We start from the raw sequence: 72,089 nt of genomic DNA, 5'->3' as shown, positions 1-72,089 counted from the left end.
TTACATCTTTTTTTTATTCATTTGCAAACTTCTGTGCCATTGAACATATTAGCTTATGATCTTCACAGTTTTTAAATTGTTTAATTGCTTGATTGGCTAAAATTCTGACCATGCCTTTTCCCCAAAGAAACAGTTTCAAATTGTCTGTAGGTTTTTGTTAATTGCAAAATACATGTTCTATCTTTCAGTTCATGAGGGAAATCTAGAACTATGTTCTAACTTCAGTGTTTCTCTTCATTTTTCCCCATTTGAGCATTGCCAAGCAGCACCTAGGACAGAGCCCCGTAAGAATACACTTGGATATTTCTCATTTGTTGAGTTGGGGAAGGGTGGCCAGTTCTGGGAGGAGGCTCAAGCTCTGTGAGTGGCATATTAGACTTGTGCCCCCTTGGCCCAGAAACAGGGATAATTAGGCTAAAACTGAGAAGGGAAATCAGTTTTAGGCGAGTAAACTCTTGCTATTGTAGTCTATTTAACCAAAGTGGTCACTCTCTTCTAAAGGTAGCCTATGAAATGTTAGAGGTTTGTCATCACATTCAGTAAACAGCATATCTTTAGCTGAATCTGTACCATCTGAAGAGGAAATTCTGCACCTTCCTGGATACTCTTTAGATCCCCTCAGAATTTGGGTTTGCAAGACTTAGCGTATTCTTTGATCTGTTTTTCCAATTCCCTTGGCAGATCTGATTATATACAGGGGACCCTCAACACCTGATGATAATTAGTACCTGAAAAGTGTCACTTAGAATGAATTCATGCAACACGAGAAACAAGATTTCATAAGTAAAATTCACAATTATACTTTAAAACAGTCTGAAAAATTGTACTTCTTAAAACAGGTCTATTTAAACTTTACAGATATGATCTTTTGGTTTTTGTCTTTGTATTTCTAATAGTTCCAGAAGAAACTACCTGAAAGTTGTCCAGCTCAAGGTGATTTTTTTCTATTAATCATCTCAATTACCACCATTTGTTGCTGTCTTAATCTTCCTTAGGGCAAGGAATCATCTCACTAACGTGTTATTAATAATTTTGTATAACTTCTACCTTGCCAGCTTCCAACAGGAATTTCAGTTTGTTGTACTGCTCCTTCACGTGCCCCCCCAACCACCCTTAGTAAGCGGTGTTTACTTTTGGTTCCAGGAAGCCACACCGAACTTTTTCTATGTCCCTGAATGAGCCCTGCATTCTTTACCTGTGCTGCTGCTGCTCTGAATGCTCTCCTCCGTACCCCGTCCTCCATCCTTTTTCCTTCTTAACTCTGCCAGGTCTTACTTTTGCGTACTATAATCTCTTCCAGAAAAACTTCCGCATTTTTTAATTGCTTATCTCTCTCAAACAAACTGTGATTTCCTTAAGGAAAGGAACAAAGTATTTAAGGCTGATATGCCATCATGTGCCATTGAGCCTTGCTTAGGGTATTTGTTCAATAAATGTTTGCTAACTAAATAAATGAAGACATTACTCAGGGACCCCCTACTCCATCCCCACTGAAATCTAGTCGGTTTTAATGAAGTGAAATAATCAGTTTGAAAGACACCTTTTGAAGACAGCAATTTTCTAAATAAACATATAAGAGCAGGCAGGCACATAGCAGAGGCTCAAAAATATTTGCTGAATTAATTCAAAATGGTGCTTGTGCAATAGGCTGATTTTCTACCCATGTATAAGTTTTCCAGATGTAATAATCACGACAATTACTTAATAGTGCTTGCTATACTCTTCAGACCTAAAAAAGATAATTAATGTAGTGGTTGTATAGAATCATAAGTTAAGTGAGGAGGAGTTATTTGTCTTTCAAAATTGCTTGTGTTAAAGTTAGAATTTGAGCTTTGCATAGGTATTCGCTTGTTCAATAGATTCTTTCAGACTGAAATGTTGTGAAGCAGAAAGTTACAGAGAGATAGGATAGTTAAAGGATAAAGGGTTAAAAAATTGGTTAGTGTGAATTACTTAATTTTTTTGCTCTTGTCTCTTTTTCTGAAAGATCCTTGTCCAGTGGATCGATTTGTCATCAAGAAGGTAATCTATATTTACTTTGCGGCAGGTTCTGTAGCTCTTAACTCTGCATTTAGCTGATTCAGCTCCTACCCAGACTACTTTGACCTCAGAAATATTCCCTGCTAACTGTCCTCCTGTTCACTCCAATTTGTACTGCCTAAACGCTTACTGCTGAGTGTCCCTCTGGCCATTTTGAAAGGTGTTTCATCACACTACAATAAACGTGAAATACTGATGCACTCAAAATGGCACACACACACTCACACACAAGAGGCAGCTGAATATCGACATGGGACTGGACAGGGGCATTTATTACACTTTACTCTTATACCATTGTCTACCTTTGGCAAAGGAAGATTGTAAGTGTCCCTGGTGGTCTATGTCGATCAATACTACATGGGAGTTAAATTAGACCTCAAGTCAAGCACACAACTACGTTGGCTGAGATACCTTCAACCTAAAATCCCTGGAAAATTTACATTTTTCCACTAAGTTAACCAGTAATAGAGTGAAATGAGTGAGAAAAAAGCAGCTGTCTAGTCTGTATCTTGCATCCCTTCAAAGAAACCTGGTCCAATTTTTAGCCCCTGTAGGTGTATTACAGTAACAAGCCTAAATCAACTTCTCAGCTTAGAAACATTGTTGATTTAATGACAACCTTCACTAAGGAAGATAAAACATCACAGCATAAAATACTGAGAATTAGAGAAATTCTCTGATTTATTATGTTTTTTCCATACGTCCTAGCTCAAAAATATTTTCTGAATCCTGAAAGTGAACTGGAAAACAGATGTACTTTTTGATGACCTAAAAGCTATCATATGAATTAGTTGTTAACTCTGAGTTGCTGAATCAAAGGTAAATGTAGGTAAAGCAATCAGTTTAGCCCCTTCTAATTAATATTTCTTCAAATATTTTGGTTTTTTGTAGATTCCACACATAATCTGGAAAATATTTAGTTCTATCTATAGACTACACTATTTATCCTACAATGTGTCCCCCCTTTATACTTTGTGGGGTTTGATTAGAATATTTTTTTACTCCAATGTATCACTTTCACCTGCGTTTAGTATTACAAATATTTTCCACAGAGAACAGAAGAATTCCTAACTACAGATCAAGCCTCCACTTAAAATGAACATCACAAGAAGTGTTTCGCCTTAACTTTAGATAATCACAGGCACTTTCTGCTTCTGGTCATGATGACTAGGAATAACACAGGCCAAATTTCTCAGAATGGGAAAAAACAAGTGGGCCAAATCTCTTGGAATAGGGGAAAAAAGTTTATATTGGAATACCCGTGGTAACTGATCTAATAGGACTATTAATGAAGGATTCTTGAGAAGACTCAAAACATTTTTTCAGACCAAAACAACAAGTTGAACCTATTGCAAATTGTCTCAGTAGATTATTTTCAATGATGTGCTGGTATATGTTTGACAACCAGTTCTTGGGTTGGGGAAGGCAGATTTGTAGTGTTTTTCAACTTGCGGTATGATTATTATACCCATCATAGCTGATTTCAGTCTAAACCAGTGATGTCACCAATGGAGAATCAGGAAGAGATGACCACAAATGGCTCTCATGAGCTGCTACATGCCAGTTTTAGCACACCACTAGTTATCTTACCAACTTAACTTCTCAACCCCTCCTTTACAACCGAGAAACGGGAAAACAGCACTATAAAATGCATGGGAAGCCATTAATTAAAAGTGCTACGAAATGCCAGCTTGCTTTTTCTTTTAACCCATACTACTTAGCTAAGCCACAGCGACATTTTATTTTATAGTAAACTGTCCAACATTTTTACATTTATCTTAATTGCTCCTCTTTACGTTTGAGGATGGTGGCCTTGGTTTTTCTCACTGAATCAGGATCCAGCAATATTTGGCTAAATCTAGAATAAGCATAATCTGTACAAGTTGAGTGTTTACTATACATGAAGTACTCTGTTATGTATGTATTAGTCCCCAGAAATCTGCATAGCCGTCTCCTTCCTCTCATTGACATCTGTGTTCAAATATCACTTTCTGAAATAGACTTACCCTAAACACCTCATTTAAAATTGCCACTAACCCTTTGGTACTTTTACCCCTCTTATACTGCTTCTATGATTTTCCATAGCACTTTTTCTTCTAATATTACTGGAAATTTTGCTTACTTATTTTGCTAATTGTATGTTGTTTATCTCTGTAAGTATGGCGTGCTCTGTCTGTCTTATTCACTGATACTCCTCCAGTTCCTAGAACAATGCCTAGTTTGTAGCAGATGCTCAATGAATATTTGCAGAATGAATGAGATGATCCCCAATGTCTGATCAAAATACAAATCTACAATGCTAAGGATGAATTTTCTGGCAGTGTCGATTACTTCATTAATTAGCAAGAGATTATGGCAGCTCACTCAGCAAGAGATTTCAAAAATAGCCTAGATTCTCTTTCTTTGGAAATCATTTAGATATAGTCCCATGTAAATACTGAACTTTGGGCAGTCTGGTGATTTGTAGGGCTTCTTAGAGGCGTCTCAAAGACCTCACGAAAAGAAGAGAAGAGAGGGGGCCTAACGGATGGGACTCGGGTCTCCACTTTGGCTTCATGCAGAGGATCCTGCTTTTATCAGCTCTGCTTGTGCGTAGGGAGGGCAGCGGGCAGGTGCAGGAAGTGGATGCCCTGTCACAACGTTTCATTTCAGCAAAAGATTTCTACTGCTAAAGTTTGGAAAACACTATTTTAGATTACCCACAACTTAAAATCTTATGTTTTTTTTCCTGCATTTTTAATTATTTAAGTTCCTCTAATTACTTAACAAACAGGAAAAAATATCCATCTTTCCTTTAAAGTAAATAACGAAACTTTCATTTATAAATATCACTTAGCAGCCAGGAGCCATAATCTTTAAGGAAACTCTTCTTCATTTTTCTAAAATATAAAATGTGTCTATAATACACTTGTCCACAGTATTGACAAAATGGTTTTGAAGAAAATCATACACAAGATTTAAGAGGAGGCATTTTAAAAGACGGTTTTTAAAAAAGACTGAGCAATCTACTACCAAACTAGTATTAAAGAACATTATTTTGAAATATGACTCAGGTAGAGCCAGATGCCTTCCCTTCTATGCAATTTGAATTCAATTTGTGGCAGAAAGGGCAAGCTCTCCTGGATCAATAGGGTGCATTCAGCACAGCTGACATGCTACACCTGATCCACAGCCAACCTTTCTGGGGACCTATTAGTCATACCTGAGGGACTTTCCCCAGCTTTTATCTCGAGGTACATCTCCTAGGATTACAGGTACTTAAGGCTAATTAGGTCTGCTCTATTACCTGCCATGGAGGCCCTCTGTTTCTACAACATCCCGTTTACCTTCCAATTGCAATGAGATAATCAGGGTGCTACAGTTCACTAAAGGTAAAATGATAGCCTTGCATACACCCTTGACTGCCTTTATCTGTTAATACCACGAGCCGGCGTGTGATCGTATGCACGCACACCCACACACAGGCTAGAGGGCTAAAGAGATAATGGCTGGACTGACCTGTTACAATTTTACCTTGTTTGCTTTGTTGCTTTGCCTCGGAAGTCAGTCCCCCTTCCAATGTAATTATGTAATTAGAGCTAAAGACTGAAAGCAAACAGAGATTTGTTCCCTCCCTCAGACCGCGGAAGTCAAGCCTTTTCAGGGCTGAGCCTTAGAAAGCCTGCACATCGCTGTCGCATGGAGGCAGACCTGAGGCGTCCGAACCATGAAGCGTTCCTGGCTTACCTGCTCTTCCTCTTCGACTCAGGAAGCAGAGGGAGCACAAATAGATGGCAGAGACCAGGCTTTTATATTGTTCAAGTTTTAGAAGGCAATCAATTTTTTTCCCCTCAAATTAAAGCACTTTATTTCATTGTATGGCATATTTATAATGTAACAAATTAGGACTGTGGATCAAGATGAACCTTTTGAAAATATTACCTCTCCTCTATAACCATCCTTCATTGATTGGACAATCTCCTTGCTTAATATGTTTGCTAATTACAGAGCAATTATATTTGAGTCGAAGGTAGGATAGCTAAGGAGTATATTCTAACATGACACAGTTTTCTGTGGCCAAATCAGATTTTATCATGAAAGTTATTACCCCAGCTCACATGGGAGACAAGAACCAGCTGAGAATGTGCGGGCCCACTGTACTCTTTGCAAATAAATGTACTTGCAAACATAACACTTAGCAATATTGTTGTGTGCTCTGGCTTTGCTAACCCTTTTGTCATTAGGAAACATGAAAGACACATCAGGTCCTCTTTTTCGTGCTCACTTTCGACCACTGTTTTGTGCCTCCTTTGATTCTGCACTGTTTCCAGCTTCAAATCTACATTGTCCCCTTTGAAGGGATCCATTCTGTGCTGTAGGAGTGGCAGTGTAAGTCAGGAGCTACACCCTCAAAATCCTGCAAAGACCAGGCAGGTGACATGGGTGGGTAAAATGGGCATGTTGTGGGCTAATTATGTAACTCTCCACAGTTTGTTTCTCCCGCTTTTTTTTTAATTGAAACTTTTTGAGATATTTGTTGATCCACATGCAGATGTGTGAACTAATCCAGAGAGATCCCATGTGCACTTTACTCAGTTTCCCCCAGTAGTAACATCTTGCAAAGCTACAGTATAATATCGCAACCGGGAAGTTGACATTGAAATGCTCTATCATTCTTATTCAAATTTCCCCAGTTTATATGTACCTGGGTGTGCATGTGTATTTAGTTCTATGCAATTTTATCACATGTGTAGGTTTGTGTATCACCACCACAATCAAGTCAAGAACCAAACTGTTCTGTCATCATAGGATGATGCCTATATTGCCTTTTTTTTTTTTAAAAGATTTCATTTTTTTCCTTTTTCTCCCCAAAGCCCCCCGGTACTTAGTTGTATATTCTTCGTTGTGGGTTTTTCTAGTTGTGGCATGTGGGACGCTGCCTCAGCGTGGTTTGATGAGCAGTGCCATGTCCACGCCAAGGATTCGAACCAACGAAACACTGGGCCGCCTGCAGCGGAGCGCACGAACTTAACCACTCAGCCACGGGGCCAGCCCCTATATTGCCTTTTTATAGCCACACTCACCTCGGTCCTGCACCACCCTTGCTCTTCTCATTCCTAGCTCCCGGAACCACTAATCTGTTTTCTATCTCTATAATTTTGTGATTTCAAGAATGTCATACAAATGGAATCATGCAGTATGTAGCCTTGTGGTCACATACATTGAGCTTTTCTTACTCTGTATAAATCCTTTGAAATTCATATAAGTTGTTGTGTATACAAAAAGCTCACTCCCTTTTGTTGCTGAGTAGTACTCCATGGTGAGGGTGTACCACAGCTTGTTTATTTATTCACTGAAGTACTTCTGGGTTGTTCCTAGTTTGGGCTATTACAGATGAAGCTGTTATGAACATTTGTATACAGGTTTTTGTGTGACCATAAGTTTTCACTTCTCCTTTTCTCACCTTTGGCAGACGTAGACTGAGAGAACTATTTCTCTACTGTAAGAAAAATGACCACCCAAGTGCCCCCCAAAATTGGCAAGAGCCCCTGAGCCTCAGTGTGATGGAACAGCAGGTAATTGTAGGTACTCTACCTGACCAAAAAGCATGTCTCAGGGAGAAGTCACTCCCCAGATCCAGCAAACAGTGCTATGCAGGAATGAGGGCCCAATGATGTCAGATCTATCTGTTTTGAAGAAAATTCTAAAATTTGTAAATTTATATGAAACTTTCTGGTATATACATTTTACATATAGACCTGTATGTTTTGAAATATTGTGAAAGCCAAATGAAATAAGACTACAAGCTACATTTTTTAACCGTAGGTCACCTCTTTTTTTTTTTTTAGCCTCAGATAAGCAAAGAACTCTGGTACTAAACCTTATAAAAGCCCGTGACTTCACTGAATGTACCTGTGTACTGTTATTTTCTACCATTATACTGGTCTCATTTTTGAATTCATGTTAAGCATACCGTTAGGAGAAATGGAATGCGTTTAATCGGCTACTGAAACTGTTCTTTCCTTCCATAACCGTGGTCCACCACGGGTCAGTCAACCTGCGATCTGCACGGTGGAGACACAGCGACCCGGAGATGAAGCTCCACTCTCTCTCCTCTCATGGAGTGTGAGCCTTGTGTGATGTTTACAGACTGGTAGCTGAGAGTGAGTCTGGCCCTGCTGTGGTGGTTTTTCTGACTACAAACTCAATTAATAATTACTATTTAACTTCATACATTTATATATAAGATATTTGATTTTTTTAAAAATCTAGATTGTTGGCTTTTGTTGAAAACCTGGAGACTCAGATGTCAATGAGCTCCCATGCTAGCTTGGGCAAGTCAGTTGGAGACGAGGGCAGGTACCCTCGTGTCAGCCAGAGTGCCCTCAGCCAACCTCACCCATTTATGTGATCTGCCTGGCTTCTATGAACGTGTCAGTTTGCTACCTCTGGTTTAGTGAGACATAAAACATTAAGCAAACAATAAATATACTAAATCCTGACTTCTCCTAATGGCCACTCGCTCCTTCCAAGGAAGTTACCACTGAACTTGAATTGTTACAACCATTACGGACGGATGCATAAAGACAAAGGCTGTTAAGAATATTTTGTCTGTTTGGGTCGTTGCATTTACATACTGCAATATTTAACCCCTAATTCCTTAGTAAAAATTTAGTCTTAATTTACGATTCACAATGATTAAAATCTGAACATACACAAAACCAACAGACTTGTATAATTTTTACTTTTAATCCATTTATCTTGTAATGTCAACGAGTAACCCCAGACTGTGCTAGATTAGACCTTAGAGAAGGCTTCTTGGGCAAAGATCTTAAATCAAAGTTCTATATCCCAGACATCAAAACGATCAAGACAGCATGCAACAGCTATCTCTTTAGATTTACCAGGAGTATACCCTGTGCTTTAGGTTAGTATTTGGGGCAAGGGCACAAACTAATATACCAAAGTGGCTGTGCCTATGGGAAAAAAAAATCACATAACTTCTTCCAAAGATAGGAAATATTAAGACACTGTTGGCTCTGTAAAGTGATGCTTTTGGAAGAGATGTCATAATGCCAATATTAGCACACACTTTTATTTTTGAATTGGTGCACTGCCTTCTCAGACCATCATAAAAGGGTACCAAATGATCAAGTCCCAGGATATCATCAATGAACTTTGCTCCAGATTCTGTGGCTGAATTTCCCATGTTTCATAACATTCTGAAGTTTATAAACCACATGAGAGTATATTAAGGGTCTTGGTTTTTCTTTAATATAAGATACCTAGAAACAAAAAAGGTTTTTATTTTTTTTTCCAACAAAAAGACTACTTGAAATACACTGCTTGATTCACACATGAACTAATCTTGTAAGGAATATTTGTTCTCTTTTGTTCATAACCTGGCCTTATGACAAGGGTGAGGAAGAAGAAAAAGTTGCCTAAGGCATTTACAAGCCCTACAAAGACTTTATTAAAAAGAAAAATACCCGCAAATTTACTACTGATCCATCTAGATCTTTTACCGTGTTGTGTCAGCTCTCATGAGGGACCTGTAACTTGAGAAATTTAAGAGTAAAAAAGGCACAAAAGCAAACTTTACAATGCACAGAGTGAACCATTTAAAGTTATAATTTTTCCTCATACATACTTGAGAGAAAAATCAGAAGCTTCAGAAAAACTGAATTTGCCTTTACCAAGATTAGTGAATGTGCAGTCCAGCCAGTCCACTAAATATTTACTAAAATCACAATTGTATAATATATATTTTGCTATTATGAACTATATTTATGACATCAGCAAGACTTCCAAACAAACGAAACAATTTGCCAATCCTGCTCTAGGTTATTGCCAGTGACTTTAGATAAGAGTTGACAACATTGTCTCAATATTTTTAAACCCACTGCACTCCTTCACTTAAAATGCTGTGCTGAGTACATAAAGTCCACCAAAATGGCTTGAGGACCTGAGACATTTATTGTCCTTGATTTTTTTCCTCCAAATTTACAGTTCTAAAATTGTTTCATGATTGATTTCTGCGATTAGGCTGATCTACTAACTGTTTCCAACACACTAAGTAAACCCACCTTATGCCACATTGCTACTATTCCTGTGGTAGGGAGAATTCTAAGCTGGTTCCTGAGATTTCTCCCTCCTTGTGGCTATGCTCTGTGCAATCTCATCCCATTGAATGCGGGTAAGATTTGTGAATATGATTGGATTTCATTCCCACTACTAATCAGGGTGACAAATCTGCTGAATTTGAATTAATTAAAAGGGAGATGAACTTGGATGGACTGATTTAGTCGGGTGAGCCATTAAAACGGAGACTTGGCCCTTCTTGAACAGGGAGATTGGAAGCATCAGACATTCTCCTGCTGACCTTGAAGAAGGAAACTACCATTGTTAAGAGGGCCTCTGGAGGGGGCCACGTGGCAAGGATCTGAGAGAGGCCTCTAGATTACAGCTGGCAAGACAACGGGGACCTCAATCACATAACTGCAAGGAACTGAATTCTGCCAATAACCACGAGTTTGGAAGAGGACCCTGGGCTACAAATATTAATGCCTCCTGGATAATGCCTTGCTTACAGACATGGGAAACATGGAGCAGAGATCTCAGTAAAGCCACGCTGGACACCTGACCTACAAAACTGGGAGGTAATCAATAGTTGTTGTTTTAAGTGGCTGAGTTTGCAAGGATTAGTGATGGAACAATAGAAAACTGAAACAGTCGCTATACCCAAATGCCCTTGATTGTCCTTGTTTTTACTTTCTTAATTCCTATTTATGTTTCTAGTCCCAACTTCTTCATGGTTTTTTTTTTTAAAGATTGCCACCTGAGCGAACAACTGTTGCCAATCTTCTTTTTTTTCCTCCCCAAATCCCCCCAGTATTAGTTGTATATTTTAGTTGTGGGTCCTTCTAGTTGTGGCATGTGGGACACTGCCTAAACATGGCCTAATGAGCGGTGCCATGTCTGCGCCTAGGATCCGAGTCCTGGGCTGCCGAAGCTGAGCGAGCAAACTTAACCACTCGGCCATGAGGCCGGCCCCCTTCAGGAAGTTTTAAATGTAACCAGTCGCTTCACATAGTAATCTCCCTTGTTTTACCAGCTTTAGCAAGTATTGTCTGTGCCAGGGATAGAGCACGTAATGCAAACAGTTTTTTAGTCTTTTTGTCATACTTATCTCCTCAGTTAAGAAGAAAACTCCTTCGGTAAAGGGATGATCTCCTATACTTGTTTATATTCCCCACAGACCCTAACACAGTCCCTATCTATAAGAGATACTCAATACATATCTGACCAATTGCTAATAGCCTCACTCTCACAATGTACCATTGCCATTATACCACCACTCAAACCATCCCTTATGGATTCTGAATTAAAAGGGAAGGAAAAAATAAGAATCTATAGTCAGAGAGTCCACTGCTAGGACGATATTTTGGATTTCATATCATGGCATCAGCAAAGCGCAATCTATATCAATTCAATGGAAGATTCAGCAGGAAAAGCGGAGCAAAACTTCTGGACCCATAGCCCATAGAATCTCCCTTAAAGCTTTCTGGCCATTATGTTTGCAAATGGAAAGGGAGATTCATAGATTACAAGTTGTATGTGTGCAGATTTAGAAGACAGTGCGGAAGGGGCTAGGGCAGAGCACATGTGAGCCGTTGATGAGCAGGCACATGCCACACCACCCACTGCCCAGGTGGCCATGTCTCCTTTCAGGCTGCAATGGCGAGTCAAGTAACCTGTTTAAAAACCCCACAATCTCCTAACCACAGCCACCTGGCTTATAATTATAGACTTTATCATAAATAGATATAAGCTTTGAGTGATTAGTTATTGTGTACAAAGTATTCAACCGTGGACCACCTGATTTTCGCATACTGCTGTACCTTCTCCTTCTTTTGATGCATCCTAGTTATTAATAGAAAAACACCTGTTTCCTGATAGTCCTCCAAGCTATAGAGATGTACGTTTATATAGAAACAGCTGGGAGAAAGGTTCTTGTGAAGGACAACCAAATCCAATTCTTACCATCACAGAGCTTTCTCCTGTAGCTGCTGATGGAAGCAGTTAAGCCTGTCTTGCATCACTCCTGCACAAGCTACAACAAACAAAGTGAAGCTAGGGATAGTCTTTAACTACCGTGGGAGGATTAAGAAAATCCTGCAGCAATAAGGCTAGGATTTCCATTTGATCCTAGAAACAAAAAAAAAATGTTTCTAAAACCACAGGTGAATGACATAAACTGCAAGCCAGGAGCTGGGTCTCAAGCATTTACTGCCTCCCTCTCACATCTTTTTCCAGCACCCACACACACCTACAGTCTTCCCTTCCTGATGCACAGACGCATGGAGCGTCCAGTTCCGATGATAAACTGGGGGCAGTTAAAGAAAATGAATGATGACAGGAAATGAAAGTGACAGTGACAGTTTGTGGTTGTTTGATTACTTAAATGCAATGAATGGTGGCCACAGAGTTTCCTGTCAACAAGTGTCTGTATAGAAAAACAAGAGGGCAATCAAACAGTAACTGACATTTCAGGGCATTTCAGAGAAGCCCAGGCTTTCATGCTCGACAACACCATCTGTTTAATATTCTTAATAGGAACTACCACTGATCCTGAAAGGAATTATCAGGATAAAGTTGAGGTGGGTGGCTGCAATGCTAGCTCAGGACTTTGACCTCCAAGGGAAGGTGGGTCAGATGATGGAAGAATAGGCTAAATGACCTCTGTGGTCACATCCAGTGCAACAATTCTAGACATGATGCAGGGTGAGGGGTTAGGACATTGGCCCTAATGTATATCCTATTAGTCATTTAATTATGTGACCTTAAATCAATCAGTTCATTTACTTCTCTATGCCTTAATTTCTCCTGATGTAAAAATGCTACTTTTCCTTCTTGCCCTTCCTTAAACTAGAATTCTGCTAGATTTCTGAGGTATAGCAAAATGATCCACAATGTTAGAGGCATTGGGAATCAATATCCCATCCCATGCATATATGTATCTGGGAAAAGAGAGAAAAGAATACTGAATGCAATATTGAGCTGATTTTCTTGATCGAATGAACATATTTGCATCCCACCAGTTTCTTTTCATCTTTCCCCTGACACTTCCCTCATTTTCAAGCTAGAGTTCTTAGCATTTTCTCCTTTGAATCTGGATCTACCCTGCCTCTTAACCTGTCCCCGTCCAATTTCCACTTTACCTGGTCCAGCTAACCGCCTAGTTCCCTCTTCCCCAGCAGGCAGCCCTGCCAGCTGCCTTCATCTCTGTGAGTTCCATGTGAACTTATATTGCATGGTTCAGCCTTTCTTCTTGAAATGCTTCTTTCTTTTTTTTTTTCTCCTTAAAAAAAAAGAAAATGCTTTAGAGAAATATGACTATAATTAACAACTGACAAAAATATCTGGGCTTGAGCTGAAGTGGGAAATCACAGAGGTTAGTTACTTATTTTCTCATGCATTTACCATTTGTTCTCTTTTCTCAGGGAAGTTGAAAGACCTGAGGTTCAAACTTAATAAGGCCCCATACTGTTTCTAAGAGTATTTACAACATGCAAAGTATAAGCCAGTACATTGCTTATATTTAAATTTGTTTTCACTCATCTGAGCTATTACACAGTATGCCATCCCTAAACCTCTTATAATAAGGAACACACGTTTCTCAGCCACGAAGGGAATGGAATGTTCAGCAATTTGAGCTCTATGGTACGGCGAAGGTGACAAAACATTTATACGTACCCAATCCATTCTACTGATCTGGCTCCAGCATTAGGAGAGACTGCCTCAGGCAGAGACCTTTTGCTATAGACACGTTCTTGGGAATTAGCAGGTGAACCAAATGGCCCGTAGTGATGACAGCAACATCTTTCAGAAGACTCAACTTTCTAAATGGATTCCCCAAATACATTTTCTCTTTCAGAAAAGAACAAAGTCTTTTAAAGTTTAATTGATAGTACAAATACTTGTTGCCTTGAAAAAAACATCCAAGAACCCAAAGATTAAGCTATAAACAATCATTTTCACTTATATAAGGCTGAGCAATCCACTTTCTACGAGGTATCTTCACATTTTTCATTGATCTTTGAAAATCCCAAGTCCATAGCAAAATGTTCTCAAAAAGTATCATGTTAGAGGAGTCATGGTCTGAAACTTAATATTTACAAGTCTAGCCCTTGAAGATACCAAATAAGTAAAAATATTTTCACTCTCTAGGTTGTTTTCACTTCTTGAATTGGGAGGAAATACATCTCTGGATTCTAGTCAACCTTGTAAAGAAACAGTTGTGATAGCTAGAGTAAATCACTTAATTTTTCTGACTTAATTTTCCTTCTTTGTATAATGAAGAGATTATTAGATAATCCTTAAGGTCTCTTCACAAATTTTATGATTACCTTCCTTAAAAATAATTTCAGTGGATACACTGAAAAAATATACTTCCACAATTTAACAGAAAGTATTTTACTTTTAAGTTATACTTGTAATACTCCTTGTAATTCTCATATGCTTGTAATACTATAAGCACCATTACTCACATAAGAATATCGTCTTTAACCTTAATAAAAAATAGAAATAATATTTCAAATTCAAATAATATATTTTGATTTTTTGAAAGTATTTTGCATCTATTATTGCACAGAATAGTTTTATATGGTCAATGGGTCAGGAATAATTATTCCAATTTTAAGGGTCATTTGTGTCCAAAGACATACAAGATGGCAGCCACAAAACCTAGAAATAGGAGCTTTTGACTTTGAGATTCACATTCTCAGTATAATTTGTATAGCAATGCATCTTTCAGAGAGCAACACTAGCAAAGGAAATTTCAGAAGCCATCATCCAGAGCAGTCCATTTACTTTCTGCCATTATCTAGAGCTGGCCGAGAGGTGTCCTTGTGCCATTTGCTGCCCACTGCATTTCTTGTGAGTCATGAGTATGTTTTTCCAAGTTTCCAAGGTGAACATCTGTGTATGTAGCCATTGGAAATTTCCTGGGGGAGGGTAGAACTTCTCTTAACACAGACATGTCATTTACTTCAAATAAACTTAGAAACTGAAGTAAAGTGTTGAATTTTTAAATTTTAGTTTGTATGGGAGTGCCAAAAAATAACAAAAGACAGTATTAAGAAATGTCTCCCATGTGATTGTTGCCCAGCCACCACCCTGCCCTTCTCTGTTGCCACCCACAGTTCAGCATTGTGATCTCCTGAACTGAGTATCTGGCTTAAGTATATTAGGATCAAGAAGATACTCTCCTTTTTGTCTATATTACACTCCATAAGAAAGTGCCTCAGGGCCCGCCCCATGGCCCAGTGGTTATGTTCACGCTCTCTGCTTTGGTGGCCCAGGGTTTCACTGGTTTGGATCCTGGGTGCAGACATGGCACCGCTTGTCAGGCCACGCTGAGGCGGCGTCCCACATGCCACAACTAGAAGGACCCACAACTAAAATATATACAACTATGTACTGGGGGAACTTGGGGAGAAAAAGCAGGAAAAAAAAAAAGATTGGCAACAGATGTTAGCTCAGGTGCCAATCTTTAAAAAAAAAGAAAGTGCCAGGCACTGTTCTGTGGTCCTTGGGTAGCTATCCATAACCCTGGATGGAGATCTGCTCATAAGCAGTTCAGATGGTGAGAGATTACACTAGAATGTGTGCTACATCTTCCTCAATGAGCATCTCTAGAATCTTGGATGTGGCTGAACATTATTCAGCTTTGGTCTTAGTGAACCCATAAAATTGAAATAGATATTGGAACTGGCCAGAATGTCTGGTTTACTCTATGAATTGTTGAGAATCAGACTCATCCATTCTTTTATTCATTCCATAAATATTTATTTAGTTATTAATATGGTCAAGGTACTATTTTAGGTGGTGGTGATACACTGTGAACAAGACATAGACATTACCTGTTCCTGTGGAGTTTATAATATGGTTGAGTAGAATGAAAAATCCCCAAAAAAGCATAAGTAAACAAGAAAATTTCAAAGTGGAAAGATGCTATAAAATGTGATAATATGATAAAGACTTTGTTGGGTTAAGGAGAGCACTGTATTATTTAGGAAGGTAAGAAAGTTCTCTATAAGGATGCTTATCCTTTCAGAGAAAATGAAAAACAAATAAAAATCCAAGACATGTAGATAACCCAATTAGCAAATAGAGGAATGGTGGTAAGAGTGGTCTCAGGAATCTCCCCTGCTCTCATAATAGTCTAACCCAGAGTCTAGCAAATACCTGAAAATCTACTATTAAAAGGATTTTTTTTCTGGATCATTGATCTATTAAGATTCAAATGCTTTTGAGGGGAGAACCATATTAAGTCTATCCTCTTAATTTTAGTCTAAATTGACTTAACAGATTTTTTTCTACCAGCAGCCATTTTTATTTTTGGCAACCATATTTTTAATGCGTTGAGGTATAACTTACATGTTTGTTATAGATCTTTAGTGTATAATTGGCTGTGTTTTAACACATGTACACCCATGTTACTTCAATCCAAACTAAGGTATAGGACACTTGCATTTCCTGAGAACATTCTCCCATTTTCCTTTCCAAGTTCCCTTCCCCCATCTTCAGCGACAACCACTGTTCTGATTTAGATCACCTTGAGTTAGTTTCGCCTGTTCTTGAACTTTATATATAAATTGAATCATACAGTATGTACATATTTGTGTCTGTCCTCTTAGCTCAGCATAACGTTTTTGAGGTTTGCTAATATTGTTGAACGTATAAGTAGTTTATTAAAGTTTTTAAAATGTTGGATAGTCAGATAGCATTTGATGTGGCAAGGGAAAACCCAGAGACTGGAAAAGAAATTTTAAAACAGGAGGCACAGTGTTTCTCCAAATGGGCTCTCTGGATCTGTAGCATCAGCATCAACATCAATGGGAATTTGTTATAAATATAAATTCTTTGGTCTCACCTGGGACCTGTTGAATTAGAAACTCTGGGGATTAGTCCCAGCATCTATATTTTAACAAGCCCTCCAGGGCATTCTGAAGCACATTAAAGCACCTAAAATCTCGGAAGCAATGAGTAGGAGAAGGCATAGAGAGGGAGTAGAATTTACTTAAAATGATTTAGGAACCATGGAAGACAAAATGTGTTTGCTTTGTTTGTGTATTTTACCTAGCTCTCCTAAGGTTCCAAGAAGCAGGGAGCAGTGTTCATGAAAATAACCTTTGCAAAATCATTGTTGGTATTAGTCCATTCCTTTGCTTCATTTGAGTAGTTCAGTGATGTGTTCTGATTTAGTCTCTGAAGCACCCTTCGATAATTCAGTCATACAAGATAAGCGGGCAACTTGTAGTAGTTCACGACAGCATCCAGTACAGGTACTAATCTAGTTCTCACACACGAAGGAAAATTCCAAACTGTGAAAATGAACAAACCAACCCATCTGGACTTCGAAAATATTTTATATTTCCTATAAGTTAATATAAAAAAAAAGAAACCCTGTAAGACTTTTTTGAAAGTTATTTAATAATGCAGGAATGTCTTTGCAGGAAATTCATTTTCCAAATCTGTGTCCAAAAAAGGGGGGGGTGGAATTAACCATAAGGAGAAAGTCTTGCAGGAAGATTAATCATTGGCTTGAAATTAGAGGAAAAGACCAGCAATCTTCATGAGGGTGTGAAAGAAAATATCACTCAATTCACATCAGAATCAAAACCAAGTGCAAGGAAGTTCCAGGAGGACTAAAGTTTCTGTGGCAAAGCCTTCTCTATTCTAGGGAGACCTTGATTAAAGTTATCTGACACCTTAGCTGTTATTTAATTAGATTGGGGTGTTTTATTTCCAGATAGTCCCGAGAATAAAGATGTTGAAGTGGTGAAAGCATAGTATTTTAATGAGGAAAGATAAAAAGAAAAAAAATATATATATATATGGATGTCTACAAAATCCATTGTCTACATAAGGGGCATAGCTGTCAAAAGCACAACTGGTGTACCCCTTGAGGGCACCCAAAGTAAAAAGACAAGGCAACAAAGCAGAACTGGAAGAGATCATGGGTGTGATCAATGAAATTTAAAAACACTCCTTTAATGCTCATCATTAACCTTGAGCTACCAATTCTATACTGGTCATAAGACTCATTTTTTCTTCAAATGAAAACATACAATAGACTAATCTATTGACTAATTTTACACTATATGTCACCCAAAAACATGTCACATAAACCTTTCCCTGGAAGATGCCTCCCAAGCCCCCTTAAAAATCCATTCATGCATCTGAACTGAGGACATGAAGAGTAGATGATCCATTTGAGAGTCCTTGAGGTCAACACTGAGAGTTTGAGTAGAGAAGCTTTGGTTAAGGAGTAAGAGCTACAGGCATCTCCAAATCTGGAAATAGCAATGGTCATCAAATCGAAGGATATTTGTATGTTCATGAGGATTAAAAGAGATATCTTTTCTGTCCCTTCTGCAGATAACAATTGCAAAAATAAATAAATAAGTAAAGAGAATGGGCAGAGCGCATTTGCTCTTATGTAAACCACTAAATCTTCAAAAGCCCCATTTTTCCAAAAGACCTCAGTTACGCATGTGAAATGCTCTCGTTTCTGGGTGCTCTGAATGGGCTACATGGTCCATGGGAAATCAGCATCACCTGGGAGCTTGCTTGAAATGCAGAATCTTGGGCCCTAACTCAGAACTAATGGACCAAAATCTGCATTTTAACAACCTCTCCATTGATTTATATGTACTTAAAGTTTGAGATGCAGTAAGCTATAGGATTTAAGCCATTGCTTTCCCTCCAAGCTATTGTTTTCTCAGGATTACCTGATTATTATATTTACCTAGGAACATGTTAAAACTCTATCAAGCCCCAGCCCAGAAGGACTGAATCAGAATCTATTTTTCAAATGTCCTAGTTTCTAGTTTCTTATAACCAAGTAAATTTGGGAATAGTTGTTTTAGGTGGTTGTGAAAGGGGTGATTCCCTATGTTTGTAGTCTCAAACAAAGTCAGTTGACATCGAATTTAGACTTTTTTTGTTTACATTTATATAAATATTTAGTATATTTGGTTTTAGCAAAATAAATAAAATGCCAAGAATAAGGGAATAGGAAGGAAGAAGGAAATGGCAACATTGGTAAGATGGACAAAGCATGAGACAGATTGTGTGTGCCTGTACCTGGGTGTGTCTTTGATGCATTGCCTGCAAAACAAACACCTGGTCAAATCAGTGAACCAAATTCATTTCCAAATGGCTGGGTACCTTCCAAGGTGTTCCAAACAAAGAAGGTGAAGACATACTTCTTACTTTCAATCAATTGTATTGCCCTTTTAAACACACAGCCTAAGCTTTTGTTTTTCTTTTTAGTCTGAATGTCTGTCCTAGGTTGGGTTCTCTAGGAAACAGATTCTGAGTCTGACTTGTGTGCAGGACACTCACTGGAGATACTCTCTGGACCAGCCCTGTGGTGGATGAAGGACATAGGATTGGGCACAGGGAAGAGGTGAATTTGATGCAGTCACAACAAAAGCCACTCCAGAAAAGGGACTCATGGGAGAGCAGTCAGCCACCAGTGCTTTGCAGCTGGAGGAATAAATGCCTCAATCCTCAAGGGGAATCTGGGCAACACCTCATAGCATCCATTACAATGGAAGCCATTACAATGGAAACTAAATTTTTCATTTTTAAATCTCCATGAGGCTGTCAGAAGTGCCTTACATCTGCTGTTATCTCAGAATCTCACTTAAAGAGTAGTCAGGGCAATTTTGTTTGTATTCTCTAGTTTCTTCTGCTGGTTGACAGCTTTTAAATAAATTCTTCCACACACTGATTGTTTGGGGAACTCCAAAGTAAAGAACTTCCTTTAAAAAAATCTACTTTATTAACAGATGAAGATTTGGTTTTATATAGTTTGAAAAATATCGTCAAAGGTGTCAAAAATTAACTAGGTTATTATCCAAAATCCAATCATTTTCCTTAACCAATTTTTTGTAAGATTATATGATTTATGTCATAATTTTATGAAGGTGCTCACATTCCTGATTGGATTATTAATTTGTGTTTATTATAGAAACCATGGTATAATGTTTTATCTTAATTAGTATTTTTATGCTTATGATTTTAAATATGTATATAGCCAGTTTTTATGCTGTTTTCCTTTCTAACATAACTAAGGTTAAGTGTTTTCTTTCAACAAAGGGGATTTATATTCAAATTAAAAGTAATTACAGATGCTTTATCAAAAATAAAGCAACTGGCAGTTGTGAGAATAGGCATCTTCTCTACAGTAATAAAATGCAGACCGGGCAACGTCTGAGTTTATGATTCTGATGATGTTTCTTCTACAGAAAAAAAAAAATTAGTAAGTTTTATGTGTAGAATATATTTGCAAACAGGGAAATATTTATCTTTAATTTCTAGTGATATCTCTCTTTTTTCTTTATTTCAAGAAAGTTGATTGGCCTTCATAATCATAGTATATCCAGAAAGTAGATCTGAATTATACAAGCAGATTGTAAAATGAGGGATGTAATTTTTCTTTTTTACTCATTGCTTTAACAATGAATTGAGCAGCTTTAAAACTATCCACACACCTAACATGTATTAACTACCTTCTTTTTGCTAGATACTATGACAAGTGCCAGAGCTACAAAAACAAATAAAACAGACTCCTGGTCCACCAGGGGTTCAAATTCTAGTGGACAAATTGTGTTGAGGTTCAGTGATTAAGAAAATCAACAGAATTGAACAAATGCTCCATTTTCCATTTATTTCAGTTGTCAAGAAGCAGCTACGACAGCAACTATAACCTCAGCGATATTTGTTTCAAAGAACGGATGAACAGTTCATTTAGATATCAAAATATTCACCAGAAAGATAAATTTTTAAATACATATTTATTTCACTAACAGAGAAAACTCATTCAATGACATTTTTTTTTAAAGATTTTATTTGTTTCCTTTTTCTCCCCAAAGCCCCCCAGTACATAGTTGTATATTCTTCATTGTGGGTCCTTCTAGTTGTGGCATGTGGGACGCCGCCTCAGCGTGGTCTGATGAGCAGTGCCATGTCTGCACCCAGGAGTTGAACCAAAGAAACACTGGGCCGTCTGCAGCGGAGCGTGCCAACTTAACCACTCGGCCACGGGGCCAGCCCCAATGACATTTCTTTTTTTAAAGTAAGAATATTCTTTTTCTTCTGACTCTGAATCTGATTCAAAGTATTAGGAATCTGGGAGACAGATGAAGGAATAGGACCCTGATCCCACACTGTCCTCAGAATTTAGCAATGCCTATACTCCAATGTGCCTAAGTGCAAAGCTTCACATTCAAATACAACTCCAGTCAAATGAGGCTTCAAACCACTGGCTGGGGAAGAACACACAGAAGTCTATGTAATGTGGTGTCCTTCAGTTTCCTCTTAGGGCCTTAATGTTCTCATTGGAAAAAATGAGAGGACCATTCATTTATTTATTCAAAAATATTCATTCTGTACGTGCCAGGTACAAAGTTATACTCTAAACGAAGTAACGCATTGTCTATTCTCCAAAACTTGCAGACTTGTGGAATCTATCAATGAGAAGATGGGAAATTGCAATGTGGTGTGTAAGTACCATCCTGAGTGATAATCAGTACGTTAGAAGATCGCACATGATGGCAACCTGGACTTTACAGTTTAAGGCAAGATTCCTGGAAGAAGTAAAGTTTAATCTGAGGCCAGAGATGTAACCAGAATAGCTATGGTGGGTGGATAAGTGGGTAGGGGAAACAGGATTGTAAGTGTTATACATGGGAGGACAAATATGTGTGAAGCGTCTGTGAGCATGGTGGGTAATAGGGATGTAGAAGATGAAGCTGCAGAGGAAAGCAGGATCTTGAAAGGAAGAGTCACTAATGAAACAGTTCCTAATTGAGGGAATTGCATGAACATATTTAAATTTTAGAAATAGAATTTAGCAATGTAGGGAACAGCTTGTAGCTCCTATATAAGAAAAAGATAATTGCTCTCTAAACTGGGGATGGGAAGAAGTTTAGAGATTTAAAGATAATCCAAATGTACAACTAGCAGCCTAGTCAATATTCAGATGTGTAGGATAAAGGAAAGAAAAGAGTCAAAATGATACCCGAGTTTCTGACTTTAGCAATTGAGAGGATGGTTTTCCCATTTACGTAACAAAACAGGATAATAAGTACTTTTAGTAATCAAGAAAATGCATTTTCTTTTAGACAGGTTGTTTTGGGCATATCTGTGGGTAGTCCATAGGTATATAGATTATAGGTCTAGCTCTCATGAGAAATATGCGGGATGGAAATAGAAATTTTGAAATCATGGGCTCACATGAGGTCATCTAGGGAGAATATGTAATGTGATGTAGGTCCTCTTGTCTTTAGTAGAACTGAGAATGATAGCAATTCAGGAACAGGAAAAAGAAGAAGAGATAGCAAAGTGGATTTGGAAGGAGCAGTCGGAGAGGTGGGAAGAAAATTTGGAGAAAAAGTAACAGTAGCCAAAGGGAACAGAACATTTCAGAAAAGAGTAGTGGTCAACAAAATCAAGTGCTGTAGAGAAATCAATTTAAATAAGGGATGGTGGATATGCAGTGGATATAGTAAGAGGGGAAGATGTAGTTGCCCCAGGACAATCAATTTCAGTAGTGGTGAGGGCATGAAGCTAGACCAGAGTGGTTGTGAAGTGAATGGGAAGGTAGCAGAGTGGAAGCAGTGCCTCTAAGAGTGTTCTCAGGAAGCTTGGATATTAAAGACAGCTGGGAAGAAGCAAGACTGCAGGATAATGTGGAATCGAAGTTCCTCATTTTTCTAACATGGGAAATGTTTAACTGTAGTTAAATACTATTTGAAAGAACACAGTTAAGAAGAAGTTGAAGATGAAGGCCAGAGGGAAGGGAAACACAGAATAACTAGCAGCATGATGGAGTTATTCTGTCGGGGGGCTTCTCTATTTGCTGTGAACTGGGAAGTAAGTTCATCCGCTGAGAGAGGAATTAGGTTTCTTGGCCAAAGGACTGAGAATAGAGGAGTAGGCTAAAAACACTGTGTAAAATAAGAGAGATAAGATACAGAAATACTGGATGTCTGAGCAGGATGCAAGACCAGCTGAGGGTGGAAACCATGGGATTATAGCTGTGATCAGAAACATGAGGGTAGACAGGGTACAGGCAGACAGGTGAGCTGGTCCATGGTAAACATTTTGTCTGGAGCAGTCAGAAAAGGTCAGTGAGTCTCGGAGACAAGAATATTAGCAAGAATGGAAGTAATGGAATAGGCCACTTAAAGCTAGGTGCATAACCAAGTGTTCTGGTTTTATTGATTGCTGTGTAAAAGACCACCCCAAAAACTGGTGGCATTAAACAAGAACAGTCATTTATTTTGTTAAAAAATCCAACAGTTTTCACAGGTCATTATCTGGCGGGCTCTACTGGAGTTAAGGAATCAACTTGCCAGATGCCTCACTTACAGGTTGTTGCCGGGAAGTCAGCGCTGGCTGTTACGTGGGAGCTTAGCCAAGGCTGACGACTCGAGGTCTCCTTTATCTCCACATGGGCTCTACAAGGGGCTGCTTTGGGCTTCCTCACAGCATACCCGCTGGGTTCCAAGAGCAACTATTCCAGGAGACAGGAAGTGAAAACTGACGGTCTCTTGAGGGCTGGTCCTAGAAACTGGCATAGTGTCATTTTTGCCTTATTCTCTTGGTCAAGCAGTCACCCAGGCTGCTGTGACTCAAATGAGGAAGACACAGACTCCTCTTTCTGGAAAGAGTGTCAAAGAAGTGTGCCACCTTCTCTAACCCGCCTCAGCGAGGAAAGGCAGAAGGAGGCTGACAGAAGGAAGATGTGAAAGAGATGAGAAGTTGTAGCGCATAACATGGGCGCCCTGTCCAGGTCCCCTGGGTAGGAAACTCTTTGCCAATTTTGTTTACCCTGTCCCCTATTTATGCTCTGAAGGTAGTATTGGGAGGAGAACACCACATGGAAGTACATGGGGTACAGAAGAATGTGAAATTTCTACTCCATAGAAGTAGAGACTGTCCTTAGGGGGGAACCAGAACGAGATTTCAGAGAAAAAAGCAAATACAGGAAGCTATTCCTTGGAGAGGCTGAGGGTGGAACTGTGCTTTTTGATTCTTTTTTTTTTTTATTGAGGTAACTTTGATTTATAACATTATGTCAATTTCAAATGTACATCATTATATTTCGATTTCTGTGTAGACTGCATCATGTTTATAACCCAAAGACTAATTACCATCTCTCAGTGTGCACATGTGCCTGATCATCCCTTTCGCCCTCCTCTCTCCCCGCCTCCCCTCTGGTAACCACCAATCCAATCTTCGTATCTATGTGTTTGGTGGTGGTGGTGGTGGTTGTTTTTAGTCTACTTATGAGTGAGATCATGTGGTATTTGACTTTCTCCATCTGACTTATTTCACTTAGCATAATACCCTCAAGGTCCATCCATGTCTCAAATGGCAAGATTTCATCTTTTCCTATAGCTGAGTAGTATTCCATTGTAGCTATATGCCACAGCTTCTTTATCCATCCATCCATTGATAGGCACGATTCAACGCAATCCTATCAAAGTCCCAATGACATTTTTCACAGAAATAGAACAAAGAATCCTAAAATTTATATGGAACAACAAAAGACCCTGGTTAGCCAAAGGAATCCTAAAGAAAAGGACCAAAGCTGGAGGTATCACATTCCCTGATTTCAAAATATACTACACAGCTATAGTAACTAAAACAGCATGGTACTGGCACAAAAAGAGACACACAGATCAATGGAAGAGAACTGAGAACCCAGAAATAAGCCCACACATCTATGTGCTTGTTAATTCTTAAATGGGGGATCTGAGGACATAAAGGAAAGGTTTGAGAGGAAGAATAGGGTGACATTGCGTGACTGGAGAGTAGAGAACTGTGGCATAGATTATGATTATCAGAGGGGACAGCTGGATGCAGGATAATGAGTTTAAACTGAGAGCTTTCTTGCCCAAAAAGGAGCCCCTAGTGGACGTGAATAAACTTTTTCAGAGTCCACCAGAACCTGGAAGGAGTTAGTTGAGTCTGGATGGATTGTCTAGATTTCTAGGGGGTGTCTGTTGACATTGAATGCTGATATTCAATGACACTCATGTATGTATGTGTGTGTGTGTGTGTACACACACTTGCCTTCCTGTGCAGGGGCTGACTGCCAGGCTCAGAGGGTGGAGGTGGCGTCTGCTCTCTGGGACATTGGCAACACACTGTCCATTGCAGGTGCTTGTGAGTGCAATCATCACTAATCGTGAGCACCTTTTTTGCAGCTGCCCTGGGTAGAAGGATCTGGAGAACATGTGGTACCGGGATGTAGATTTCAAGAACAAAGACATAAACCACATGATTCTTACATCCATTTCAGTTTGAAAGCATAATGAATGAATTCATCTCTTATTGAAAAATGAACTCAAGGAATTTTAGACTTCCATCTTTAACTCACAATAGAATCCTTGTTTGTTCTACACTCCAGGTAAGTTCTCTGCTTTCTATGGGGTTCTGAAGCATCCCAAACTAGAAGCTCATATTCCCCTTAATTCTCCTGCCTTTCTCCCCTGTTCTGTCATTGCTCCTGTCTACAGATGCCTTAGGTTATTCCTGTTAAAAGAAGGTTGATAACTTCTAGGAGGGGAGCTCTTCCTTAACCCAGCAGTTCAAGGAGAGGTAAGGGTACCCTCAGGTCAAGAGAAAATATTTAAGTGGCATATAGGTGTAGATCGTTTTAGGGGATCAATTTCTAGATGTTCGAGTTCCATATAAAGTTTCCTCCAGAAAATTCATTTGCCTGAGAATAACTCTACCTTCAAAATAGTCCTTTTAGCTATTTTACAGAAGAAATACACATCTCTCATCCATCCTAAATCTTAAGATGGTGAATTGCCCTGAGGTGTAAAAATCTTCCAGTGCTAGTCAAAGGAAAAATCAAAACACTGGGTTCGAGGCAGCTTCCTTTACAGATTAATCAAAGCTCCCTTTCTTATGCATATTTCTATTAAAGATGAAGAGTGGTTGGCATTAAAAACAACTTCTTTGGCCACTGTTGGAAGGTCCCAAATGCAAACTGCCCGAGTAATGTAAGTTATTGACACCGATTATTTTAAATGTAACTGGAGTGTTTTCCCAAACAGGTAAATTTTCCCAGATAACATTTTATAAAGCCAAAGACATAAGAGTTATCTGATTTCTTTCAGATTTAGTGTACTTTATCCAATAAGGTAGTTAAAACCTATTGTGTCAACATACAGAATTTTTATTTCAATTATAGTCAAACATCATATTTTATTTCTCAAAACGTAAAATATTTTAACTTTCTTTTATTAAAAATAATTTTATTTAAATGTATAACAAAAACTTTTACATGTCAACTTATGAATATGCAAAGAAGAGCACATAAATTTAAAACATTTTATGAGCTACCTAAGTACAAACGTTTGAAGATAACAGTTTTTATTTGTTGTAACTCTCTTTATTTCTTGGAGGCTTAGACCCAAGGGCTCCTGGGAGGTTCCCAATGCTTCTTTTTTTTGTTTTCTGTTTAAGTATCTGTGTTCTGTTGAATATAGCTACGTGAGCATGGTAGTCTGTTCTGTTCTGGGATTTTCCTTAGTGTTCCTTTTAGCAATGGAAATTAGTTTTCTACTGTTCCTCGGTGTAGAGATATGTAGACAGCATTATTTTTCAGGGTGCTCTTGAGCCCTTTAAGTTTATCCTAGACAAGAATTGTGTGTGAGAGCCCACAGCGTCATCCTCTAGCCCCTTTTGTTTCTACTGCCAGTGAAGGAAGGATGGGCGCAGGCCAGCAGATAGCATGATGGCTCAATCTGCCCATTCTTAATGCCCCTAAATGCCTATCTACTGAGGGAGAGAGTCAGTTAACCACTGGAATTGTACCCTCAATTCTGCTAATATTTCTATTCTCCAAGACACAAAGTTTATGACATCACACAGCAGGTCTTTGAGAGAAGATTCTGACTTACTAAGTCTTTGTCACAAACAGGAAAAATTCATTTATGCTAGCTTTTCTCTCAATATTATCTAGGAAGAATATCTTTCTTTCTTTATGGTGAGGAAGATTGGCCCTGAGCCAACATCTGTTGCCGATCTTTTTCTTTTTGCTTGAGGAAGATGGTCACTGAACTAACATCCATGCCAATGCTCCTCCATTTTGTATGTGCGATGCTGCCATAGCATGGCCACCAGCTGGCCCCTGGAAGGAATTTCTAAATGCTTATTTCTGTATGGTAAGATTCCAGTAGATTTGGGTGTGCAGTAATGCAAAATAACTGTAAATAGACTTGGGCTGGGACGAAGCTTAACTTTTTAGAAGCTTGTGTAAGAACAAACACAGTATATAAGATTGCATTAGAATCCTTTTGAGAAGGTTTTTTAGTATGGATTTTTATGCACATACAGTGATAATAAGAAATGGTTTGTTTCTGTTTGTTTTTTAAAGACCCTAGAGAACTTCCCTTTGCAAGCATTTGGATTTTATCTTACGCTCTGAGTGTAATTGTCCAATATGTGGCCTTGTGACCCTAGTTCCTAAAATAAATAAAATAAAATGAACCAACAAAATACTTTAAAATTAAGAATTTTTGTAACTTCCTCCTCCTAAATACCAAATAAAATTGAAATATTAATGAATGAGGACAGTTGCAGCCTATAATATATAATAGCTTGCCTATTGCTTTTATGAGAGGCAAAATGATATAATGATTGAAAGCAAGGACTTTGAAAATCAGACTTATGAGGTACAAATCCTGGTCCCACTGCTTATCAGCTGAGAATACATGAAAATAGCAATAAATTTTAGAAAAAAAACATGGTGGTATATACCACAAAATATATCTACTTTTTCTTCATATTCAGATGGTCTTTCTCCCCTTTGAGCACATAAATGTGTCTAGCATGGCTGATTTTGTGCTGTTTATAAAAAGCCATATCTTACCTGGACGCATTCTTCCCCATCCCTCAGGCCCTGTTCTTCCTTTCTCTAATTTAAGAATGGATTTTTATTCTAGTGATTCCATAATCCTTTCACACATTCATCTTGGTGTCCACAGTTTCATCAGAGATGCAGGTATACATCTGGGCCTCAAAAATTGGAAATGTTTTCATTGATTTCTTAGGAGACTTCTCAACTCCCTCTTAAACAGCCAATGTCAATAGAGTGAGGAAGAGGAAGAGCTGAAGGGCAGGGGGAGTAGAAGGAGTGGTTTCTGGGCTCAAAACCATAATCCTAGTTCATTCACAGAAAAGGAACTGAACAAATAGTCCAAAGAAAGAAGGGGAGTTGTTTCTGTATTAAGAGACTATTAGAAATTAGCCATTTTTATATTTCCCAAGCTTTCTACAACAATCATATATTTTACTATTAGTTTAGTTTTTTGCAATGAATTATGAAATACTTAATATTTCTAGTCCATCCTCTAACTGACAGCTGCCTCCTGCGTCCCTCTTCTCCTTTTTACTCCTCTTGGTCACTTCTGACAAGAAGTGAGCAGATCAAAACTGACCTAAGGTGCTGTCCCTGTGGCCAAGTGGTTAAGTTCACACGTTCCACTTTGGCGACCCAGGGCCCGCCAATTTGGATCCTGGGTGTAGACCTACACATCTCTCATCAAGCCATGCTGGAGTGGCATCCCACATAGAAGAACTAGAATCACCTACAACTAGGATATACAACTATGTACTGGGGCTTTGGGGAGAAAAAAAGAGGAAGATTGGCAAAAGATCTTAGCTCAGGGCCAATCTTCCTCACCAAAAAGCATAAAAACAGCTAACTAAATAAATAGGGGCCAGCCCCGTGGCTGAGTGGTTAAGTTTGGGTGCTCTACTTCGGCGGCCCAGGGTTTCACCAGTTCGGATCCTGGGCAAGGACATGGCACCATTCATCAGGCCGTGTTGAGGCGGCGTCCCACATGCCACAACTATAAAGAACCACAACTAAAAAAATATACAACTATATACTTGAGGGATTTTGGGAGAAAAAGCAGAAAAAAAAAAAGAAGATTGGCAACAGTTGTTAGCTCAGGTGCCAATCTTTAAAAACAAATAAATAAAACTGATCTGAAATGACCAAACATACTTATATATTTATATTTATATATTTATATCATATATGTATATTATATATTTCTATCTGAATAGGTTATCAAAAGGCTCCAAATTTAGAGCATGGTCAAACTTTATTTTGGTAAAAAAAATTTTTACCAAAGAACTGGTAAAATAATTCTTTTCTAACACCACAAAATTGGTATTTTAATAGAAAAAAAGTTTATATATTTATATTTGGTTGGTCTTAAACTGAGCAATGTGATGAGAAGAAAGAGTTAATAAGAATAAAACCCCAAAGATGGTATTATAAAGGCTTTCCGCAGTTATCAGACAAATGGAGAACAAGAGAAAAAGAGGACAAGCATGGAGAAAAATGTTCCCTCTCCCAAAAGCTCTTTTTGAAAATTACTTGGAGACTTAGAGACTCTGTTGACTTTAATTAAGTGCTCATTAGATTGACAAACTTTTTAAAAAAGTGATCCGGCTTGCCATGTGGGTTTTCATATGCTCTCCAGGCTTTCCCTCTAAATTACTTTAGAACCCTTTCAGAATAACTTGTTTATGCAAGGGAAATTACTCATAACTCTTTAAAGAATTCAGAGAGATTTTTATGTCCTGTGGTTACTGCTTTATTATTTTTACACAGTTTTATAATTTTCACTGAAATCTCTTAACTCCTCCATGCAACGTCAAAGTCTTCCTAAATAGGACTTAATTCCTCCGGTACCGGTGGGGAAATAACTTATAATCTTTGGAATCTCCAGAGTCAGATGTCAGCCCAGAGGTAATTGCATAGGTAAAGTCCTGGAGGCTGTGGCTTTATCAAAATAAACAAGTGAACAATTATCCCAACCATTCATTTCAACAGGAAAAATAAAAAGTTAAATTGGTTATTTGTTACTGTGTGGACACATTAATACCACCTTCTGATTGTGTATTTTACTTTCGGAATAAATTCGATAGATTTGTCTTAGTCTCAGTCTACCAAGGTACTGAGACAGCCTAACGTTAAAGAAACTGTCCATGGAAAGATTAACACTAGGACATGACTCCCAGTCTGACACAAAAAGGACTACATGAAGACAATAGTACTTTAAAAATATCAACATTAATTATCACAGTTATTGCCTGTTTACTGGATCTTATTTTCTTGTTTTATACTTCTCTTCATTCTCTATAGTATTAAAATGTGGTGTAACCATTAATATTAAAAGAGTATTACTTAAAAGCACAGGGTTTAGAAACCAGACTGTATATTGACCATTGCCTATTTCATACCCATTGTCTTTAGATCTTTTGACTAATCTCACTATCAATGTGTTATTGAATGAAGTGTTTCAATGGGCTGAAAGTTATGCCCAGTTTCATATGGTTTGTTATAGTATCACTAGTGGCATAATGTTTTTGCCTGAATGTATGGTTACAATTGTTTTTATTCTTGAGAATTTATTACTTAATTCAGAACTATGCAATTCCTAAAGAAAGGAAATGTTAAGTTGAAATAAAAAATAATGAGAAGAATAAATATTCCAATAATTCTTAAAACATGCATAAAATGTTCTATTCCATCTCTGCTACTTATGTTATTCTGATCAAAATTCCTCTAGCACATGTGAAGCTATCTTTAGCACTTCAACAAAAAAGTGCTAATGAAACTAGAATGAGTTACCATTTCACACCAACTAGAATAGCTAAAATATAAAAGACTGACAACTCCAAAGGTTGACAAGGATGTTGGACAAATAAATCTTTCATTATTATTGATAGAAGTATGAAATGGTACAACCACTTGGGAAAAGTGTGTGTGGTTTCTCATAGCTATATACGCATCTACTCTGTAAACCAGCAGTTCCACACCTAGGTATTTACTAAGAGAAATGAAAGCATATGTCTTCAAATAGATTTGTACATGAATGGTTTATAGCAGATTTATTCATAGTAACTCCAAACTGGGGACAACAAAAATGTCCATCAGGAGAATAAAGTGGGATGAATTCATGCAGCGGAATAGTATTCAGCAAGAAAAAAATAATAGATTCGTGATATGAACAATAACATGGTTGAATTTCAAAGATATTATGTCAAGAACCAAAGACAAGATTACGTACTACATGATTCCATTTATATGAGGTTCAAGAACAAGCACAGCTGATTTGTGGTGCTAGCAATCAGAATCATTGTTGCCTAGCAACCTGAGAATCGACTGGAAGGGGCATGAAGAAACACCATGGGATGTTGGAAATGTTGTCTATCTTGATTGGGGTGTTAACGACATGGGTATACAAATTAACCCACTAACCCATTGAATTGTACACAGGTACATTAACTAAGTACATTAACTCGTTGAAGTGTATACTTATGATCTGTAAAATTATTTGAATATATATTTTACCTCAATTTAAAAATATATTAAAAAGAAAATAAAGTATAATATCCAACCTGACTTTTCATTTATTAGAAATAAAGACTCTGGTGGACATTGATTCTGCTGATATATACTTTTAAACAGCAATCTCAAATAGATATTCTTATTTTTTTATTAATAAGTTAAAATATTTATAATTAGATAGTTTTAAAGAAGAAATATGTAAGAATTCTAAACATCAGATCATGGAAGTTTTTTTTTTTTTTTGATGATGCTATAATACAGAATTAAATTTCAATCTATATTTTATTCTACTACTCAGTCCTAAAACCAAGATACGTCATTTTAAAATAGTTTTCAGAAATCACACATCTTGTTATATGATTGATGTAAAATTAATTTAATTGTATATGGCACATATTTGTGGCATAATTTAAAATGTCTTTATATATTATAAATACAATTAAAATTGGCCTTTAAATTATGTTTAAAACACTTAAAACATATTGTTCTAAAATAAAAGTATATCAATACAAAATTAGTTATTATATCCTATCTTAAAATAAGCACATGATTAAAAAAATTGTTTGGCTATTTGTTGCTATGAGACTAAATAACTTGAATAACTGTGATTTAGTAGATGGAATTAATTACTTTTTTGATTTTGTTCGTTTTCTCTGCTCAATCCCAATGCCTTGGATTTCCGTTCTCAGAAAGGTCCCTTGGTGATTTAGTGAGCAATAATTGTGATACTCTACAGCTGTGGTCAGAAAACTCGGCACCAGTTGCCTAACTTCAGATTCCTCATTCCTCATCAAAGATATAGAAATTTAAGCGTCCTGATCTCATGCCTCTGAAACCCGGCTTCCAATCACTAGATCAGATTAAAAGTTCATGGTGAAGAATGGCTTTGGGTCTTGCCCCTCCTCCAACACATTTTTATCTTGACAGAGGCTAAAGTTGCCTTGGCCAAAGCATGCAAATTTTGGAAATGTTGTTGGAGGAATTTTCCTTGGTAGGAGATTCTCAAAACATGCTATGTAGATAACGGTATTCTATCTACTTCATGATGTAAGAAATACCACCTAAATATTACTTTAAACAAACATATCAGCCATTAGATTATTCTGTGGTTCTCCAATGTCCTTGGTGGCAGCACCAAGATAACCTTTCCAAAGACCAGCCATCACCCACCCATGTTCCTGCTTACATAGTTTACTGTTGCCAACTCAGTTAAGGGTTTCTCAGCTTCCCAGTTCACTTAGTTCCTTAAAGCTTAAGTTTTGAAGCTTCAGATGAGTCTGCACATATGTGCATTTAGATATTCTTACGTAAAACTGTAAGGATGTCAGAAACTCAGAAAATAAAATATCCAAATAAAATGTGAAACCATCAAATAATTTGCTTTTCTACAATGAACTCACCTTAGTTTAAGGTAGTTCATGCATATTTAGTTTATATTTAGCTTTTGCACACATTTTGCTATCAAATAATTGATTTGGCTTTTTGTTTATCTGGTTTAGAAACTAATTATTACTGAGTTTCCAGGCTTTATAATTCAATGCCTCAAGTCAGCTATTAAGATGGCAAAAATATCCAGATCGACCATTTTGTAGGCTGTTATGTACAACACACAGCCACAGTCTGAAGGAAATGCCAAGTTTGTATGTGTGCCTTGCCTTCGGTACAAACTGATAAAAAGTTTCGATGAGATTTCCATACTGACAGCTACCACTGTAGGGAACGGGGTAGAAGGTGGGTAATAGCTTATACTAACATGCCTGGTAGACAAAAAAGGGCCCGTTTTCCATAATTCGCTCAAACTCCAAACAGCAACTTAATTTTCTTTCAGTTTTCAGTTTGAGATGCACGGCAGGGATCTCCTCCCCAAGCAAAAGGCAATATGAGGTGAGAAGAAGAGCATGCTGCCAGCACAGGTATAGGCCTGCATAATGGAGCTGTGGCACTCAGAGAGAGGCTTTTCATTTTAACAGCTGTGATAGTGAGGAAGGACGCATAATGAAGACGGTATAATTGAAGGGGGAGAAGGAAACATTAACTGTGCATCAAAAGGAAGACTTTGGGGCTCGTTCAATTTGGGTTTCCTTGTTTGATCAAGCATTGAAACTGGCTGAGGGGTGAAGAAAATTAGAAAGGTTAGCATCTAAACCATGACAAACCCCAAATTCTGGAAAGTTTGCTTGCTTTCTTTTTTTTTAATATGAAGCCAAATTGTTCTGTTCTGTACTTTTGCGTGGTTTCTCATTTTTGTATGCACGTGGACTCTGGGATACAGACAGCCATGACAAGGATTTAAGTTATACATGGGTCTGATGATGCCCCAGCGTATCTCTTTTTGATGAATAGGTCTCTTTGCCACCAAAGAGATCCCATATCCTGCACAGAGAAACATAAGAATGAAAAATTTGAAAATATAAAACAGAGCACAGGAAAACTAAGGACATGAAGGATGAAAGAAAGAAGAAAATAAACCAGCTTCCAAAGAAGGCAAGACAAGCAAATAATAGGCATACAGTTCCAAGGGAGATTAAATTCAAAGAGATTATAGAATCTTACTATTGGGTTTACAAATGATACACAAAGTTAAAATCATGGAAAGCTAGATTTAATTGCTGTGGTCAAATAATTCCTCATTCAGACAAAAGTCATGTGATCATGAATGTTACTATGGTTGAAAGTTTACTTACAAAACAAAATTACATTTTAAAAGTGCTATATTCTTGGTAAAAAGAAATGCACATAAAAATAAATCTGATATTTTCCATCAAGGAGTTATAGCTAATTGTTTAGATTTCTTAACCAGTGGGTTTTCTGAACCTGCCAAACCTTCAACAATCCTTAGGACAAACAACCCACACAATCGAAGGCACTTTGGACTTTACTCGTGGTTGAGAACCCCTGAGGCGTGTTTAATAGGAATAAACAAAATATCTCTAAAGGAAAATCATATTTGTGTTCTTACCTACAGGAAGCTCATGAAGAACCCATTGAGGATAAAAAAGTCACTGTTGATTTCAGTTAGATTCTTGTGTCTTTGACTCTATTGATCAATATCACCCCTGAATAGGTTACTATGGGATTGAGGCTTTGCTTGATTCAATAAACCACAAATTTCTTAACCCCTCCTATTGTTTTTAAAGAAAGGTGAGCAAAATACATTTAAAAGAAGGCTTTGTTTTTTTCTTTTTATGCCTTGAGAGATTCTTCAGCCGTCTCTTTAAAGGTACATGGATGCTTTTGAAATGCTTCTTATTCTGGTCTAGCCATAGGCTAGAAAGAACTTAAAATCATTTGTTTATCCTTAAAAATCAATGTAGAAAAAAATATGGCACTCATGTAGGTAGCAGTAAATAAATATTATCTTATGCTACGACACATATTTAGAAACCAATATTTTAAATGAGAAACAGAGTACATGCATACTAACTGAGATCCTGCCCACCTGCAAATTTGCTAATATCCCTATCTGCGTGCATTTATTTATTTGTTAATTCACTCAATCACCTTTTGAGCATCTGTTGCATCAGGTCCTATGTTAAGTACCAGAAATATGTATTTTTCATATGAGATCAAGTCCTAATATTCTTGGCGTTTTATTATTCAATACGTCTCAGGAGATATAATACCTGAGGATTGAGGATGAGATGATTTTACTTAAAACCGAAAGTAACGAACATGTAATTTTTATTTTAAATTACGAAATTAATTAATCAAACTGTTAATTATAATGTTAAGCATTTTTTATTGTATTCTAGTCCTGGGAATTTGGTAAGCCATATAGGTTCTTTAGAATAACACGAATATTTAGTGAGACATCCTTTTCCAAATTATTAAGGGTTAAAAGTGATATAATAATTTCTACCATTTGCTGAGTACTCACTATGTATCAATGAATATAATATATCTTACATACTTTTGTACAACATTTCACATTAGCATGTCCAGGACAGTAGAGAAATCATGCCTACTATTCTGAACATTCATAGTTTTTTCATGTGTTATAGTTTTTATTGCATATAAATCATTCATTGATTGTAGAGAATGCCTATCTGTAAAGTAAGGTTGTCCTCAGTCATCCGGTTTGATAGAAATGGCACTACATCACAGCTGGGCATTGCACTTATCATATCATTGCACCTTTCTTTGAGTTCTTAATAACATTCAGATTTGGTTCATATATATGACAGTCTGATCAGACACCCCCGACTCTACAGTACAAGCTGTCTCAATAGCAGTCAAACGGGTGGAACTTACTGTTCAAACTCTCAATAATTTCTAAGTAATTGGGATGTTTTGTATATTTCTATTGCAAACAATCAAATTCTGCATTGTGTATCTGACACCAAAGACTGGCATAATTAAGATAATTAGTTTTCTGCAAACAAATTCCATGATGAAAATGACTCATGTCATACACTTTTGATGAGAAAAGTATGAGATTATCTGATATGTAAGTCACAGGACATATCTACACACCCAATAATGAACCTTTGTAAAGGTTTCTCTCCCCAAGTCTTGCAATATTTTCCCAGAGTTAACTAGAGAGTGCTCTTCAGCTTCCCTCTCAAAACACTTTTCATCTCATATTTTGTTTGTTTTGTTTGAATCCTGAGACCATAATCCCTGCAAGTCATCTCTGATGTTTTTGCTCTCCTTTTCTGTCCTTTTGCCTTGTTGCCAAGTTTTTTTTCTCATTAGATGTTCTGTAGCCCTTGTATCCCACCCCTGCCCACCTCCAATCCCAAGATATTAGCCTGTGTCAGCATCACGTTGCCTCTACCTGAAATACAGCATTAGCCTACTGTTAGCTATTCCTAGCATCTCTTCCCCCATATTCAATCCATTGTGCGCACTGCTATTTGTTCAGTACTCCTGAAGCCTGCTTCAATGCATTTAACTTCCCTGCAAGTTTAAAAGCCTTGTTTAGGCAATGAAGACCCTTCCTAAACTAAAATTTTGCACAAACTATTCATTTAACAAATATTGATTATGTCTCATGCTAGCAGCTGTTTAAGGAATGTGTTTGCATCATTAAACACAACAGGCAACAGTGCCCCTCTTCCTGGGCATCTCATTCTGTTGAAGACGGTTGGTACTATGCAGCTCTGCCCCGGTATCCTGGTCAGAGCAGACACACCCCCACCAACTTAGCCAGTTGACTTCTCCTACATGTGTCCTGGCTGGCAATTGTGCTCTACTGCAAGAAATTCCCTTGGGCAAGGTCTCACCCCCTTTTAGGAATATGCTTGCAGCCAATGGCCATCAGATGTGGAAATACAAAGGCCTGGTGGCGTAGCTTCAATTTGAGACAATCTTGAAGGGCCTGCCAAGCTCCAGAGCTCTCTGTGAGGTAGACTGAGGCTTCAGTTGCAACCATATCAGAGGTCACATCTTCCTCTGCCCAATCCATCCGTCCTCACTTCCACACAGTTGTATTTCCAAAGCACATTCCCTTTCTGAACACAGTCTCCAACTAAGAGTATGTTTCGAGGAAATCTTATCTAAGATATGAAGTGAGACAGGTAATAAGCAAGCAAACAACATATACAATGGCACATAATGTGGTGGGTTACATAACTGGTTGCCAAATATTCCAATGCTGTGCCCCACCCTGTGGTACTTGAGAGTTATATTTCATCACCTTATTGATATCAGGTTCAACTGTATTTCTTGCTTTGAACACTATCAAATGGATGTAGAAGAGAGATGTGTCACTTCCAGGAAAAAGCTTTAAGAGTCAGCTTGTGGTTCACCAAATTTTTCATTTCCCTCTGTCAAAATGAGCAGCAGTGTTCCATATAGAAGTTATTCATTATCCTGTGTCCCAGGGAGAAAATTATAAACAGTGGAGCCACAAGTGACCCATATGGACTTGCAGCACATTCTAGTAAGAGACTGAGGTTTGAGGGTTCTAGTTGCCACAGCAGGACCAAGTCTAGCTAGCGGAAGGAGCTATAAAGTAAAGAAAAGCAGGGAAGAGGAATAAAGAAGTATGGAGTTGGGATGGGGGCCAGAACCACTGATTTAAATAGGGTTGTCAAAGATGACCTCACTGAAATAGTTCTATACTAGATACGAGAGCAAGCTATGGAGAAACCTGGAGGAAGAGTGTCCTAAGAAGAGAGAGCTATAATGTAAAGGACCTGTGGCCACAGCCTGGGTGACATAAAGAGGACAGCGTGGCTAGAATCCAAGAGAAGTGGAGATTTGACAAAGATGAGCTGGAGCAATAACAGAATCCAGATCATGCAGAGCCTTATTGGTCATTAAAAAGTCTTGAGCTTTTTCTCTGAGTGAAAAGGGAAGGTTTTGGGGTTGTAAGCCAGTAGAGAGATACTGAAAAAAGTTGGATTTTGGGTATATTTTGAAGTTAGAGTGGACATATTTTCTGACAGGCTGGATGTGGGTTATATGAAAAAGAAAGTCAAGCACGACTCCTTTCTTTTGACCCGAGCAACTGGAAGGAAAGAGTTGCCATTTCCTGAGAGACCAAGACTGCTAAAGAGAATTTTTCAAATTCTCAAACTCTTCCAGTGCACCTGCCAAATTTCTTTTTTTTGCTTATATTTCCTACATCCTTTCCAAATTTCGTACTTTTTTGTTTTTACCCTTACCCTTCACCAATCTCCATTATGTCTAAATTCTACCTACTCTTTCAAATTCAACTCACATGCTTGGTATGAACATCTCCACTTGAAATAAGTTGTCTTTTTCTAGCACCATAATCCTTTATTTATGCCTCTTTAACCACATAAATAGCTTTCCTTTTTGTTTTATACCATTTTTATAGTTTATGGTCTTCAGTCAAATAGATACGAAATTGCTATCTAGATTACTAATTAAAGCTGATTTTAGAGCACTATCCTGGTGAGATTATTATTTCATCTCTGTATTAAATTCACCCTATCACATTGACAAGTGCACTCCCACACACACACACACACACCCACTCCTTCTCACAGTAGGTGCTTTCGCCTGTGAAATTCCTGAATCCTAAAGTAAATAAAGAGAAATTGGATGTAAAGTATGTTTTTAACTTCCTTCCAATTTCCAATTCACTATTTAAATAAATCAATCCTCTTCACCTAGGGAGTTGTCTTAGTTCATTCGGGCTACTACAACAAAATACCATAGATTTAGTGACTTAAACAACAGACGTGTATTTCTCACTGTTCTGGAGGCTGGGAAGTCCCAGGTCAAGGTGCTAGCAGATTTGGTGTCTGGTAAGAGCCTACTTCCTGGTTGATAGATAGCTGTCTTTTCTCTGTGTCCTCACATGGCGGAAGGGGCAAGGAAGATCTCTGGGGTCTCACGATAAGGGCACTAGTCCCATTAGCACCTCCCAAAACACCTTCCAAAGGCCCTGCCTCCAAATAATATAACACTCGGGATTGGGTTCCAATATATGAATCTGGAGGGATCACAAACATTTAGTCTACGGCAGGAGTAGTGAGGACACAAGTCAAGAGGCCAAGACTCTTTTCTATTGAAGGATAAATATCTGCCTTCCACACACACAACACTTACCCTATCTGTCTTATTGGTCTTAATTGAATATATATACATATTTCAATTGCATATCCCAGTATGATACCTTGTGCACATGAGGTATCCTAAATGTTTCTAAATGAATGCCTCCCTTGACATCCTCAAGAATAAATGGAATAAAAGTAATGGTGGTGATGGGATCATGAAATATCATGAAAACAGATTTTTGGAACTTTAAATATAAACAATTCAGCTCCTATTTTTACTAGTAGATATTTATATTCCAACATGAAAACTTAAATATAATTTACATACTTACCATGCACATGACCTTGTGCTAATTATAAATTTCTACTAAAGTCATCATAAATATATTATTAGTTTTTAAAGTCATGAAATGTTTATATAATATGTTATTTTAAAATTATGGTTGCATTTCCAACCATCTTTATTGGATGTTTGCCTTTGAACTGAAGATATAAACTATGCCTTTGACATTTTCAGAAATGAACGAGGAGACTTTATTGGCCATACATCCTCTCTCTGTAGATCGCTCATTCACTATAGTATCAGTTGCATTTAGCCAGCCTGCTTCATGAACATGTATGAAGAAAGGAGGGCAGTGGAGAAATAATAACATAAATGAGAAAAAAACAGCAGGCAAGAGAAAGTCTTTCAGAATTAATAGAAATAAGAGAGAACGACATAATTCATACCCAGGAAGCTATTGGTAGTGCTGGGAACTTGGCTTATAGTCTAAATAAGCAGACTCTATGCTTCATTTTAAAAGATATCTCTTTTACCCCTATTTTCAAATCCTGCCTAATACAAACTTTCAGGTTAATCAACTTCAGGAAACCCAGAAATTCCACCAGTGCTAAAAAATTAATAGGAAAAATTAACAAAAGGAAGCGATCCCTCACATAAAGAAGGCTTAGCTAAAACTCTATTACGCTCCTACGTGAAGATCAGCAGTTAAAGTCCACTTTCATTTTTAGCTTGTTTAAATGCAATGAAAGGAAAGAACACTTAGCCAGGACTTCGGAGCCCCATGCCCTTTCTTCACTCTGCCAGCATCATATGAATTTGGAGAAGATCCTCAGTGTTTCTGAGTCTCAATGTCCTCAAATAAACAAGAGAGTTGCATTGAATGATCTTCTTGGGTTCCTCAATGGTTATTGTCGGATTTCCTGATCTCATTTCCATAGTCTGGTCTGTTACAAATTTTATCTTTACATGTATCATGTTTATCAAAGTGTTTATCACTGATATATTTCAATGACATTTTTATTACATTATTTGAGACTAGAAGAATGTGCTCCCTACCAGTTAAAGACTATGTTTAGTGCACGCTGTATCTAATTCTATCTTGCTAAATCTGTTTAATGCCATTAGCAGTTCTCTCTCCACCTAAGGACAAGCAAATATGACCAACTGAGGCTGCCTTACTCTGCAAATCTCTGTTCTTGCACTTGAATCCCCTTATTCTACCTTGATTCACGGATAAATATGATTCTCATTTTTGTAACAAGTTATTTGTTTCCATTTGTACCTTTTAGACTGCAAGATTTAGAGTCTTTTTGTTTCTTGAATCTACTTCAAATGCGTGCCATTTAAAGTGAACTGAAGTCACCTCTTGTGTGTGCTTGTATTTATGCCCCCTTGTTCCATATGGCACAGCCATGCCCACACTCAGTTCATGTCACTGAACCCATGTGCTACATTTAAAAAAGTATTTTCCATCATCCAACTTATTTCATGCCAGATTGTTTTTTAGAAAAATAAAAGTTTGTCCTGATAAAACTACTTTGAGTTTTGTATACAGCACAAAATTTTAAGCAATTTTTTCTTCCATAAAAGAGAATACTTATTAAAGTTGTGAAATAAGCTATGAGGTTATAGCTTACGTTTTAAAGAGAAATCATTTCTTAAATCAAAGAAGCAAAATTCTTATGATTGGTTAGATTAGAAGCCAACAGATTTATTGGAAAACATCTCTAATCCTAGATTTCAAAATGCAGCCAGATTGGAATCTGAGCATCTTTGGAATTTGTGATGACTCATGTAGGGCACTTGTGTATGATGCAGTCTTGACATGGTGCCAAAACAACTGGTCACATCAATCAAAAACATTAGTTGAGCAATTCTTCCGTGCCATGTAGACAATGGCCCAGTTGGTTATATTTTTCATTCTTCTACTAAACACTTTGGCAGCATTTCGACATGATGGCAATTTGGCTGTGCTTCTGATGAGAGTGATGCTGTGTGTGTGATATATATGACCCAAGGCTCAATTCTTTGAGGAAGCCTTTCCAAGGCAGCTCTGAGCACTCCCAGGTATTCAAACTTTCTGCCCCTTGGAACTCTAAGATTTTTGTATATTCCTCTAGAAAGCTATGGTTCAACAAATCAGGGATCATATAGCACAAAGAGGCCCTTGAGAGAGCCTTTGGTCCAGCAGTTGATTCTGTATATTTATTTCTTGGAGTCACTTGTGTTTATATCCATATATTTATGTTGGTGCTGTCTTTCCATTATATTAGAAGGTCTTTAAGGACTTGCCTTGTTTCTTTCTTCTTCTTCTTTTTTTTTTTTTTGGAACTCTCCACAGTCCAACAGAGTACTCTAAAATGGTCTTGGACTACTTTCTCAGAACAGTCTGTGAAAAATTCCTATCATGCCAGATAGCTAGGCAGAATTTACAAGGGCAGCAGAAACCCTGGTCCTCTCCTCTCCAATAAATATATATCCAAAGTACAGGCACCTCACAAGACACTAGATATGTTTTCAAAGGTCTCGAGATGTTCTGATTTTACTTTTGACACAGGTTTCACAATTATTATTGGACAATTCATAGAGCTACAAAATATGTGCTTATTCAAATAGTAATAGAGGCATGGGTGGGAGCTCATAGCTTGACTTCTTTAGGACAACAGTTAAAGGTGGACAGAAGGTCTGGATCAGATCTACCTCGCCAACTGTATCCCCAGTGCCTGACATATGATAAGTGTTGAGGTAATGTTTGTTAAATAATTACAAAAGTGAAAGAAAGAAATGAAAATAAATTTACTATTATTTCTTTCACTAGAATTAATTATTCCTTTGATTAAAACAAATTATGAATATTGGCCCACTTTAAGAAATAGAAGCTGCTTTTTTTTTACTTTTAGATGTGTTTTATAGTTGACTTTCAAGGTTTCTTCAAATTCCTATTTTATCTGAAAAGTAATCTTAAATAATTATCACTGCTTCTAGGAAATGGTTTTATTTACTATACAGTTAGATACTGAGTAACTATCTGTCCCTCATTGAATGTTGTTTACTTTTTATAGATTCAAAAAGTCTATACTCAAAGAGTTGCTATAATTTCATAATGCTATAAACAATATTGTATATGTGCTTCAAAAAGATTCATTTTAATTTGAGATATTTAGAGTTTGCTAAAGTGCAAAAAATCCACCAAAAAAGAAAAAGGAAACAATCCTATTCAAAGTTGTTCAAGATGCCTGCCTAATCTAAAACTAACACAATGTCTTTCTATTAATATAGTCTGCTCCTTATGATTAAATCAAAATGATGTTCAAACCAGCATTTTAGATAAAGAAATACACCTGATAAAGACTGAAGATATTGTATCTCCTAACATTTGTCTATAATATTTTTTTGTCCTCTGGCCAATGCCTTGCTAAGGATAAATAAAAATTCTAATTCACAAGAAAGGATCTTTTATGATTGTTTAGAAACCACCAGCTTGTTGAACTCACCTTTACTGGACAGATGGCAGTTGACAAACTGATCTCAGCCAATATAATCTGTCAAAACAATCTGCCAGGAGCAGGTGTCAGATAATTATCTAAATGAACAGATATGTAAAGTAATAAACAAACTAGAAATAGGTACTGAATGGGGAACTCAAGCACCTAAACTTCCAACCTCACCTTAAGTCGTACGTATGACACACACATTAGCTAGTGCTTAGGGCAAAGTATAACCAGGAACAGCAGTTTCTGTTTTCTTTACCTCTGTTTGCTTTGTGAAAATGAGTTTTTTGTTTTTTTTTGAGGAAGATTAGCCCTGAGCTAATATCTACTGCCAAGCCTCCTCTTTTTGCTGAGGAAGAGTGGCCCTGAGCTAACATCTGTGCCCATCTTCCTCTACTTTATATGTGGGACTCCTGCCACAGTATGGCTTGCAAAGCAGTGCCATGTCTGCACCCAGGATCCTGACCAGTGAATCCCAGGCTGCCAAAGTAGAAAGTGTGAAGTTAACTGCTGTACCACCAGGCCGGCCCCTGTGAAAACAAGTTTTAAGATTTTCATTCACACAGAACTTTGGTTACATCATTGTGATATGTCAATAAAATAGCAATTTTTTTGTTTGGCAAGTATTTTTAATGCCATATCTTAAGTCCAAGAAATAAAATAAATGTTTGTTATATTCAGAGTTATTATTGTAAACATTATATGTATATATAAACATGTAAAACATTAAGTACACATAACTTAAAGCAATTAGAGAAAAAATATATAATCAGATACACAAAGATTCTTTAATTTCCTAATAAGTGAATAGTTCTCCAAATTATGAGTGATATGCATATACATTGAATTATAGATATATTTGAAAAAACGGAAATTACCTGGTTTACTTTAGTTAAAAGCTAACAATTGATCAGTATGTATTTTGGAATTTATTATTTGCCTACATAGACATTAACGCTGTCAGTCTTAACTTTGATTATATGAATTATATCTCTCAACACATCATATTAGTTATAAAAACGAAGACTTTTAAAAGTATTTATTAATCAATTTAAAATAATAATATATACCTGTTACCATACATTGCATATTTTATTAAAAACTATATTTTTCAAAATAAAGTTTTGAGTCTCTCTCTAATACCAGCTAAGTTTTTAGCCTGATTAATACATTCCCTCTTTTCTTTCTAAATGTGCTAAGAAAAATATGCTTAGGAAACATCTGTACGTATTGTTATTAAAGGAATCCTCTTTGTCATGAGCTTATTTATCCCCGTGGCAAAGATGGGGCAAATTTATCAACACTGATATATTACTGATGAAAACACATCAGTTCAAAACTAGACCAGTCTGTATGGCTGTTTCTTTCATTTAGGTGTGTCCCCATAGATAACTAGCTATATATGCTGATGTTAACTCTTTTCAATAAATTTTTATTGAGTAGGATGGGTGTAAGTGAAGAAAGAATGATAAAAATAACTTTAGGAGTTTTATATTATTTTCCACCCCCCTCCAAATAAGCTTGTATTTAAAAGGATTGATCGCCCATATGCAGATCTATGATCTGCATAATTTGATACAGAAGAAAATATTAAAACCTTAAAAACTCAGGACAGCATACAATGCTTTATTTCTAAAGCAAAGTTCACCAAAGGCAGTAAATTAATCTTTCTGAGATGGGTTAGATACTGAAATGCAAGGCTATATACTACATCAGATTGTCAGCATGAAGTATGGAGAGTTTTTCCCTGCTCCCTTATTCAGCAGTTAGTTTTTCTCAGCTTATTAACTGGCTCCACAGCCAGCTGGTTCAAGTCTAAGGGCACTTCAACCTGAATGAGCAAACTGACAGTCTGTAAACATTTAGGAGAAGATTGAGATAGGAGTGCTCATTTCTGCATCCAACAGAAAGATCTGGTGGCATCATGGAAGACTATATTATGTCTGGTGACATAACATTGTAAATTAAAATAGATTTTACAAATGATTTTGCTCAACTATATGCTTGGGATTTTTTACCAGAACTCAAAATGATACTTTATTTTTTCAATAAATAGTAAGAAGAATCTCATCATAAATTGATGGCCTACTGTGTTTTAGGTGATTTTATAGACAGGATCTCATTTAATCACTGTCATTCTATGAGGTAAGTATAATTCCCGTTATACAGGTAAGTAAAATGAGAACTGGGTTATGTGACTTACCAAAATCATGTTGGTAAGATGAGAAGCCAGAATAGTGCCCCAGAAATGTATGGTAATTTCTACACTAACTAACTCCCAGTTGTTAATAACAAAATCAGCTCTTTCTTAAGAATACATCAATCATCCTGTAAGCTGCTTTCTAGTCTATCATGTCGATTTTCAGTTACTAAAAGAATTTACATTTAACAAGTTTCCTGAGATGTTCTCTGTGCTAAGGCTCTGCATTTCCATCAATCTGATCCACTCAGTGCGCTCACATCTTCTGGCCCTCCTCCCACCATTCATTTTCAATACCACTTCACTGCAGATCAAACTTCTAAAACTCCCACATTCATCTCTTTGACCATGAACTCTATCAGATTCTCTCTCACTTTCATTTCTCCAGTAATTGCTCTTCTACCAAAGAGAGACTTAGGGTCTCTTGATTCTGTCATTTCATTGGTTGATTTTTCCTCTCTTCCATTCACTTCTTCTGTGGCCTCTATGGTTTCAAACTAGAAAGACTCTCTCACCAATTCTCAATGTCTTCGCTAGGTATTCTTCTATAGAGCCCATGGAACAAATCTCAGACATGGATTTGTTCTAAATAAGAATTTTTCTCTTTCTATACTTGGATGATGAGTCCTGTACAGGAAACCCCAAAATTCTATAAATTGGTCCCAAATAAATAATTGATCTTGATCTTAGCTGATCTCTCAGCACTTTCAAGACCTTTTGCTTGTTCTTGGTCTTGGTCAACTTCTATTTTTCTGAGCAGATATTCCAAATCTTCATATCTTTCCTCAGCCCTCTGGTCAATACTTTCTTCATAACTCTCAGAGTGACACATTTGATAAATTTGATGCCATCAAATGTGAACTACTTCAACTTTATGCACCCACCATTTACAAAAATGTTCCTATTTTTGTACTGTGGCAGGCCACTCCTGAAATGGTTCCTAATGATGCCTGCCTCATGGTATTCAGACCCTTGCATCTGGGATGGACCTAATGACTTGCCTCTAAGGAACAGAATGTGGCAAAGTGACATAATATAACTTCTTAGATCATAGAAAATTAAGAATTCTCTCTCTCTCTCTCTTTCCTTGACTTGCTCACTATGATGAAGCAAATTGCCATGTTGTAAACTGTCCTTTAGAGAGGCCCCCAGGGCAAGGAACTAAAGGGAACCCCTAGCCAACTGACAAGGTACTGACATCTTCAGTCTAAGAGCTCACAAGGAGCCCCATCCTGCCAACAACCATATGAGTGAGCTTGAAAGCACACACTTCCCCAGTGGAGCCTTGATGACGGCAGCCCCAGCCCACACCTTGTCTGTAGCCCGTGAGAGAACCTGAAGCAGAGGACCCAGCTAAGGGGCACCTGGATTCTAGTGTAGAAAAACCGAGAGAGAATCAGTACTCTTATTTTAAGCCATTAAGGTTTTCAGTAATTTGTTATGAAGCCAAAGATAACTCATACATGAACCCTCCTTTTATTTAGCCTTGAAGGATCAGGTGCTCAAGGTCAACCTCTCCACCTAAGGGCTTGATCTTATGCCCTTCCAGGCTTCTCTCTCTCAGTTTTCTTTTTTTTTCTTCTTTACCCTCAGCTTCTCTATCCTCTCTCCTACTGAAGTGAATTGTACTCTGTCCTTGTTTCCTCCCTGACAGGTGCCTTACTTCTCCATCTCAGCTAAACTTCGTAAAAGATTGTTTTGCTTCCCCTAATTTCTCCCTTTTAATTCAAGCATTCCATTAACCTATTATAAACTGGCTTCCACATCCATCTGAACTTACTCTGGCAAATCCCATCACAGACATTCATATCATCATATCTAATGAATGATTTTCAGTATCCAGGTTTTAACTTTTCTGCCTGAAAAAACCAATTGAGGGGCCGGCCTAGTGGCATAGCAGTTAAGCTCATGTGCTCCACTTCTGCGGCCCAGGGTTTGTTGGTTTGGCTCCTAGGCATGGATCTATGGACCGCTCATCAAGCCATGCTGTGGCAGGCGTCCCACATATAAAACAGAGGAAGATGGGCAGAGATGTTAGCTCAGGGCCAATCTTCCTCAGCAAAAAAGAGGAAGATTGGTGGCTGATGTTAGTTCAGGGTTAATCTTCCTCAAAAAATAAAATAAAATAAATTAAAACCCATTGAGTGAATGAACATTCTCACTGTTTTGAAAGTATTGACTCCTTTAGTTTTCATGAAACATTTAAATACTGGTTCTCTTTCCACCATAGTGAAAGTCTTTCCTTAGTCTATTGCATAGTTTCTCTTCTATTTCAGTGGTTCTAAACAGGAGGTGATTTGTCCCCCAGGGGACATCTGGTGACGTGTGTAGGCATTTTTGTCACAACCAGAGGAGGCAGAGAGTGTTACTGGAGTCTAATGGGTAGAGGCCAGGGATATGATCAAATATGCTGCACTGCACAGGACAGACTCACACAACAAAAAAGTTATTCAGTGCAAGATGTCAGTAGTGCTGAGGTTGATAAACTCTGCTCTATCTGATATCTAAAGCTGTTTTTTGCCCAACATTTCACCTCTCATCCACTCCTTTTACATGAGAAATCTCATCTGCTCTTGTGGTTTCAATTACTGCTTATATTCTGAAGATTTTCAAATTTACTGTTCCAGTACTGACTTCTGATATCTTGAATCTAAATGCCCATTAGATACATTTAACTGCATGTGTCATTAGCTGACCTAAATTAACGTGTCCAAAACTGTGGGTGCATTTATCTTCCCCATCAGAATTCTCCAGAAACCCTACATCTAGCAATATCAAGAGCATCACCACATGATTGGCCAATCTGTAATCTGAGACTCTCTTACACTCCCCATCCAATCCTCAAGTCCTGGAAATTTACCTCATATGCCCTTTTATGTTCCAAAATCCCCTACCTGCCTCACTAATGCCTATTTTTCCTTTAATTTCAGAGGAGGTGTCATCGCCTCTAGGGACCCTGCCCTGGCCTGACACAGGGTCCGGTGTGAGTCTTCTAAGCTCCCAAAGATGTAGGTCCTGCTCTAGCATTGAACATGTTGTACTGAAAGGATTTGTGTATGTTCTGTGTCCCCTGATAGATTTTAAATTTCTCTAAATAGAAGTCCATGTCTTATTTTTTGTGTGTATCCTCAGAAATCAAGTACAATGTATGAGAACGAAGATAATAATAATGGCAGCTAACAGTATTTGGGAGATTATTATATGCCAAGCACTGTATCATTTTCTATTTAATCCTTCTAACAAAGCTTTGATGTAGGTACTTTTATGATACCTATTTACAAATAAGTCAAACAAAGCAACAGAGAAGTTAAATCACTTAAGTCACATTGCAAATAAGTAAGGGACTAAGATTTAAAATTCATATTTCTAGCTCCAGAACTCACCTTCTTAACCACCATGCCACACTGATCCCCAAGGAATATACCTGTTTGTCTCCTACTCAGCTCATGATGCAAATTACTTTACTATTAATAAAATTGATGAAATATTATTAAAACTAATAAATCAACAGATAATATATGTTGAATTATAAATAATAATGTTATATTATTGCATATTAATATATCACATAAATGTATCCTTATATAACATGTTGTTATTAATATAAATGAAATTTAATAAAATATATCCACTTTAATACTCTATGAAGTATGAGAACTGCAAAAGTAAAATGTTTTTAGAAAGTGTAGTTTTTCTTTTCAATGTGCAAGATACTGAAATCAGCGTGTCAAATGTTGCCTTGGTCTAAGTTTGTGGCACTGCGGTGGAAGGATGTAAGAATTCAGACAAGTTAGTGATGGGTCAGTGAAAACAGCAGGACAATTTGCAGATTTAGAGAGAGTTTAGATTTTGTTATCAGAAATGAAGCTCAGAAGTGCTCTAAGAGGACACTAGACCAATAGAATGTGTTCTTGCTGATGCTGGTGGGCAGAAGGAGGACCAGCTGCAGCATTCAAGGATGAGAATGGGCCCACAGCAATGGTCTGCGGAGTGCTGAAGGCAATGATCGAAGCTACTCAGTCTCAGGTCTCAGGAAGGCCTGTGTTGGACCCATTTCAACTCTTCCAATACCACTTTTCAAGGGTGATTTTTTACCACATTAAAATAGATAATACATGCCAGCTCTTTTATTATGTGGCAAGGAAAAAATTGGTTCCATATTGTTTGTTGAGAAGCATTTGGAGGCAGGAGGAAGAATACGCTCTGGTTCCTTGAGCTACTGCTACACACCCGTTTCCTTATAATCTGGAGCAGGAATACTGGCCCTTTAACATTTTCCGTGACCTCCTTAACCTCTTTTAAATAACCTGGATGCCATCTAAGGATTTGTCTTCTCACTTACAGTTTGCTCCCGTTTGTTTACTAGTTCTCTAAAGTGGATGAGAAGTTTAATAAATGACTGAGGCTCACAGAACACATCGGCCATTTTCCCCTGGGGACATCCACAGCCACAAAACAGACCTGAGATAACTCAATTAATGCCTGCTCCCTACTCATGCTCCAGACGGAGGACCTTTAAGCTTAGAAATTGGGACAGACTGTCCCAGAAGCTATGGAGACCAACCACCTGGCTGCAAATCCATAACATGTAATAGTATAGGATGATTATCTTTTTTTTCTTGCTCATTCTTGGTTATTAACTAAAAACCCTGAAGAAATGAAATATAACATAAAGGAAAAGATTACGGCTATAGCCCTAGTCAGACTGAGTTCTCCCCTCTATGATTTTGACGATCTCAATTGCTAAATCTGTAAAATGAGAGACAATAATACCCATTTTGAAAAGGATTTATGAATATTATATATAATGTATGCAAAGTGACCATTATATGTTATGTCCTCTTTTAATCAAAGCTATTTATATCTTGACACAACTGTACTTTTAGATAGGCAAAGTAAAAAAATCTCAAAGTGGAAATGTGTCCTTTACTGTAAAAGGGAAAATTTTTTATTATCTAAGTATGTGTAGTTTGTCACTCTAACTCATTAGGATATTCTTACAAACAAATGTATTAACAGAGTGCGAGATACATCATAGATGCTTAATAATGGCTTGCAAGTGACGAATGAAAACTGAAGAAGAATCTGGACTCTGCCTTTCCCCTTGGAGTTCCTTTTGCATTATTTAGGGGTCAGGAGAGAGGCTACCAGGACACAGGATGCTCTGGGCCTTCTGTGATCTGGGTTTTGTCAGGACTAAAATTGTTATGGCATGAAAAACACATTCCTTATGAACTCACAGTCCTTTATAAAAAAAAATTACCATCATCTCTTTGATGATTATAAAAATAATGCATTTTGTTGCAGAAAACTTGGATATATTGAAGGGTATAAAGAATAAAATAAACATCACCTGTAATCCTCCAACCAGAGAAAAATATTTGTTAAAATCTGTTTTTTCTTAATGTTTTCTTCCTCGATGTGGATATGTATATGTTTGTATTTATCTACAGTCTATCTATCCATCCACACATATGCATAATTACATTACCTGTATTATATACATACATGTATATATACATTTAATAGAATTTGATAATTCCACACTTAAAAATAAACTATGAGAATTCCCTATAATATTAAATATTCCTTTAAACCATCACTCAATCTTTTCATAGTATTTCATAGTATATATTTTTTAGCTCATTTCTGATTAATTTTATTTTCTATTCTTTAATAGTATAATTTATATTGTGATTAATATCTATATGAAAACATCCCTCTGCATATCTCTGAATATTTTCCTAAAATAAGTAGAATTACTGGGTCAAAAGATAGAAGCCTTTAAAAATCAATTTACTAAGGATGTTAGGCTTTGCAAATATATCCATAGTTTATTATTTGCCTTTTAATTATTTTAACATAAAAAGGCTTTACATGTACCTTGTCAAATACATCAATTTTTTTTCCCTTTAGAGTTCTGCATCTGTTTTATACTTAAAATGATCCTCCTTGTTCTGAGTTTATACTTATTTAACAGTTTTATAACTTGACTTATTTTATAATATTGAATTTTACACAAAATTTCTCAATACACCTGGCACTGACTTTGGCATTAGTCTGAGATAGTAAAGCAATTTTCTTTGCATCAAAGACCTAATAGATTTCCTCAACGACACCAAAATTCTTTCCTCATTGATTTAAGCATCCTCCTTTATCATTTCCCGCATTCTTATTATATTAGGGCCTCTTTCTTCTCTTTGCATTCAGTTCTATTGATCTATTGTTATATGGAATTATCTTTTCAATTATTAATTTTTTATTCACTTGTACACACCTTGCTACACAAAGAGTGATCTGCTGACCAGCAGCAGCGCCATCAAGGGAGCTTGTTAGAAATGCAGCATCACAGACTACTGAATCAGAATCTCTACCTTATTTATATGCACATGAAAGTTTAAGAAGTGGGGACAACAGTTTCTTCTAGCCATTGAGCCAGTTCTTGTTCTGCTGCTGAATGAGAGGAGAGCGTGCTGAGGTCAGGAGGATCTGATGGGCTAAATTTTCTCAGTGGGTCACCACATTTTGCAAAAGGTGCTCACAAAAGCAAGGGCTGCCTTTGCAGATCCCTGCTGTCATTTCAGCAAGCTCTCCTACTGTAAGACCACTGTTTACAATAAAACCTCCACCTTTATGAGGCTTTTGCTCTGTTTTCTTCACTTAAAGCCAACTCAAACAGAAAAGACTAAAAGAAAATCATCATTCAAGAAATCAAAAGCGTTGCAACCCAGGTACTTAAATTTATAAAATGTCAGCTTTTGATAAACTAAAATAAAATAGTAAAATAAAATAAAATGGAAATTCCAATCCAGTCCGTGGAATCAAAGTGCTTAAGACTCTGCAGAATTTAATAGTTTCTTAGTGAACCATTTTGTCTGTTACATTTGAAATGTAAGCATTAAAGCAATGTAAAACTAACTAAGCCCTTGTAAAAAAGAAAAGAAAAAACCCTCCCTTCTTGTCTTACCAACACTGCTATTATCACATAGTGTGTTTCACATGATAAGCCATTCATTAAAGCATCACCTACTGTTTTTTTCCTCCTCAGAACCAGCTAGAACATGATCTGTCTCTGCATGAAGACGTTGGACCTCTGACCTTTTCTGTAGCTATTCCAGGCAAGTATAATAAACAGAGTTCACTGGGTTTCTGTAAATCTCTGATTATGTTTACTGTGGAATCCAAGTGTTCATCTCAGGCAGAAAAATTAAGGCTGATTTTCAAATATTATGTACAAACTCTAGCTACTAAGCGTTCCATAATGAGCACTTTGGCAATTTAAAGCAAATTAGGGTTCCCACTAGGCAAGGATGACATGTGCTGCAGTCAAAGAAAGATGGTATGCTCTTAATGGAGAATATTCACCAAGAATTTAAGATAAATCCAGAGAACTCTACTCATTGTAATTTGGGGGGTAAAAATCTTACTGCACTTCATTCCTGGGACTTTGTGTCAGTCTTAAATGCCCCTTTCCTGGTTTTTAAATCTAACCTTGTTGAAGAAGGCTAATGAGTCACAGCCCAGCATCCTTAGGTGGTTCTTTAGACACACGCCGATGGTGGGAAAAGGATTCCCTTCCCCAGGATCATCCGCGGCAGGACAGTTCAACATACCTAACTATTGCCACAGATGAACACGACAGTTGATTAAAATGAGGAATAAACTTGTATTTTTACCCAAGCACAAAATCAAATCAGAATTGCACTGATCATGTAATGTCAAAGAACCAAGATGTGGGGCCCGCCCTGTGGCTGAGTGGTTAAGTTTGTGCCCTCCACTTTCACTGGTTTAGATGCTGGGCACAAACATGGTACCACTCACCAGGCCACACTGTGGTGGTGTCCCACATACCACAACCAGACACACTCACAACTAGAATACACAACTGTGTACCAGGGGCTTTGGGGAGAAAAAGAAGAAGAAAAAAAGGGAGATTGGCAAAAGTTGTTAGCTCAGGTGCTAATCTTTAAGAAAAAAAAAACCCAAGATGTTAGTTACTAACTTATGATAGGCAAATTATTTGCATTATTCATTTAATTACATAGCAATATACATACTATAGAAAAGTTTAAAGATAGAGATAAGCATAAAGAAGAAATAAAAATCATCATTATTCCTACCACACAGAGATGATCATGGTTAACTATTGTCTATATCATTTGAAAATATGCATACACATATATACAGATAAATAAATATATATGACATGTGTATGTATGACAAATAAAAGACTATATACAATGATAGTATGTATGTATATACATATACATATGTATATATGTATACAATTGAATTATACATATATATGTATATGTATATATATATTAATTCAATTGTCTGTGTGAGGTTGAAACATGTCTTATGGGTGGATATATGTATGTGTGTATGCAAGTGCACATATATGTATGTGTATGTGTGTATATATTCTCTGTGTGTCTGTGTGTATATACATAATTTTTGTAAGTTATTTTTTAAAGTAATATACCACACACACACATTTTCATGTCAAAAGATCAATATCATAGTGATATTCAATTGTATATATTTTACTACCATTTGTTTCACTACTGTTGGACGTTTAGGTTATTTCTAAGTTTTTTAATATCATAAACAACATTGTAATGAAAATTGTTTATATAACTGTCTGATTATTTCCTTAAAAATAATGGAATTACTGGGTCAATGACTATGTTTTTCTCTGCTTTATGAAATATATTACTACATTATCCTCTAGAAAGTTTGCATTAATTTACCTTGCTCCTGGCAATGTATTAGAGTAACCTCTTTTATCCTAAACCAAAATAGATGTTATCATTAAAAATTGTTAATTTGATAAACCAAAATCCAATATATTCTTTACTAAGAAAGTTAAAGTTTTTTTCACATCCTTTTTCCTGCTTTTTTTAATTGTATTCATTTTCTTTATTTGATTATAGGACTTCTTTATACATTAGAGGGATTACTCATGATACATTACACATGTAACAAATATTTCTACATTTTGTCATTTGCCTTTCACTTTATGGTGGGAGTTTTGTGTGCTTTGCCAATCAGAAAAAAATTAAATTTTATATGGTCAAATATACCAATCTATTAATTTGTGATATCATACTATTAAACAATCATTTTATCTTACAATTTGGAAAACACTGGCCTGTTTTTGTTGCTTCTCCTGGGCATCATTTTTTGATATTTAACTCTCATGTCCACCTCAAAATTACTATGATGCCAGGGATAAAGTAAGGATAATTTTTGTTTTCAGAGGTAATCACTATGTCACCACTATCTGTTAAATCTCTCTTTATACCATTGCTTTGAAATGATATTCTCATTATGATACAGATGTATTTATACACATACACACATACATAACTGAGTTTGTTCTTGGCTTTCTTCTCTATTCCATGGGCATCCCTTTCTGATTCTGGAATAAGTTCCTCACTCTGATAACTTTTGTTATCACTTAGTGTATTTCAATAGTTTATAGTGAGATTCCCCCACTCATTATCTTTCATTTTCAGAATTTCATTGCTTTTATTACTTAGTTATTTTTCAAGTAATACATAGGACATTTTCCCAAATGGACACAAATGATTTCTAATTTGAATGGAATTTCATTAAATTAGGAAGATTTGATAACACTGTCTTTCCATACAAGAGCATAGACTTCTTTTTCATTTATTTAATTTTCAATCTCTCAATAAAAGTGCAGAGTTTTCTTCACATGAGCCCTGCATCCTTTATTAGTTTTATCCCTAGGTATAATATATATTTATGTTAACTAACATTAACAGGAGTCTTTTGTTTTTACTTAGTATATAGAAATAATATTGTCTTTTGCAAATAAATTTTATAATATGTCATGTACAAAACTCTCATCTTTAACGATTTTATTTTTTCCTTTTTCTCCCCAAAGCCACCCGATACATAGTTGTATATTCTCCGTTGTGGGTCCTTCTAGTTGTGGCATGTGGGACGCTGCCTCAGTGTGGCTTGATGAGCAGTGCCATGTCCGTGCCCAGGATTCGAACCAACCAAACACTGGGCCGCTTGCAGCGGAGCGTGGGAACTTAACCACTCGGCCATGGGGCCAGCCCCAACTCTCATCTTTAGATATAATTGTTTCAAACTTGATTTACTCAGATTTTCTAATGACACTATGATAGGTATAATTTTCAAGTGATTTATAACCAGACACATCAAGAATATAACTTTTATCCCATGCAACTTGATGAGCGATTATTTAACCTAATCAGTTTCTTATAAGTTCAATCATTTCAGTGTTTTCTCTTCATTTAAGTTTAAACTCATCCAACTCAAGTTTTGCTTCCTCCTCCACTTTAGCGTCTACTGTTGAGAGGGTCCAAAATGGAATCAAGTAGAGGGGCAGCCCCTGGTCTGTGACATCTGTTCTCTGCTGACACCTTCTGAAACTCCCATTCCCCATGCACGGGCACTCTAGTTTTCCCTTAAATGTTCCACATTCCCTTCGTCCTCGATCACCTGGTGCATCCTGCAAATCTGTGTGTGTATTCCATCATAATAAATGCGGTATGACTTTGGGCAATAGCTCTTTTTCTCTCCCTCTCTTCTCTCTCTCTCTCTTTTCTTCCCTCTCACCCCATTAACACCCCTCAGCCGCCCCCCCCCCACACACACACACTTTCCTCAATTTCTATGCCTGCACAGAGACGTGGAGCAGGTTGCCCTATTCTCTGTGGCTATCTGTCGTCAGACGCTTTTACCCCCAATGCTCCACCCAGACATCCCCTCTCTGCTGCCCTGATACTTTTGGGCGTGTGCTAAATCTGTAAGTCTAGTGCCACTAGGTACAACTGGGCAAGTTTCATTTCATAATTAATGTCTATTAATTTGTATTTAGGGAAAATTAATCTAATTGCTTAAATGTTTTATGATCATGAAAATGACTATAAAATAATTATTTAAATAAAATCTGAGTTTACAAAAAAGTAGTATATTACCATTGAGAACTTGCTCTTAAAGGACTATGTTTTGAAAGACTAGTAGCCATATTTTGTTCAACTACCAAAAAATGTATTTGCTAATATTTTATTTAGACTCTGTAACGACATCATAAACATTTGTTTTACCTTTGGCGGTAAAGACAAGATCTTATAGATAAGAAGGGCATTAATCTCTCCCCACATTTTTTTGTAAAAGTAAATGATCTTTTTATTTGTAAATCATTCAGCTAGGTGCCAACCAATTGCTATGGGTATTAACAACCATATGAACACTGCTAATAAACCATAATGGTAGCAATAGCTCACCCCCATTCTTGAGCACGTAGATCCATAGAGACTGCTACATGCTTTCTATATGTTAACTCACTTAATATTTATTACCAACCTATGAACTTGATTTTATTATCTTCATGGAACAAACTTGGACATAGAAAAGTTAAGGAGTTTGTCAAAAGCACACACTTTGAGAAAGGCAGAACATGGATTTATCATCGTGATAAGTCATTGTCCCCTGCCCTAAGATTTTCCATCTAATTGAGCACAGGCTGTGGAGCCATATTGACTAGGTTCAAATCCCAACTCTGCCACCTCCTAACTGTGTGATCTCAAAGAAGTTACTTAACCTCTCTCTGCCTCAATTTTCCCTTCTTGAAAATGCAAATAATAGTTTCAAACTCCTAGGGTTGGTTGAGGATTGAATCAGTTAATACATGTAAAGTATTTACTGGCACACAGTAAGCACTCAATAAATGTTAGCTATTAGAAATACAATAGAAAGTATAACTGTATAATAATTATGCAAGTTACTGTTGTGAGCATATAATTATATTTATTTATAAGCTGCTAATTCCACAATTTTGTCATAACAATTTTGTTATAGGTTCAATCATTTCCCCCATGCGATGGGATATTTACTGATCCTTTCTCTTGCAATTCATTTTAAATCTGTAAGATAGATATTAACCATGGAAGTCACCACAAGATCCAGCTGTATTCTAGGAACGTGAAGGATTTTTAAATAGGGCTTTACAGTTTACAACACATTTTCACATTCCTGCAGCTATTTACCTATATATTCCCACAAGAAAATGTTGCAATAAAATGCTTCATGAGTGTGCTCATTTAAAGTGAAAATGTACTTGAGACTTTGGGGCTTGAGAATTGCCTTTTATTTATTGGTCCAATAAAAAATATCATATTATCTACTTCATCTACTTTTTCCGCAAGGTGCAATATTGTTATGAATATATTCTGCATGCATTTATGGATTTTATCTTCATCAAATTCAACTTAAATAGTAATTTAATCCAAGAAATCTGGTCAAATGGGAAAAAAATAACGTGATCATTTTATATTTCTAAAAATCTGCTTTATTTTATTTAGAAGTGGTATTGTGGCAGTTTTAAGTCTATGCTATTTGCTTGAGATTATTCTGTCTAGATTTTGATGTGGTGCATTTAAAATTCATTTTACTAAGATATTTTCTTTGTTTACATCTCACCCTTTCTAATAGTTTCCCATTTCTTATGTCTAAATGATCCTTTTTCTTACTACTAAGTGCTGATTTAATTTTAACTTGATTTTGTTTTAGTCCTTTTAGTCAATAAAAACAGTCTTACATTAAGTAACCTGGGTTAACTATCTCATTTCTACTTAAGGAATAACTCCGTTGATATGATGAAAATATCAAGTCACCTTTTTGATAGGGGTGCGGACTACAATTGATACATGAAATTTTGCTCTTATCACTGCAAAAAAAACCTCCACTGAGCCCTCATTATATTCGACAAGTATTAACATGACAACATGAGGTTTGAAGTCAAATTTTGTCAAAGGTGGTCAGGACCCCATTAAGGGCAGAGTTTCAAACCCAGTTGTCAACAGGTGCCAGTCTGTGAATTTAAATGAGTGACAGCAGCATGTTATAAGACCAACAGGAGTGAGGAAGATCTCAGGGATCTGGACAACGGACATCTCATTGAAAGGACAGTTCCTATGAAACCCACTTACTTGCTACCAAGTAACAGTGTGTGTTCACTGTTGCCAGTTCTTAAGATTTTTTTTCTGGAAATTTATATTTTTTTGAAAAATGTGAAATCTCTCAATTTTTAAATGTTTGTAATCAATTCAATACTTTTTTGGGATGTTATGGTTAACAAACGTGCCATTGCTATGGCCATGTCTGGCATACAGGTGTCTAGTCAGTAAATTTTGGTTGGGGGCAATCTCATTTATAAGGTAGGGCTACAGCAGAGGGTCTAGCAAAAGTTCCACGTGTTTGTAATTGAAAATTCCTTCTGCTTCTGGGTTTCCCTCCCCTGACATCAAATAACAGCAATTCCTCTGAAGATTTCACACAGGAAAATAAATGTCTTTAAAAACCGTGTGTGCCTATGATTTCAAACTTAAATCTTTTCTTTTATGACTCCCTCTAAACATAATTTCCTAATGAGAACCAACCTCCCTAAAGATTTTGCTTGCTATGTGTCTCGTCTTATCTATATTAAATATTTTATTTAGTTCAGAAAATAAAGCATTATTCCTTCTTTCTCGCTTTACCTCTTACTATTTTCTAATGTATACCCATATCAAAGATTAATTAAAAGACTTTACACTGAAAATGCAATATGCCAGACACATAACCAAGGACTTCACTCAAATATATGTCACCCATCTCCAGACATCTCTAAACAACCAGACCACAGGTTCAAAACTATAGTTGATCACAGCTCTTTCAGCGAGCGAGCACACAAAAACTTAGCCTGCAATTACCACACATAACATCCTCATGATGAGTCTAGTGACAGAAGTTACACTGGCAAACTGGGTGCTTTTCCGATTACTGTATTTCGGTTTTGACCTTGCAGGCCAAGAGTCCTGAATGAATTTAATTGGGTGATTATCTCATTTATCTCCCCTTCTTTCCTATCAATTCTCCCACTTCAGAGAAATTCGCTCTGCACTTCCCATTCCTGGCTTTCTTTCTGGTTTAGGTTTTGCTTAGGTTATTTCATCCCTATGTAGTGACCTAATTCCTTTTAAAGCCTAAACTCTCCCTTGTTTTTTTTTTGTTTTTTTTTTGTTTTTTTTGTTTTTTTTTTTTAAAGATTTTTATTTTTTTTTTATTTTTTCCTTTTTCTCCCCAAAGCCCCCCGGTACATAGTTGTGTATTCTTCGTTGTGGGTTCCTCTAGTTGTGGCTAAACTCTGCCTTGTTTGAGAAAAGCTTTCAGTATGTTGTTAGCTTACTGTTTCGTATACCATAAAAAAAAAAACTATGACTGATATCGTGGGAACATTCCAGTCATTTGTGCTGTTGCCAGATCTTCCATAGTTATTCAATATCTTAAGCTTAAAGTTATTCATTTCCCCTCTGAGTGCATTTTTTGGGGACTAAAGTAAAAGATTTGACGTAAATATTTACTTTGCCCATTAAATTAGTGATCATTTATAAAGGATAAAGCCAATGCATGCCTAACTTTCCATTTCTCACAACACAACTAGTATTTCAGATTGTTTTTCTCTTTTCAGACAATTAATAATGCCTTGTATTTACCTAGCGCTTTCACAGACATTCAAATCCATGACCTGACTTATGTTCTCTCACATTTGCAGGTAGAACAAAACATCATCACCACAACTTTTCTGAAGGGAAACTGAGGAACAGTGGACGGGAGGCACTGTAGTAAAAGAAACTGAATTGAATGTTGCCAGGGCAATGGACAATCAGCCACACACATGCTCAAGGACAAGGTATCTGGATGCTAAAACAACCCTGGAAAAACTCAGAAATCCCATCGAATGGGGGGATAAGAGCAACTTACAATGGCAATAGCTACCAGGATGCCTGGTTTGTTTATGGTTACTAGGCCAGAGATATGGTTCTCCACTAACTTCCCAGGTCTGTCTTAGTTTTCATTAGAATTGATACTCTCCCCCTCTTCCCTCTTAGCTACTATGACACAATCTTCTCAAAACAGAACTGCCATAGTTTTACCTTATATTTTATATTTTCTTTTTTGGATTAGAACTATATCTACCATATTAAGTTCAAATTCCTCCATTTTCTACCGAAGATGTAAGGACATATGGCACCACTGTATGTTTCCATTTCAGTTTGTTTGTTTGTTCATGTATCCATTCATAAAAATACCTACTGATAATTATAATCCAGGAATTATTTGAGTCACAGGAATTAAAAAATGTGAATAATATCCATTCTATAGTTTTAAAAGTTACCATTTCTAAGGATTCAGACATATTAATAGTTGAGTACAATACAAAGTCAGTGTCCTAAAAAATATTAACCAGATACAATAAGAATAAAGGAAGAAAAATTATCTGTGCCTTGAAAAAAAAATGAGGAAAAACTTTACAAAGCAGTGAATTCACTTTGGGCTTTCCAGGATGAGTAGCAGGTAGAAGCAAAGAGAAAAATATGGCAAAAGAATATGTTTGAAAGAACATGCCGTAATTGGGTAATGATGAGAATGGACTAGGCCATAGGGAAGTGAGGTGCAAACTGATGCTGGAGTTTAACATCATGCTGAGACATTTATACTTTCTCCTAAGGACAATGGGTAGCCCTTCAAGTCTACTAAGAAAAAGAGAGGAATGAACAAGTCTGCACTGTGTAGTACAGATAAGTTGTGGCAGCATCTAGGATAGAAAGGAAGAGGAGAAAGCAACCAAGGCTATCTCTTAGGAAGATGTTGCAAGAGATCACACCGGTCCATACTAGCTTGATTTCCAAGGTCAAGCCATGCAATCATTCCCTGGCTTACAATCCCAACTGCATTGCCTCTCTTGCTGTGTTATTGCACTCTCTGGAAAACCACAATAGTGGGTCAATTCAACTCTCTCCCTGCTCTTTGCTTGCCCATGGCTGGAGAAAAACACACAACCTGCTACTTATTCTTGCCTTAAATTCAGAAACAATGACTTGATTTCGTGAGACAAACATACTGTGTTATTCTCATCCCACTCTCCTAGATTATTGCATCCTTCTCCCTACCCCAAACTCTAACACCTCTCCCACCGTCCTACATTTAACTGATTACTAGGCTTCTAACACCATTGAGAAACTTGAAGCAGTGAGAAGAGAATTTCCACAAACTCCAAAATACTTCATCTACCTACCTACCAGCACATATGAGACCACATAGTTTCATCATTAATAATATATGTGTGATCAACGTTCATACATAGATAGAGTGATATAGATATAGATGGACATAGACATAGCTGTAGTTATGACTGATGTTCCTATCTAAAGTCAACCCATCCATTTGCATACTAGACCCAATCCTCTCTCACTCCACTATATCATGCCATCAATTCTCTCCTATAAACATCAGCTTTCCCTCTCAACATACTTCCATCGTCATGTAAACATGCTGTTATTCCATCTTAATCTCTCTGAACTCTACTTTCCTTCCAGTTACTACTCCAGCTCTCAGCTCCCCTTTAAAGGAAATTTCCTCATACCTGTTGCTCAAACTTGCTGGAGTTTCTCTACTTCATCAATTTCTCTACTCCCATTCTCTCTGAAACCCATTGGAATAAGGTGTTTTATCAGAAACACTGTAAACACTGCTTTGTCAAGGTCATTTGTTATCTCTACATTGCTATTTCCAATGCCCAATCCTCCGATTCTACAATGCTTGGTCTGGAAGCACATTCCTCATTTGGCTTCCAGGACACCACATTCCCTTGATTTTCCTCCCACTTCACTGGTTGCTTCTTCTCAGACTCTCTTACTAGCTTCCCTTCCTCTCCTCAATCTCATAATGCTGGACACCTTAGGATTTGAGCATAGTATCTATTCTGTTTTTGACCTATACTCACTTCCTTGCAGGCTTCATTAGGCTCATGGCTTTAAATATCATCTATGTGTCTATGACTCTCAAATGTTCCTTTTAAAACAGAGATTCCACATTTCAAAAATTTAATTCCAGTCTTCTGCACCTACAGATATTTGTGTAAATAAAATGTGGAGGCTGTTTGAGATGAATATAAACTCAAATGCCTACTAAATATTCTCAATACCTATTAATTAATTTGTATTAAAGCAAATTTTCACACCAAACCTGTTATTCTATATTTTTCTCTCTTCCAGATTCCAGCTATGAAGGAGAGAAGAGGTAGGAAAAAAGAAAGGATTAACATTCAGGGGGGAGAAAATAATTCCTTTCATATGATCCACTACTTTCCCCTTCCCAAAAGACTTCTACAGGAAATCGAGTTAGAGTTCTATACAAACTAACTTAGAAAAAAAGAACCATTCTCACGAGATACTCATCTGCTGACAATCAGGAAAAATAAATAAATAGAATTAATTGATTGGTCGAGAATTCTTTGGTGAAACATTTATAAAGCATGAGAAATTTGCATAGTCTCTATTTAAACAGGCTAGATAATAACACTTTCTAAGGAAATAAATGGGGAAGAAAAAGCCTTTTTAACCCTACGGCTGTGTATAGTTATATAATCTCCAAACTGCAAATCAACTATGAATTACTCATTATTTCAGTATCTATATATTCCAACAGATAGTTTCTATTGCCAAAATGTCCTTTTCATACAGTTGAAGTTCAAGTGTATTTGTATTTCATACAGTTTTGCTGTCCACATAGATACCCATTGAAAAGTGATGACTATTTAGAAATTTTAAAGAATTTTTTTCTAATTTGGCTGACCAAGTTTAACAGATGTCTCATATAAGACTTTTTAGACTGATTCTTCCTGACGTTAGCAAGATTTCAAGTTAAAGACAAAATTACCCTCTGCCACCTCTCAGCTTGCTAGAACTGCTAATCTCTTCTTACTCAGTTTCTGCATTTGAGATTTTTAAAATCTTTATAATCTTCCCTGTTCCCTTATTGTGAAATGCCTGATCTGTTGTCGATTTTAAGTAGCTCATTCATAAATTGTTGACTTGATTCACACTTTAATGGGGAAGAGTCAAATTCAGAACTTAAGCTGCTGATCTTGGTATTAAGTGTAATTTCTAATAAATTAACTGTGGGAATGTGAATGAAGAGAATTGGAAGCTTCTCGACTGTTTAGATGTTGTTTTCCCAGTTTGTAGGCAATCAGACCTAATAAGGTCCTCTTGCCCCTCCTTTTATTCCCACTTTCTGCTCACTTTTTATTAATTTCACTAATATAACTAATCAAAGAAAAAAATATGTATAACAAAGTTATCATTTCCTTGGGGGTATTTAGTAGCCACTGATGTAAAAGTTTTGCAGTGGGAAAAAGGAGAAAATTATTTATTAAAATGAAATGTTAGGGCTATATGACATTTTAATTACACACACTTAAAAATTCCAATTTAGAATTATCTGAAGGCTTCTGCCCCTCTTGAATTTAGTTCTGCTCTGTGCTTTCACAGAATTCCCTCCTTTCTTTCAGATCACATTTCAACAATAACAAACCAAGAGATAAGCTGTTAAATACTTGATCAACCAAGTGTTTTAATTTGGGCATAGTGCCAAGTTATCAATTTCTTACCCTTATCCCCACTTAATTGACTGATGGAGCCTACATGGAATAGTTGATCCAGTCTCAATTAAATATTATTTGGGGTAAGAAAGTCACAATAATGTCCATGTTTTCAATAAAATGAGCCAATAATGTAGGAAATATTGTGGTCTAATCCTACCAAAAGCACTGCAGTCTTCAGCTAGGAAATTCAAAGAGCATCCATCCCTCTCTACTAGAGAAATAGTTAATTGGGTTTTTGGAAGCCTATCTATGATTTTCAGAACTTTTGGACAAAAACAAGCAAGACAAACAAAAAACAAACGAACACTAGGTGATCAGTAAATGAAGGCAAACCCATAAAGCATAACCTCAGTGTCAGGAAGGAAAGATAAAAGCAAATCCTGGAAGAGATACTCCAGTGGATCTATCCACATCAAGTCTCTCTGCTAAGAGGTTCTCAGTACAGGTTCCTGTGGGATTCCACTCTTGCCAGTATGGGACGTACCTCAGAATGGAACTTTGACTCAGCCATTTCCATAGGAACCTCATCATGGAGGGGGAAAGTAAATTTAGTAAGATTATGAAAGATTAATGACCCAAGTTGATAGGGAGTGGGGCATAGCTACCAGCAGGGCCTCTGAAGTTGGACTGTTAGGTTAAGATCCTGGGCCTTCATTTCCTAGCTGTGTGACCTTGGGAAAATTCCACATCACAAATTTGAAATGATAACAGTAAAATATACATCCAATTTTTCTGAATATTAAATGATGTCTAATCTATAAGGCATATATCACAGAGCTTGGCATATAGGACACTATCAATAAGTATTGTTAATATCCTTATTATTGAACCAAAGTTAAACAAATTTTTGAGCTTCAACTCTATGCCAATCAACTCTATCTTTTAATCATGGGTATAGAATTTCAAATAAGACTCAGTTCTTGACTCAAAAAAGACAAGCAAACAGACAATTATAATGCAACAAGTTAATGGCTATGTTAGAGTTTAGCATGAAATCTTTTGGAAGCAGAAGCATATAAGGAAACTTTTTCTGGATAAAAATAAAACTATATCCCAAACACAGTATTAGATTCTGTGGATAGACATCAAAAATATGGCTCTGCCTCTTACGGACATGGTGGAGTCTAGGTCAACTCAAGTCTCAACTCAGACCTTTTGGTTCCAAGGTCACTGGTGTTTGCATAAAATATGCCTCAATCACACTCACCCCCTTTGGTTCTTCCAATCTCTTCCCAATCATTTATTCCCTTGTTTCTCTCTAAATCCTAATAGCCATAAAACTGTATCCTATGGAGAAAAAAAATCAAAGTAATCAGCAATCAAAATAAAAGTAGTTATGTGAACTCCTCATTTCTCAGTAAGATCTCCTTCATGTACACACAAATAATAGTTAAAATGTAGACCCAGTAACACCTGGAAGGAAATTCCAGTGTGGCATATAATTTACACTCTGACTCTACAACTATTTCCTCTATATTACTGATATCATTAATTTATTAACCATGATTGAATTCTTATGAATGTGGAATAGGTGAAGACACCTTGGTGCCTCTCAAAACTCTATTTGATGAATAATGTGAAAAATATATCCCCAACACCTGCTGAGCTCTGACTATAAAGTGAAAGCAGTAGTAGCAATTTTAGATTAGCATTCAACAATTACCTTACATTTATTAGTTCTTTTAAATGTTTTATTAGAATTGAAGCAACCAATATTTGCTCATGTTTCATTAAATCCCATTTTCAATGTTGGGCACAAACCTAGTGATAAAGGAGGGTCCTTTGAGCTTAGTGGTAATATCATCTAAGCCTGAAAATAACAGAAAAGACTTCAGAGTCAACATCTCTTTGGTCTAAGGTAACAAGAATACCTGAATAATTACTCAAAATTATAATACTAATAAAACATGAATAAAGAACCACTTATAGTTCATCCGGTATGAATTATTTTAAGCATGTCTAATAAAAGAAAGCTTTAAAAGAGCATTAGCAGAATTTATTTAATTGCAATGTGTGCAGGGCAGTGTTATATTATGTACCTGTGGCTTTTCAGAATCACACACAGTCTTGTGCTTAATGTGTATAATCAAACAAGAAAATAATAAAACTGGAAACCATTCTTCAATGGTAAATTTTTGCCCACTGAGCTGTCAATTGTGGATGGATTCATGATTGATCAGAATAATACACAATGGCACGGTGTAATTCTTTAGTGTGATGTTGTAAAATGGAGTATTGCTTCTGTTATTTTATCCAGTTTGCTTTTATATGACAGGGTTTATTGTGCGTTATGTTGTAGCTCATTCCTCTGTTCACAATGCCTACTGATGTGTAATTATGACTTGTCTGAACTGTAAGAAGGAGCAGTAAGTGAAAGGAAATCTACAAGCACGCTTGATTTATGAGTCCTGATACTATATTACAGTCCTAATCTGCCTGCTTAACTTAGCTCCGGGCTAACTTACTGTATAACACGCTTACGATTAGCACTGTACCAAGTTGTGGAAGATTTACTCTGAAGGAGCTACTGGACTTTTTCTTTAATGATTTAGTCATTATTTCAGTTACAGGTAAAGCAATAAATTATTTCTTTTATAAAGACCTCGTGTCAAGGAATGACCATTAAGAAGGCATTTTTATGTGGTAAAGTAAGAGCAGCGTGTGGAATGTGTTCTCCGTGTTAAATATCATAACGCTATTGGTCATGTTTTATGATAAAATGGCCATATTCCTCTTCTTCTTTTTTTTTTCTTATACACTAGCTTTTGCCTGGTGCTACAATTGCACTATGAAAATATCTATTTTGATCCAGGGCATCTGATTTTTTGCAAGAGTAGCCAAAAATAGAAATTACTATGGATGTGCAAATGAAAGCAAACCCATAAAGCAATGACCTCAGTGGCAGCAAGGAAAGATGTAAGCAAATTTGCCTTTTTTAATCACCATTCACAAAGACAGATACAGCTGGAGTTAAGCATCACAGTCCCGTTATTGAATCCTAGCATATTCAATTCGCATGCTTTTAGTAAATTAAAGTTATAAATTACCCTTTGTTTCCTCAGATCCAATCTCAATCACCAATAAGAAAAATACTCCTCTCCAAAGCTAATTTGTGACCAGGTTTGTTAAATGTCTAGGAGAAAAAAAAAACTTGAAAAATCATCTGTAGCTCATACTTTGGTATGAAATAAACAGCTTTGATTGTGCATAAGGACATGCAAGCATCTCTGAGTCATTACAGAAATATCTTTAAACAATATCAATGAGATGGATATTCCAGAATTTTTAAAAATCCTGTTATTTTTATCATCTTATTTTTAATTGGCTTTTGTTCAGCTTGAATTCTATTTCCCCATCTTCTGTTTCTCCTGAAAATTGCTTCTATAATCAGCAAAACATGGATTTTAGGATCCAATGAACTGAAATATAAAGTATTAACTGATTACTTCATGATAAAAAACAAAGTTCCAGAAGAGTAGCATGGAATTAAACTCATGGTGGACAACAGAAGGGCTGTGATTGTGAACACAAGTACCCTCAAGCTTACACAACTTTGGAAGTTAGTCTGAACAATGATCTTTTATAATGAACAATACACTCTATTAAATTCTGGATTTGCAAGAAATGCTTTTGCAATATTTTTGGTCATTCCATGCTGAATAATTAGTTCATTTTCTATTTCTCGGCACAAAACATCAGCCTTATTTTGGGCTTCTTAAGGTGAATTCATGCTATGAACCCTTCATTTACCATAGTTTCATTTAGTAAATGTGTGACTGACTAGGGGGATTTTCCTCATTTGGGCATTGTTGCAGACAACGTCTGCCAGAATGTGCAGATGATATTTACTGAACTAAAGGTCTAAGTAGTGGGAGATAGGCCTAAATATGCACTTCCTCTACCAATTATCAAATTAAACTTGATTCTTAGCCGTTTGAATGGGTTGTAGTTGGAAACCAAAATGGTTTATATGCACTGTGGATTCAAGTGGACTTTTAATTTGGTACTTGTGAACTGTTTCTTTAATGGTTTAACTAGCAATGGAAAATGAGGGATGGAACTGCATACCATTAGAATGAGCCCATAAACCATGTACTGTTCTCGCTACACCAAATATTTCAAGGCTGGCATAGCTCATACTCAGAATAGACAACAACAAATCTCCTCTATGCAACCATCCTAATCAGTAAGAACATCATTCTCTAGAATGGATGGGTCTAAAAGCAAAGTTATCAGTTATTCTGATGGTAGAATCATGAACTAAAAATAAAAGTAAGAGTGTTCTGCATAGGAACTGTTGGTTAGCATATTTTCAATGACAATCTCTCCTCTCTTATACCCAGTGAAGCCATATATTTAACTATAACCCAAGGCATACCTTATTAATTTACTTGAAATGGTGATATATTGAGAACTCTGAAACCATCGATATTTTCCTGCCTTTCATGAGCTAAAATCTCCAATTATAGCCTCTGTACTCAAGAGCTTAGGTCTAATTCTCCAGTCTTCACTCAGGCAAACTTCCCACTGGCACCAATGCTTAACACAATTACGTTGCCATTATACTTTTTAGGAGACTTAGCTTAGTGAAAACTCATACAATGTGCATATTTGCAATAGTCCTTATACTGATAGGCAAAAACAACTTCATGAAGTGAAAAATTTGATGATTGCCCCGAGTTTTTCTTCCAGTGGATAATTAAGATATCCCTAGTTTTATTCTTGTCAGATTTCTAAGTAGACAAATTTAAAGTATCAAGAAGCCTAAAAGACAGCAAGGCATCCTCTGGCTGATAATCACATTATAGAGAAATAAATGAATTGCCAACCTTAGAAAAGTCACCTTACCCAGCTGCTTCATGAGCAAGCATTACTATTTTCTCCTCAAAAGAGACTTGGATCAAATATCAGAAAATCTGGATTCAGTTCCCTTCTCGCTCCCATATTTCTGAATCTTTGACGTAAGTCATGTCGTATTTATTTATTTTTTAAAAGGTCTTAGCAATTGCACTAAACACAGGATTTTGTGAATATTTAAAGCAAAAAAAGTGGAAGAATTTTATAAACTGAGATTCACATATGCATAAATAATGTGTGTATGTGTTACCAACATCATCACCATGATCATTACCACAGCTCTCGCCCATTTTATCGTCATCTCACTGGGCTTTCCATCTCAAATTTCTCCCCTTAAATAATGTTGCCATCAGAGAAGCCACCTAGCTTCCCAGACTCTAACCTAATCCATCTCTGGTCACAGTATGTACACAGTAATCTTTCTTATAGGCTCCAGGGTTTCCCATTAAACTCCCAAAGTGCATTTCCTCTCAAAAACACCTAAGTTTTTCTTACTCCTTGATAGAAACAAGCTACTATACCTGGAAGAGTCTCTCTCCAACATTCTTACTCAACTCCTTTAGAGGGGAATTTAAAATCTACATCCTTTGAGAAATCTTTCCCAATTAATAGAGACTTGTTGTGCTATTTGCATCATCCCATGCCACCTGACCAAGTCTAAGCCCTCTGTATAAACAAGGATAGTGGTGCAGCTTATGAATCCAATATTATTTATGTTTCTTCTTACTCAACTTGTTATTTCAACGGGTATTACAGTCATGCCTGCATTTTTGTTAAGTCTCAAAGACTAAACAAAGGGCTAAGACTAACCAAGCTCGGGGAGCATGCCATCTTACAGTGGAGCTGTGCACTTCCAGCAGATGCTGGTTTTCCTTTTCCTGATAATTACTCAGTGGTGAGATATATTTATTAGAAAATAATTAGTTAACAAACATGTATTGACCACCTACTTGGGTTGACCTCTGCAAATAAAAAATATTAATAAATTCTTGACATCAGAAACCTATAATTTAAGCAATAAGTTGTACAGGTGAACATCTTTATAAAACTATGCACTGTGGACTTTTAAATTTCATTTTTCAATAAACAAGTGAAAGTAACATATTAGAAAGTGAAAGCTTAAGTTTTAGCAACACAAAGTAAAAACCAGGCTATTCCAGGAAGAAGGTGAATAAAATAAAATAAATCCAGTCACATACAAATCAAACACTTGTCATATCATAATGGAATACATTTATCATTTGTTTTTTACAGAAATAAAAGAATCATGGCTTTACACTCAGAAAACATAAAACATTTATGGTGAAGCGTGTCTTTGTCATATGGTCTTTATTAAGGATAATGATCATTAGCTTTAGTGTCTATCTGAAAGTAATACTGTGCTAAGTACTTACCTTAGTAGCTTGCAATAAAATAGGCATTTGTATACCTGTCATTCTGATTCTGAGTGCCTGCCCTTGGGATGGGCTCTCTGTCTTCTGCACCTGTTCCTGTGCACCTGAGCGTCTTACCTGTCTCCTGGACTCCGTTGCTGTTAAGAAAAAGGGATACACAATTATAGTCCTAAAAGGAAAGGAAAAAGGGTTTTTGCAGCATTGCTGTTTTGTTTTTACCTTTTCATTTCCAAAGAACTGTGTTCTCATTCTGGTCACCACCTTATGCCTGAACTGTAAGAAAATCTTTGCTAAATGTTGTGTATGTCTGCATGTGTGTATGTGTGTGTGTGAGTGTTCGTATGTGTGTAATAAAAATTCTTTGAAGATAAGAATTGAGTCTTAGTTATAAATCAACAAGGCCAAACACAAAGACATTGCACCTAGTAGGAACATAAAACATTTTTATTGAATAAATGAAGTAATTTAATTAATCTTAAAATTTCTTTCTATTCCATATTTTGCTGACTCTGTTTCATATTAACAGCATAAGAAATCAATGGCTGGTAGAATTTTTCATCAGTTTCATACTAGTGGTATTAAATGCTTTCACGGTTCCTCTGTATACTTTGAAGATGAAAATTACAACAGAATATCTTCTGTTTGCCCATTTTAATTCATTTAAGGAAATTTGTGAATAAGAAACTTCAGGAAAGATTTAGAGTGAACTAAAAATCCATATACTTTAAAAATAATATGCCTACTCAGTTATAAGTAAAGTATATGCACCATGGCTATGTGAAAACTCTAATTTATTTACACATCTTTTATCATATGTCTCACTATTATCTTTAACCAAGAAGGGCATGTTTTTCAATAGCATCTCTTTGGTCAATTGGTTTCAATAATAAACATGCTGAAAGAATCTTTATATGTTATGCCATCCAAAATCTTCCCAAAGTCTCCCTTGATCAAAATATAATGCTGCTTAAATATGTTAGGCAACATGTGCTCTACCTATTTGCATTATGTCAAATGAACTGGATCATTCCAATATGGTGTCACATGTGCATGGAAGCCTGTAGCATTTTATAACAGGTGTTGAGGAAATGTACTTGACAGAGATATTGACAGTAAGGTCATTTGTAAGCATAAACACTGAAAATATCAAGAAAAGTATATAACCATTGGTGGCAAAAGAGGAAAAAAATGCAATATATAGGAAGAATGAGCTGTGGTTTCCCCAAAAATGAAAACAACAATGAAACACGCACACACACACACATATATATATATATATACACATTTAAAGACATTTCTTTTGCCTCACGATGCACGCTCTCTCTCTCCTTCATTCTCAAATATGGAGAAAGAGAGAGGTCTGAGACAGAGGTCATTACATGGCAAAAAATAAAACTTACAAGGATGAAGAAAATACAAAAAGCAATGTAAACTAGTTGTTTTCTTAATGTTGTCAGCGTGCATTTACCACCACTAGAACACTTAGAACATTCTGCTTGGTATTTTGGTTATTGATATATATGTGTCCCTCACTAGATAGTATACTTCCTCTAATTTATTTCTGAATTTTTCATAAGAGCTAAAATAATTCCATTGAACATACTATGTGTTTAATAAATATATTTTCCAACTGAATCTTAAATTGTAATTCTTAGTCTTCCAAAAAAACACCAATTGCCTAATGGTTTATTGATGACTTAGTAAGGATATGTTCATAGGAAAGATCTTAATTGTGACATAATTTTGTGACAGTTAGCCTAGAATATCAATAAAACAATTGTATTATATTAGTGAAGAACTGGTGGAAATAGAAGTAGTAATAAATTCCAGCATTTATGTCCTAAAAATTTTGCCTTTATACAAAACTTTAAATATATAGTCATAAAATGCATATCAAAGTTTGAAATTTAAAAAAATCTTAGATCTATTGATTATAAATGAATTTGAAAATATAGTTGCAAAGTATAACAATATAATGTCATATAATGATTATATCTATGTATATACAAACGTCTTTTTGGTTGTTCTAAATAAACTTCAGAAATGTTTTTCAATTCTCAGTGAGGCAAGCATTCCAATTTTCTGCAATATTAGCAGGGGTAACTAATGATGGCTAATTTTTGCCTGTAGTATTTCCTTCAATCTGCTTGTGCACTTTGAGTTTCTCTGGCAGCAGCGGCATTTGTAAATTTTCTGGTCACTAAGCACTCAAGTACAATTGTAAGTGATCAGTTTGCAACTGGCCAACAAGGAGAAAGCATAGGAAAAAAGAATGCTTGCATATACTTATAAATAAATGTCCATAAAAATATGGCAAATTCTATGTGCATAATATTCTTCTCTGTCTACTACATTATTTTATTTTGAAAAACTAGATGTTTATATGAAATAATATGTTTGTTTAGTTCAG

At 36.6% G+C, this 72,089-nt stretch overlaps 1 long non-coding RNA gene across 1 annotated transcript; it reads left to right on the top strand.

Annotated features, from left to right (window-relative positions):
- Positions 1-25,544: 25,544 nt before the first annotated feature.
- On the top strand, positions 25,545-62,267 carry LOC139076699 (uncharacterized). The gene is made up of 6 exons (XR_011528586.1): positions 25,545-25,707; positions 44,792-44,880; positions 47,866-47,943; positions 51,984-52,053; positions 59,535-59,672; positions 62,038-62,267. It is a non-coding gene; the product is annotated as an uncharacterized lncRNA (long non-coding RNA).
- Positions 62,268-72,089: the final 9,822 nt, after the last annotated feature.

This window comes from Equus przewalskii, chromosome 17 (assembly GCF_037783145.1).
Source record: "Equus przewalskii isolate Varuska chromosome 17, EquPr2, whole genome shotgun sequence".
Taxonomy (NCBI): domain Eukaryota; kingdom Metazoa; phylum Chordata; class Mammalia; order Perissodactyla; family Equidae; genus Equus; species Equus przewalskii.
This window is presented reverse-complemented; position numbering and strand designations above follow the sequence as displayed.